The sequence below is a fragment of the Drosophila grimshawi genome, unplaced genomic scaffold (assembly GCF_018153295.1).
Source record: "Drosophila grimshawi isolate 15287-2541.00 unplaced genomic scaffold, ASM1815329v1 contig_44, whole genome shotgun sequence".
In the NCBI taxonomy this organism is placed as follows: domain Eukaryota; kingdom Metazoa; phylum Arthropoda; class Insecta; order Diptera; family Drosophilidae; genus Drosophila; species Drosophila grimshawi.
The window spans coordinates 12,157,201-12,226,715 of record NW_025063240.1 but is presented as its reverse complement, the minus strand read 5'-3'; the positions used below and the strand labels follow the sequence as shown (position 1 = coordinate 12,226,715).

General features: G+C 42.2%; 6 protein-coding genes, 1 long non-coding RNA gene and 1 pseudogene across 14 annotated transcripts in view; 5 read left to right on the top strand and 3 right to left on the bottom strand.

The window, feature by feature from the left end:
* Positions 1 to 889, top strand: part of LOC6557215 (probable serine hydrolase) — a 2,795-nt gene extending 1,906 nt beyond the window's left edge. Inside the window, exon 2 of the mRNA XM_001984446.3 lies at positions 1 to 889. This exon is cut by the window's left edge and continues 371 nt beyond it. Coding sequence (XP_001984482.1) covers positions 1 to 634 — 634 coding nt within the window. The 3' untranslated portion in view covers positions 635 to 889.
* Positions 890 to 2,081: 1,192 nt separating this feature from the next.
* Positions 2,082 to 4,989, bottom strand: LOC6557165. 2 transcript variants are annotated; one of them, XM_001984447.3, is made up of 5 exons: positions 4,925 to 4,988; positions 4,685 to 4,875; positions 3,618 to 3,827; positions 3,317 to 3,562; positions 2,082 to 3,254 (listed from the first exon to the last, which is right to left on the bottom strand). In XM_001984447.3, exons 2-5 carry the CDS (start codon positions 4,785 to 4,787, stop codon positions 2,107 to 2,109), a joined length of 1,707 nt encoding a protein of 568 aa, XP_001984483.3. In that variant the 5' UTR covers positions 4,788 to 4,875; positions 4,925 to 4,988; the 3' UTR covers positions 2,082 to 2,106. The 2 variants fall into 2 exon arrangements, with proteins under 2 accessions (XP_001984483.3, XP_032599002.2); XM_032743111.2 differs by lacking the exon at positions 3,618 to 3,827 and having other exon boundaries at positions 4,925 to 4,989.
* Positions 4,990 to 15,162: 10,173 nt separating this feature from the next.
* Positions 15,163 to 16,635, top strand: LOC6558821 (probable serine hydrolase). The gene is made up of 2 exons (XM_001984449.3): positions 15,163 to 15,405; positions 15,506 to 16,635. Exons 1-2 carry the CDS (start codon positions 15,382 to 15,384, stop codon positions 16,511 to 16,513), a joined length of 1,032 nt encoding a protein of 343 aa, XP_001984485.1. The 5' UTR covers positions 15,163 to 15,381; the 3' UTR covers positions 16,514 to 16,635.
* Positions 16,636 to 17,726: 1,091 nt separating this feature from the next.
* Positions 17,727 to 18,905, top strand: LOC6557155 (probable serine hydrolase). The gene is made up of 2 exons (XM_001984450.2): positions 17,727 to 17,819; positions 17,887 to 18,905. The coding sequence occupies exons 1-2, from the start codon at positions 17,796 to 17,798 to the stop codon at positions 18,817 to 18,819; spliced, it is 957 nt and encodes a 318-aa protein (XP_001984486.1). The 5' UTR covers positions 17,727 to 17,795; the 3' UTR covers positions 18,820 to 18,905.
* A 3,411-nt stretch (positions 18,906 to 22,316) lies between these two features.
* LOC6557264 (SEC14 domain and spectrin repeat-containing protein 1-B) lies at positions 22,317 to 32,132 on the top strand. 2 transcript variants are annotated; one of them, XM_001984451.3, is made up of 10 exons: positions 22,317 to 22,392; positions 24,476 to 24,718; positions 25,200 to 25,395; positions 25,457 to 25,570; positions 25,640 to 25,814; positions 27,017 to 27,760; positions 28,513 to 28,877; positions 29,007 to 29,482; positions 30,985 to 31,273; positions 31,337 to 32,132. In XM_001984451.3, the coding sequence occupies exons 2-10, from the start codon at positions 24,552 to 24,554 to the stop codon at positions 32,006 to 32,008; spliced, it is 3,198 nt and encodes a 1,065-aa protein (XP_001984487.1). In that variant the 5' UTR covers positions 22,317 to 22,392; positions 24,476 to 24,551; the 3' UTR covers positions 32,009 to 32,132. The 2 variants fall into 2 exon arrangements, with proteins under 2 accessions (XP_001984487.1, XP_032599444.1); XM_032743553.2 differs by having other exon boundaries at positions 30,436 to 31,273.
* Positions 32,133 to 35,362: 3,230 nt separating this feature from the next.
* On the top strand, positions 35,363 to 68,534 carry LOC6558823 (titin). Of its 6 annotated transcripts, XM_032743546.2 has the most exons (19): positions 35,365 to 36,068; positions 45,139 to 45,261; positions 45,325 to 46,632; positions 46,688 to 47,029; positions 48,154 to 48,330; positions 48,400 to 49,161; positions 49,290 to 49,361; positions 50,127 to 50,321; positions 50,386 to 51,889; positions 51,951 to 52,111; positions 53,659 to 55,453; positions 56,344 to 56,550; positions 56,677 to 56,843; positions 57,210 to 58,847; positions 59,481 to 60,915; positions 61,167 to 61,634; positions 62,440 to 62,522; positions 62,600 to 62,807; positions 62,889 to 63,220. In XM_032743546.2, exons 1-19 carry the CDS (start codon positions 35,730 to 35,732, stop codon positions 62,990 to 62,992), a joined length of 11,088 nt encoding a protein of 3,695 aa, XP_032599437.1. In that variant the 5' UTR covers positions 35,365 to 35,729; the 3' UTR covers positions 62,993 to 63,220. The 6 variants fall into 6 exon arrangements, with proteins under 6 accessions (XP_032599441.1, XP_032599442.1, XP_032599437.1 ...); XM_032743548.2 differs by lacking the exon at positions 61,167 to 61,634; XM_032743547.2 differs by lacking the exon at positions 49,290 to 49,361 and having other exon boundaries at positions 35,366 to 36,068.
* On the bottom strand, positions 39,959 to 40,711 carry LOC116806544. Its single transcript, XR_004365681.1, has 3 exons — positions 40,634 to 40,711; positions 40,152 to 40,582; positions 39,959 to 40,084 (listed from the first exon to the last, which is right to left on the bottom strand). It is a non-coding gene; the product is annotated as an uncharacterized LOC116806544 (long non-coding RNA).
* Positions 43,048 to 43,356, bottom strand: LOC116806543 (annotated as a pseudogene).
* Positions 68,535 to 69,515: the final 981 nt, after the last annotated feature.

Below are 69,515 nucleotides of genomic sequence, written 5' to 3'. Positions count from 1 at the left end.
TGTGAGGACACGCTATCGCAAGCCACCGTCCCAAATCGATTACCTGCGCACCAACATCGAGCGCTACATGGTCGAGGATGAGCGCTTTGCAAATGCCAAGCGCGAGGAGCCACCATCTTATACGTGGAACGAACTCGAGCATGTGCTGCACAAGGGTTCAGATGGTTCGGTGGCCATGGAAAACACCCATCACATACTGGAACGCAATGTGGCCAGATCGACCAAGTATCCGGAAAAGTATTTCTTCTCTCGAGATGGACGCTGCAAGTATTACTTTGAGTTCCACACAAGTCCACCCTTTGCAGCCGAGCTTGCGCGAACGATTCGCAATGTTCCATACTGTGTGATCAAGGGTTCTGAGTCGAACTTTATCGACGAGGAGAGTCAGGAGGTGATTGACATACTGCGCTCTAATAATCCACACTTTGAGCTGCACGAGGTTAAGGGCACACATCATGTGCATCTGAACAATGCCAAGGGTGTTGCCGAGATTATCAATCCGTTTATAATGCATCATAGACCGCCACAGTTGGATAATTGGACGGTGGATGCGGAGGAGTTGCCCGAAGTGGTGCAAGACTTCGCATTAGCCGTGGATGAGGTCAAGCGGAGAAAGAGAAAAAGTAACCTCTAGCTGTTGCACTCACCTCTGAGCAGCGGACAGCGCGAGGATAAAAAGCTTTTCCAAAATTAAGATAAGGCTATCAAACAAATTAAACTGTAATTTAAAAGTCTAGCTATTTAAACTTTCACCAAACTCAGGTAAACTTTTAATTTGACATTATTAGTTGTCAACCAAAAAAAAAAAGAAAAACCAAAAGAACCCTCTTTGGTACATAATATAAAAACTCTAAATGAGCGTCTGCTTTTTACATTAATTACCTTTTTTTAAGTGCTTCAATATTGAGGGGTTTTTGTAATCCCCGCTTATGCGGAATATAAATTAGTTTTAAGCATTTTGAATGTTGTCTAAATTACCACATGCACCTTTTTTCGATCAATCAACTTTGGGCTGGCATTTAATTTCGCTTTAATCTTTGGGTCGCAGTTCATTGGCCACTTCATTAGTGATAAGGGAGCCAGGATATGGATGGTGGCACCCACTTAAAAACAATGGCGTTGCACAAAACAAAAGGGCCAAAGCGATGTTGATGTGTATGTGTGTGTGTGTGTGCGTTGATGTGTGAGCATTTTCAATGTGCGCCTGGAGGTATGCTACACTAAGCAGCAAAGGCAGTAGAAACAGCGGCAACAACAGCGGCACAAAAAGAGCAACGAGCAACGAAATCGAAGCGGGACCATTCAATGGTTAAATCAGCTCTCGAACCCCCGCCATCCACCCCTTGCACGAGTCCATCAGCATCTTTCGGAAAAATAAACAAATTTAACGGTTTTATTGCCGTAGCACGTTGCGACCGGGTTTTCTACGTAAATTAAATTAGGTAGGAACATGAAAAATTGTGCCAGCTGAGTGTGGGAGCGATAGACTCACAGAGTGAGCAAGAGAGAGAGAGAGAAATCGACAGTAACGTCAACAGAGGCGGCTGGAATGCGATTACGTTTTTCCGACCTAACGAAATTGATAGCGGATATAAATGTTTAATGTTTTGGCAATAAAATTGTGGCAAAAAGGCTGGCAAACCACTGAAAAGTGGTGGGGGCATGTATCCTTTGGTCGTCATCGTCGTCGTCGTCAGGCAGTAGCTTCTGGACGCACTGATAAACCATCTTTATGATAAATTCAGTTGTGGTTAACGCGCAATTTAATTTGTTAAAAATCAATAAAATTCATTTATGCTACTCCCAAAGTTGCGGTCGTCCCTTACAGATGACCAAGATAACAATTAAATAAATAAATTAAGAGAGTGGGAGCAAATAAATAGATTACTGTCGACTTAAGCTGAGTTGTATATTCCCAATACTTTCTAAAATACTATTCACGATTACGTTTTGGTAATGTTATTCAGGCTCAGTTGAAAGATTCCATGCCCAACATAAAATACAAGTATTCATTGACTTCGATAAGATAAGCAAAGATATTCTCAACCACAAGTTAGACTAATGACTAAAACTCGACGAGGTTGAAAAAAAAACCACAATTTTATTTCAAAATTTGTCAGCTTTGCCATTGGCAGCAGATTCGCTTATTGGATACTGTTGAAAGACGCGCGTCTTGTCCAGTTGGACGGGCTGGAGTTCGTTTGGCTGTTTGTTATGGGCCAGAAAATGATTTGTGTGCCAGAACTGCGTTTGGGCAGCGGGTAAATTGAGGCGCCGAATGCCCAGAAGGCGATTGCGCACATCGACTAAACTGGCAGAGCGAGGCTGCAGCCAGATGACCAGCATGATGGCCAACAAAGTCAACAGCAGATATGTCAAGCTGCTGGCCAACATAGTTGTCCGCACATCATCCGCACCCACCTCATACTTGCAGACCTCCAAAATCGCCAGTTGCAAAGCAAAGCCCACGGCCAGCGAAAGTTCCGTGTAGAGGAATGGTGAGCACTCCAGAAGCCAGTGCAGCGCCTGGCTGGACAGAACGCCCACACTGCAATAGATGAGGCACAGAAAGAGGAAACAGTGCTCCGATTGATCCTCATCATAGATGCACAGCAGAGCCACTACTAGAGTGACTTGAATGATGCCAAACAGCAGGAAGACTAACTTTGGTGTATATCGCAGCAGCAGGAGAGCGCTCAGAGCACAGCCGCCGGCATAGAGAGCAAATGGTGTGAAGAGCTGCGAGCGCTGCACAAAGCCCGCGGTGGCGCTCCACATGAGTTGAATGTGGACGGGGGAATGGAGCAGGAAACAGCGCTGTGGCATCAGCAACAAGCCACCTAAAAAGAGCACCAACCACTGTCGACTGGCCTGCAGACGATATTCCTTGCGGTCGACAAACTGGACGAGTATTGCCTGGCGTTTCAGAAAGACCAAACGCTCCTCGTTAAGCAGATTGAATACAAGGTCTCGCGACTGCTTATAGTTGTGCACGCCCAAATGCTGCAGCAGTTCGTTGATGCAGACGAAGAGCAACAGGAGCAGATTGACGCCCAGCTCAATGAGACCACAGCGCTGTGGCTCAAACTCGTTGAAGATAACAAATCCACTGGCCATGCCACAGGCATGCATGGCATTCGCCAAAGCAATCCTCGCCGGACGCAGGCCAGAGGCATCGCTGCGCAGGCTCACATAACTGAAGCTGGCCACATAAACCACACATAGGCCAATACAGCTGAAGTAGTAGCTAATCGCTGGGCGAAAAGTTTATTATTAACCAGTAGTAGCAGACAATTAAGTTCGAGAATCAACTCACCCAACTGGTTGCTGAGCATAAAACAGCTGCCCAGCAGCGAGCAGAGCAGTCCGTAAAATATGATATAGTAATGATCGTAGCTATAACGCTGCTTTCCATGCTTGCGCAGTGTCCAGCCCAGAGCTAGAGATATAGCCATGATGCCAGCTACCAATGCATACCAATGTGGCCACAGATTATTGTAAACAAAAGCCGACTTTAGGTAGTAGCCCAACGAGAGACCACTGGCCCACAGGCAGCAGAGAACTATAAAGGAGAGAGAGGAACAGTCAGTCAGAGAACAAATCTTTCATATAATTACCTAGTAAATCAGGCAGGTGTAACATATTGCGCAGTGTCTGCCAAATGGAATCAGCCATTGAGAGCAACTGCATCGATTCGAGTTGACATCTGTGCGCGTTGAGAGTGTGAATGATAGTGGGTGGCAATTCAAATGCATTCGCAGATGTGGGCGACACACAACTATCGGTGGCTGCTGATAGATAACACATCTTGTACGCCTTCAAACCAGCTGATTAGATAAGAATGTCGCCGAACATGAGACGCCATAATTAAACACTGAAGACTCACGACTCAATACTGCTGCAAGCAGCCCCCAGCCCAATAGTTGGAAAATATAGTTCTCAATCGAGTTTTGATACATGAGGAGAGCAACAGTTGTGGGTAAAGGCTTAGGAACAGTTAAATTAAATTAGTTTCATAAAAGTTTGTTAAAAAGCTCTTACGATTTCATGTGAAATCGTTATTTGACTTAAAAATTGTATTATTAAAATTAAATATTTATTTAGATAGTATAAACTAACTTCTAACTGAGAAAATTTCTTGTCAGCATAAGCTTTGAAAATGCAAGCAATAAAATAAATCAATTTCGATATCAAATTCGATTTACTCAGAGCTCGGTAAATATTTAGCTAGCTTAGCACAAAATGTGATTATAAATTCACTTGAATATTAGAATGCTTTGATGATGTGCAAATTAATAATGCAAATGGCAAAAAATCACACAAGGTTGATTGGCTGCAAGAAAATTGTCTAATTTTTAGTCAAATATTGAATTGCCGCAAATACTTGTCAATAAATCAATCAATCTTTAATTACAATTTTTCTTGCTGGGGGCAATTAAAAGCGATCTGTAACTAAATTGCACACACATACACACACACACACACACACACATACGAAAAACATCCTTCCACAGGCATTCAAAGCATCTAGGCTAAAGTGCATTCTGAATTCTATGCAGCGCCCAAAAGCATGCAACACTCTTTTGTTTCATTCAGCTGAGTCGTGAGACGAGTTGGCGTTGATGGGGCCACAACCCTTGAGGCAAGGCAGAAGCTAATTAGTTGAAGTTGCTGCCGCTATTACCAGTTAATTGACTTTTGACGAGCCAGTTGTTGTTGTCGTTGTTGCTGCTGTTGCCGTTGATGTTGCAATTTTGCTCTTGCATTTGAAATGTTGCAGTTAGCATTGCTTTTAATGCTTATTTTGGCACTTTACGCGCATTTGCTTTTGACCTCTATTCGCTGCGAGGATTTACTTTTCACTGGAATCTTCTGCTAAAAGAGACTTTTATGAATTCAATGAAACAAGCACTAAGCCGTTTACTTGCCTCTTGCCTCTTGCCACTTAGCCAGCTGCAGATGCGACAGAGACGCTTGACTTAGCTGACTGCAGCTTAAGAAGATTTTCTCTGTAATTACGCATTAAATAACTCAGTTGTGGCGAGAAAGTGCAGTCTAGTGAATAAATTGTATGCATACTATGGCCACATAATACTAAACACACTGTGTTGCCTTGCCATAACAATAAATTTTATTTAAAAGCAGTCATGCAGCTGCGACAGCAAATGCAACAGCAAAAACAACGACAACGTTGTTGAGTGCATTTAATTTTGCTGAAGCGGCCACTTAGTGGCCACTTGACGAGGCATCCCACTGCTGTTGCTGCGATGCATAAATTAAATTAAAGCTGCACGAGGCATAGAATCGGTCGTTGTGACCATGCCAAGACCTGCAAGACCATGGACTACAATCCACCGCGCAATTACTCAGTGCGGGAGCAGGCGCCTAAATCCCCCAGCCTGACCTTCAGACGTTGGCAAATGTGTAAACATTTTTCAACAGCAGCAGCCAGCTCACAAAACAACCCTCTCTCCCTCCCTTCCATCCCATTCTATCCCTGGCCCCATGCTGGGTGTCCATCTTTTGCGTTGTCACAGATACTTTGCCACTGATTTATGCAAATTGCTCGCATGGCATGAAATCATGAACAATCGTTAAGTGTGCTGGACGCGCTTTTCATTACCGTGGTGTAGAGGAAAAATCCATTGTGTTGCACATGCAACAGCGATAACAATAACGAAACCTTTGTAGTAACTCTCTCACTCTCCCTCTCTCTCTCTCTCTCACACACACTCTCGGAGCAATTATGTAAATTTTATTGCCGCCTGCGCGGCCAAAGTTAATGCCACTTGCTGCATGTTTGCATTATTAAAGTGATGCACTTTAAACCATTCGCTGCTGGCATCTCAGCTTTTATTTATATCGCTAAAATGTATTTTTTCCTTTGTGTCAATTTCGTCAAAGTGAATTTTAAATAAACGTTAATCCAGTGATTCTGTTTGTTAAGTTTTCATGGAACTCTGCAATCCAGCGACATTTATTTATAGTTTACAGAGTTTTGTTGAAGTTGCATGTACATAAAAAAGTATAAAAGCTTTTCAGAGAACTTGCTATCAAAGCATAAAGAATGGATTTTGAGCTATAGCTTTTATAGCAATATATATATATATATATATATATAAATAAATAAATATGTATATGACCAAATTTTTGAGTTAAAACTCTGGTTGGTGGTATATCAAGTATCGAAGTGGACAGGTTGTTATAACATCACTGTAAAGAACAACTTTAATAAAATCAATATTAGCTTGTACGAAATATATGAAACGACAAACTGTATCTAAAGAATTTGTATTAATAACATGGAACAATTCTCTTTTATTTATAGCTAAAACTTATTAAACGCAAATATTCCTCTATTTGTGAGTATAGCCATGTATATTATTAAAACTAAATATTATTATATTGCATTGAGCCTTCAACTAGCTGACCATTAAAGTTGTTTACCCATGATGTGGATGCATGTTTTTACTGCAGCATAGGAAAACATAATAATATTTTTTCTGCCCCGCTAAACAACGTCAACAATTACTCAAATTTATGGAGTTTGTCTGTTATAAAAAAAATATGCGGCACTCATTTGATGCAGTTTTATTAACCAACAGATAGGTGTGTGCTTCAGGTGGGTTTGTGTGTGTGTAAGACAAATGACAGTTGTAAAAAGAGTAGCAAAAAACTACATAAAAATGTTATGTGGCTGCCACTCAAGTGCAAAAAAAGAAGCTCAACAAAAGAGATGCAAACCCAAAGCCGAACCCAAAACCAAAGCTGAACCGAACCTCAAACGCTTCCAGCTTTTATGTGTCGCTATAAATAAAGCAATAACATCATTTTGAAGTATCTCATTATGTGTTACGGCGGCTATGAGTATGGCAATTTTTTATGACGCACAACGCCAAACATCCACATCCAACCTAGTCCCATCCCAGTTCCAGCCTCCCCAAATACGCCTAGTACCTTGGCCCGTCCCTTACACAGCAGCCAGCATGTTGCAAGAAACTTTCGAGTAGTTTGGCCTAAGAGTATGCCACAGCATTCTGTAGGTTCATGTATGTATGTGTCTGTGTGTAAGTGTGTTTGACTGAAAAGAGGCATTTACGCAAAAGTTTTAGTGTCTGACCTCAAACTCTAATGCTTTGGCAATTAGTTTTTTGGCAATGACCAACCACGCACACATTAAACTATCCCACTGCAAGTAGATCCCTATTGTGTGTGTGTGTATGAGATTGTGTGTGATATTCTAAAAGCCATCAAAATGATGGCCAACGATCAAATGGCCAAGGCACACATTTGAACAGCTGCCGCAATTAGCACGTTTCGCACATTGATTTGACCTCAGCAAGCACTTAAGAACTTGAGCCTTGGGCAAGTTATTAAAATACTTTTTGCCAGCCAATTCTCAAGTTATTTTGTGTAATTATTAATTATGTAATAAGTCGAACTGTAATATCTTTGGTTACAAGTGTTTGGTCAAGTTAAGAGCAATTTACACATGCGATTGGAGATTAACTTGTTCCACATGTTTGTTCGTTTCTCAAGAGCGAATTGAGTGGAATGCTACTTAATTTTGTGGTAACTCCTATATTTATGTGATTGATGATTTTCAAGTGAAACTCTTAAGCAAGCAAAATGTAATATTTTCTTTGTAAATTACTTTAAATTTATAATAGAACTTACATTAAATTCAGCATGAATTATTACTTAGCATACTTTATGAATTTCGCTGAAGTTGAGCAGTAACAGATTCATTTTTCTTTCTGCACTTTTTCTTGCTTTCGTCTTTTACGTGATGAATTTTTAAAGTCAAACCCATTTTTTTCTTAGCAGGCTGTTCTTTCATTGATGATGTAGTTACCCGTGTATAAGACATTTTAAAGAAATTCTTTGCTTTTTAAATTAACTGTCTGTTCATTTTGTGCATATTTATTTGGCCCCTGCCAACAATTTGGGCTTGTCAAGTCCACCATTTGCATAAAATGCCGATTTTATTTATTTTATCGCAAAGAACGCGGAAAAAGAATGAGCAGCAACTCATTTAGTTTCGTCAACTTTGTTGGCGCCGTATTTCTCAGACTGCAAATTACATTTTAAGGCTCCATCGCGATAAAAAAAAGGACTAGTAGGCACTGACTTTTAAGATGGGCTAAGGTCGAAAATGGGCAGCTCATGAAAGTTGATGTTGCATTATAGTAATGCATTGACATTTCACACGGCACTTATTGTGAGACAGGTCGAAGACGTGCAGTGACAATGTCTAGACTCTGGGCTGAGGCACCAACCGGAAAGAAGAGGGGTATGCAACAAACCCTCTTCTGAAATGGCCGAGGCGATACTGAAACGCGTACCTGACAGCGCCAGACACGGTTCAGATTGGCTGGCTGACTGACTGGCTGACTGCTTGTCAGCAAGCGTCAGCGACAGGATATGGGAGCAGGAAGTAGGGATGAGGAAGAAGGTGCCAAGCTGCCGACTCCTTTTAAATTGTCGCTTGAAGAAATTTACAAGTGTCGACGCAACGCCTAAGCACAAATTACAAATTGAAAAACCGGCTGTCAGACCAAAGCACAGCCGGCCAAGAAAGAGAAGTGAAGGAATCGCAGCGGGTAAGCCAGTACACACACAAGCACACATCAACACACACTCACGCAATCCTCTGACAGGACGCTGTTACTGATGGCTGCTATCCTGGCATGCGTGCAAATGCTTCACCACTTAGTTTTGATCAAGTTGAGAACTTTACGTTCCGACAATCAAAAGCGAAACATCTTTTGCCTCCACAAACTGAGTTCAAGAATTTTACCCCGGCTGCAGTTTTCAGTTACTTTTGCTAAATGCTTTTGGTTATTCGACTAAGAGTTTTAACTTTTACAAGGATGACTGAACAATACCCTGTAGAAGCCAGAAGCGAAAAGCACAAGCTGTCATGTTGCATAAATATATTTATTACATTTCATGTTGTTAGCTACATTTTAGGTATTAGGATAATTTAGCCAAATTGATACACCCAATACGTTCGAGCATTATAGGGTATCGGAAACTTTACATCGCTTGTTATATACTATTATTGCCGATTTGCTTAATTCGTTACAGTCAAATTAATGTGTCACTCTGTAGTTTTTTCTTATTTTTATTTAAATTTGTTTTATTTGCCCATTTTGGCTTACAGCTTCTCTTGGCAATTTCACAGCTCAATTCATGCCACAAACTGTTGGATAAAATATTTGCCAAGCAAATTAAAATTTACATTGATATCAAAAAGTTGCTGTTGCTGCATTTGTTGTTGTTGCTGTTTTTGGTGCTGCAACAAATTATTCGCTATTCGCCATTGGCAAACAAGCAAACGAGCAACGAAAGCAGCCAAAAAGTGAACAAATACAAAATGTAAAATGCAAATAAACAAAACGAAGGATGCAAATGCAAATGCAAATGACAACAGCGAGTGTATTGAGGGGCCAACTGGCTGGTGGGCGTTGCCTTTTTAGGCACTGTACGTGCCGCGTTGCCAACTTTGTTTTAGTGTTCTTTCAAATGTCAGTATTTGTATGTGTGTTGGCATTTCTTTTTCTGTGGCACGTCCGTGCGGGTTTTGGTTACTCGAGTATTTCCCTTGCTTTGCCCCTCAACTAAAGTAAATTTCACCCAATGGCAATCAAATTTGGTTTTGGTTGTTGTTGCTCCTGCTCCTGCTCCTGTTGCTGCTGCTTCTTTTGCTCTTTGAATAAACTGAGCCCAACTACAAAAGCTTATCTGGATGAGCAACTAATGTGCACATGTCAAGCTGTCTGACAGCTAAGATATTTATCTTGATTGCCCTTTTAGTTGCTTTGTTTTTTTTTCGGTTGCAAGTTGAAGACAACAGTGCGTATGATTTACTTGGGCACGTTAGATAAAAAGTTTAATTGGTTTTCATGCAATTTGCAGCTTTGCATATTATTCATGCATTTGCTTTTAATTAAAATCGGATGCATTATTTGAGTTTTGAGCAATGCATAAAATATGAATTTGAAGATTTGGGTAAAGACAATTAATTGTGCTTTCTGGATGCAATCACATTAAATAACATTCAGCTTATCGATATGCCATCAAACCTATCACAATATCCGTTTTGGGTTTATTGAATATCATGCATAAATTAATACGAAGCCATTTGAGCAAATTCACAAGTTTTGTCCACAATTGAAAGAGCAGTCACACTGGCAAATTCTAATTACTGACCCCGTTTGAACTATTGTGACAGTTCGGAGTTCAATTACAGGCCAAAATACCAAAAGTTCTAGCAGACAACACAATCAAGCACAAATACACACACACACACACACAGATATTGAAAATTTGCAAATACAAATCGGAAAATTGTTAGCTCTACTTGCCTCAGACTGAATTCCAAAAAATGAACTTTGAATTACAAACTTTTTAACTACAATTTCCAATTACAAAAGGATGCATTCAGTTGCATTTTTGGCCAACTGCTGGCACAGGAGCAATATATATTCAAGCAACCTCAAAAAATGCTGGCAACCAAATGTAAATGTAGTAAAGAATTTTGCAACACACACACACACACACACACACACACACACACATACATATACTTACCAACTTACTCGCACTCTCTGTGGAAATTTGGGAAAAACTGGCAAAAACACTGGGGACTTAGTAGTTGTTGGAAGTATCGCAACAACTGTTAACCCAAGCCGCAAATTTATGACCAGACTAAGACCAAACACCGATACATATATATATACAAAAGTACCGAGTACCGAACATGGGAACAGCGGGCAGTAGTATAGACTGGCGGAACGCGAGACTCAATGGAAATGGCGATTTGATGCAATTGTCTTTGCATTACATACAGCTGGAGTTCGAGCGCATTTCTGTGGTGACTCGTAAATTACGATTGGCATGCGGCTCAAGTGGCCAAACACATAGTGAAAACCAAAGCTTGCAATTGTGCACAGATAACACTATGAGTCCTGTGTACATAAATCGAAACATTTGAGTTATGAAATGATGCTGAGAGTTGGGTATATGTGTGTGAGTGTATATATTGAGAAGTTAGGAACGCTATAAACAGATTTATGCTTGACAAATGCCCAAATATTTATGACCAAGCCCAATGACAATGCATAAATTAGCCACATTAATTATTAACTTTTGGCCAAGCAGCGAAACTCAACTAATAAACGCATAAACAAAGTAAACAAACCCAACCGACAGAAACAAAGCATAACAAAGACCGATAGCAAAAATAAACGAATATAGCTCAACTCGACTAGAATCATAAATATTTCGGATAATTAATTTATTGGACTTGGGATTTCCTTACCCGCCACAAAATCGAAATCGTGGCATTAAGTGTGGCTACATTGCTGGCTCTTATATTAAGCACACACACTAGAGACGCGCTGACAGGCGAAAAAGTCATTGCATACTTTTGTGTGAATTAAAATGGATATCGATTGCACATAAAAAGCATTGCATACTTTCAAGCGCCTCATTTAAATAATTTGCGACTTAATTATGAACAATCGAAAGAGCACTGCATACTTTTGAGCGAAATCATTTCAAATTCATTAGCTTTCAAGCCAAAAAAGTGCTGAAGATATACGGGAGAGGCAAGTTACATATTTTAAAAAATTGTGAGAACAAGGATTGATTTGTGTTTAATCAGTATATGTGCAACAACTATATATACATGTTGCCATGTTGATTGAAAGTAATTATCATTTATATGCAATTGAGAAATGTCAATCAGACATAACGTAAAATAACTGCAGCAACTGGGGCAGTGAATACTGAACTTAAAAATCAATAGTTACCTGAGTACAAAATATACCCCGTATATAAATTATTTAAGTGACACACAATCTCAATTTAAGTTCTCCTCTATTTATCATATTGGTTTTAAAAATAAAACATTGTTCTAAACATAAGTTAATGATAGTTCTCTTTAGGGTTTCCTTAACCAAAATTATTATACCCCGCATTACTCTAGTTAGAGGGCATTAAAAGCGGTGTGTGCATGTCCGATTTGCGGTTTTTGTCCGCATGCAAATTACAAATGCAGCCAAAAATGTACATTTGCTTGGCTTGTGTATAATTGTACGACCAATACAATTGAAACCACACGCTCGTTTACACACAAATGCACACACACACACACACATACACACGTGCACACGGTAAAAGTATGCATCAGTAAAAGATATGGCTAACCATAAAGCAGCACCACTAAACGAAACTTTTCAGCTTAAGTAATTTTCGTGTGAAAGTAATTCATTAAAATTAGATTATAACGTTTGCAGCAAGCCAAACAAATCTCAACAAAAAATAATTAAATTAAAAATGCCCTTAAAACTCGAACGGGCTGCACATTTTGGCCAAATGATTTCTTAATGCAATTTCTTTTGGGCCAGGTCATGAGTCCGGATGCTATTGTTGCTATTAAAAACCCACAAAAAACTCGGGCCAAATTCGGGCAAAGAAGCAGCGCAAGCACATAAAGAATAATAGCAGAAGTATAGCACAAAGTTGTCCCACCTCCTGTTGATGTTATTTTTGTTCTTCCTCTTCTTGTTCCCCGTTGTGCGTATCTGGGGCTACTTCCGGGCTTGCCTTTTGTTGAAACATCCAGCTGGTTGATCTCAGCTTAGTCTTTTGCTTAGGGTTGCGCACACACACAAAGCTGACAGGTTGAACGCGTCTCACCGTGGGCAAGAGCTGAGCTGAGTGAAATGGAGTGGAGTGGAGTGAAGTGGAGTAGAGTTTAGTGCACTTTTTTATAGATACCCGAGTGTTGTTTATCTACCGTTAAGTAAAATGAAAAATAAACGTCATGAAAGGAAACTAGGAAATGGCGTTATACAGGTGGACACAAAAAAAAAACGTCCCGGCTAACCCTTTTTTCACATTGTTGCTCTCTGTGATGAGCTATCATAAATATTTATCAAACAACTGCCTCGAATATGGGTGTCTGTGTGGCACTTAAGGTGTTAAAAAGGACACTCCGCAGAATAAGTGCTAACCGCAGGCGCAAGACGAACACGGTCAATAATGAAATGAGCAAAAAAATGAAGGAAAACAAAAAACGGAAATAAAAGAAAAATTAATTTGCATATGTTAAGTGGCAGTAGCAATTAAAGGCGAAGGCAGTCGACAGGATACAGCCAGGCTGATTTAACAAACGAACGAACGAACGAGCGAACGCCACAAAGGAAAAGGACTCCCAGTAAAATGCCAACACTGCCTGCCCCCCAATGGTGGCAAAATGGAAAATGTGAAATCATAATTGGCTTCCAAATGCTTGAACTCAATTATGTGCGCAAAATTTTTGGTGAATGCTGCCGTTGACAGGCAAATTATGGACTCAAGGCCAAGTCGCATAAGCATACACAATATAATATGTATGTACATAGCACTCCCCACATACACATTTATATCTACCCCTAAATATGGTGGAGTTGGGCGCCACAATGGCATGCCTGGGAAATGGCACTTTCACTTTGCGCTTGGCTTAGGTGCCCAGCACAATTTGCATAGCATTTCCAAGGACAATGACAAAGACAACGCACTGTCGCCTCGGGGACCAACTGCAGACCAAGGCGAATATAATTGGGTACGGGATGGGTGTGTGTTTGAGGATTGGGCTGGGCCTTTACGGGCAGTGGTTGAGCGGACATCACAGCCAACATGATAAATTACTCAAATACAAATTAAATATAAATCATGCCAGCAGTGCACAGGAAATTTGCACAATGCATTCCGATTTGCATGCGTGTCTAGACGTCATTCACTTTAACTAGTTGAGTCTCACCTTTAAGCAATAGCTGAAGTTTATTTTCATGTGCCAAAAATTAATCTAAATTTTGACTTAGATATATGGTAAAACCTAAAAAAAAAAGAGCTAGGGCACCAAAAATTTGAAGAAGATGCAAAAACTTATTATCATTATATATAAAAATGGTTAAATATAATGTAAGCAGAATCGAAATCGAGTAAAACACATCCAATAATGACAATGAATCTCTGCCTAGCCATTGTGTTATATATATCCCCCACACCAGCATTTAAACAGTGGTTAGGCCAATCTTTTGGCAACTGTCACAAGTTGGAGTGCATAACTAATAAGTCCAGGCGAAAGCCTAAGAGTTTTGGTGTCCCCCCAAGCAGATCTGTTGAATACGCCGTAAAATACGTGTCGTTCAGTTGCTGCATAGAAGAGGACGGAGCAGGAAAGAGCACTGGGGGAAATGACTACCACGGTGTTGGACAGCAGCAATGAGTTGAGTCAAGTGGAAAATTCGATTCGAGAGTCACGTGCTAATCGCAGCGCATTCCCAAAACCTCTCGGCAGTTTATTGACTCTGACATCTTGGTACCCTGGGGCAGAATCGCCTGTCGCAGGTACGGTAAACGGCAGGTGCGTCCCCTGCTCGCCACTTACGGCTGGATGAACAATATGGGCAGCTTTGCATGTTTCCTACCCTTGCTGTACTTCACACACATGAGCGTGGTCTGCATTGAGCTGCCCGGACATGGTCGGTCCTCGCACTATCCAGCACTATCCGTACGTCTGGTGGTCTAAGGTTTCACTGAAGGGTCACGGGACCAACTCCATCGGTCAGTAAGGAATATGCCCAGTCGCTCGTGGAGCGTTTCGCAATGCCGTTGCCCGATCAAGCCGATATGTTTAATGTATCTCGGGATCAGCACATTGTTCACCACTTACCAGTCATCAAGGCGAGTGATTCTGACTTTATTAACAGGGGATCTACACCAGCTCTGAAGAGCAGCTGGCTATGTAAATAACTATAAATTTTGCCATCACAATATAATAATAAATGGCAATGATAAGAAAAGGGAAAATAAAAAACTATAACAAATTGTTTCAAATCTCATTAAAGTAGAAATTACATTGCTGCCAAGCTCGTTTTTAAATAAAATCTAGTACGCGCCCTAAAAAGAGTATTCAGACGATCAGACATAAAATCAGCTGATTTAATTTGTTTATTTTGTAAAAGCTTTCCAAAGAACTTGCCCACATTCCAAATTACTCTTTACGATCCCAAAATGCGCTCTCACAATCAAGTCGGAGAGCTGCGAAATATATTTATTTGTTTGAGTAATGAAGAGGCGAGCAAAAGCTTTCAAAAGCCTCAGTTGTCAGCGAATCGTTTACGCTGAAAGACGCGAAGCGGTCGGAACTATCGATTTCTATTTTTTTGACTATAGTCATTTTTTATTAATAATACTCAAAATTAAATGCTAGTCATTAGCCGATAACCCAAAAACCATAAAAAGATTATATGCAAGAACCTTTGGAAGTCCAGATAAAACCAGACGGACAACAATAAACAGTCGAGCCAAATTTCAGCGAGCCACATGGGAACTTTATCACTGAACGATGTGAGTAAGCTAAATTAAAAGCTTTTGATTGCTGTCAGAGCAATCCACTTTGTTTATACACTGCTAAACATGCATATTTTTCTACATTGCTATATGACAGTACGAAGATGTTCGCATCTGGGCTCCTTGGGGTCATATTTCGGGTCGCTGGTATGGCAATCGATCGGATCGACCCATTCTGGCTATCCACGGCTGGCTGGATAATCTTGGCACCTTTGATACACTGATACCCTTGCTGCCTGACTATCTGGGTGTGCTCTGCATCGATCTGCCTGGACATGGTTGCTCCTCTCGAGTGCCATCGGGTATACGCTACAACACAGCTGAGTATATCCTCATCATAACAAGGGTCATGAAGGAGTACAAATGGACAAAGGTGTCATTGATGGGTCACTCGCTGGGCGGCGTCTTGAGCTTCCTTTACACAGCACTTGCACCACACACTGTCGACCTAGTCATCTTGTTGGACATTGAGAAGCCACCTATCGACACAACTGGCCGTATGGATTATTTCGCTAATATTATCGATAAAACCCTGGTGGAGGAGGAGCGTGCTGAAGAGGGTTCAATGCATGAGCCACCTTCCTACACGCTGTCACAGCTGCGTAGTGTTCTGAGCAAGGGTAGCCACGACTCGGTGCCGCCAGAGTTTGCTCAGCATTTGCTCTATCGTAGCGTGGCCAAGTCGCAGCTATATCCGGAAAGATTCTATTTTTCAAGGGATGGCCGCACCAAGTACTACACACCTCTTCCAGCAACTGCAGGCCTTATTGCTGAACTAGCGGGTCGCATTAAGAACAAGCCCTACCTCATTATCAAAGCCTCGGAATCCCACTTCATAGACTCCGAAGACAACGAGGTTATTTCTATTCTAAAAAATCAAAATCCACACTTTGAATATCACGAAGTTTCCGGCAGACATCATGCGCATCTTACCAATGCCAAAGAATGCGCCCAATATATAGTTCCCTTTCTGAGAAGATACCGACCGCCAACTGTGTCCAGCTGGTCGCTAAGTGGCGAGGAGCAGAAACTGAGCCAAAGGGAGCATCAAAAGGTGCAGGAGAGATTCTTTGCCAGAAACATAAAACGTTTTAACAAATTGTAACATAAAGTCGAGAAAAATCAACATAAATACTACAAGATCATACCGCACAGTAATATAAATTCCATATGTGCATATCGTTTTTAAATAAAATCTAGTACGCGCCCTAAAAAGAGTATTCAGATGATCAGACATAAAAGCAGCTGATTTAATTTGTTTATTTTGTAAAAGCTTTTCACAGAACTTGCACACATACCAAATTACTCTTTACGATTCCAAAATGCGTTCTCACAATCAAGTATATTTATTTGTTTGAGTAATGAAGAGGCGAGCAAAAGCTTTCAAAAGCCTCAGTTGTCAGCGAACAGTTTACGCTGAAAGACGCGAAGCGGTCGGAACTATCGCTTTCTATTTTTTTGACTACAGACATGTTTTATTAATAATACTGAAAATTAAATGCTATATTATATGGAAGAACCTTTGGAAGTCCAGATAAAACCAGACGGACAACAATAAACAGTCGAGCCATAGCCTGTCAATTAGCTTCTCTTTCTCTCCACTTAAAAAAACAAAAACAAAGTTTAGCACTGCTTTCATCTATTGCAGCTAAGAAAACAGAACATATTTTATTGTTCCTTAAAATAAAAGTGGCGAATATATATATATGGTCCAAAGATTCCAATAATTTGTCTATATTATAATCTTTAACAAAATCAAAGTATTGCAGTCGCATATTTAAAATAGAAGATATTTATCATTGAAGAGGATCTCGACAAGGACGTGGAAATCTGATTTCCGTTCTATCTCACTGAAGGAGTTATTAGCCCAAATATTAATGCCTGAACTTATTGAAATGTATTTGGTGGCGGAGATAAGCGGTGAAGACGTTTCCATCAATAAACCGCCAGAGTTTGACAAACATTTCTTCTATCTATCAGCAATTCTAACTGATGCGAAATTATGGTTTATCTTTTAAGGTAATGTTAACTATATCTATTATGATTAGAATAAAATGTAAAGAGCTTTGAAATTAAACTCGAGACGATCACAACATTTAAATTTGTATTCACCATAAGATTAAAAAGCTTTCAATTAACTTGATATCGACTATTGACCGTTACTTGAATCAGTCGACGGTTAACCCTTTAAGCTGACAGACGGAAGCAATTTTATTGATTACATTCCACTGCTGTGATATAAAAAAGATATGAAATATTAAGCAATTGAATTTCCGCTCTAATCTGTTGCCCCCAAGTTCTGAGAATAGATAGTAGAAAACTTTCTGCAAACGAGCTATTGCATAGCTATAAAGATTTGTCAAAGGTTCTAACTTTAAAGAGTCATCATGGGAACTTTGTCATTAAGCGATGTGCGTAAATATTATGAACAGCTTAAGCTACACAAATAATATATCTTAACTTCTGATCACCTGATAGTTCGAGGATGTGCGCATCTGGGCGCCCTGGGGATACCTTTATGGACGCTGGTACGGCAGTCGATCGGTGCGTCCTATTCTGGCCATCCACGGCTGGCTGGACAACCTGGGAAGCTTTGACACGCTTATACCTTTCATACCCGACTATCTGAGTGTGCTTTGCGTCGATTTGGCTGGACATGGTGGCTCTGATCGATTGCCAGCTGGAATGCATTACAGCGCGGATGATTGGATTATTGCTATTGCCAGGATAATGAAGCAATATAAATGGCCCAAGGTCTCGCTGATGGGTCAGTCCCTTGGAGGTTCACTCAGCTTTCTCTACGCCTCAATCGCTCCGCATTTGGTGGACATGATCATCGCATTGGACATTGTTTTGCCACCTCTCGAATCTTCTGACACCTTGTCGACAATGGCGTACTTTATGGAGAAACATTTGCAGGAGGAGGCACGCTCTGCAATCAACATAATGAATGTGCCACGTACTTACACAGAAGACCAGCTGCGTTTTGGATTGAGCAAGGCCAGCAACTTTTCGGTGCCGTTAGAGCTTAGCCATCATTTGCTCTATCGCAGCGTGGCAAAGTCGCAGCTATATCCGAATAAGTTCTACTTGACAAGGGATAATCGTGTTAAGTTTTATACTTTATTTCCATTCAATCCAGTTCTGGCTGCTGAAATGGCAAGACGCATCAAAAGAATGCCTTATCTTATAATTAAGGGCTCCGAGTCCAACTTTATTAACTCTGGAGCTGACGAGGTTATCTCCATTTTAAAGAATCAAAATCCGTATTTTGAATACCACGTAGTGCCCGGCACTCATCATGTTCATTTAATGAATGCCGAAGGATGTGCCCAGCATATTGTTCCATTTCTGAAACGACACCGACCCCCCGGAGCAAACAAAGATGTCCAGGTGTCCAATAAGCTCTAAAGATACACTGGGGAAAGCTGAGTTGATAACTTAGAAAAGTGAGGAAGTGGGAGCGAAAAGACAATGAAACTTTATTAAATAAAATACTTGGCCATCAATACTGTCTTTGTAAACTGTTTTGCTATACATTTGTGTGCGTGTGTGTGTGTGTGTGTGTGTTGCTCTTAAGCTGCTTACCACACTTGAGCGCTTTAGAACAATTAGCCACGGCACACACCAGTAGAATGCCATAGCTTCCACTTTGGCTTGGCCATGTTTGGCAAAGTTAAGCAACTGTCAAGGAATTGAAGTTGTCCTCCAGCCGGCTTATGACTTAAGCCTAGAGAAATGAAATATCAAATAGTGTTTCTGGTCTGGGCATGTATTGATGAATGTGTACAATCATAAGCACTTAAATAACATGAAATATAGTCAATTGTTGGGTGACAAAGCATTTGAAAATCATTTAACAAATATTGTTGGCGTAACAACAAAAGCGTTGCCTACTTTTGGGCGGCGCCAGCAAAAAATTAATTTCTTGCAGCCACACAAAATTCCATTGCCTACTGTCAGGGGAGGCGCCTAGTAACGAAACGGAAACATCGAAGGAGCGTCTACTTTATTTAATTTAAGCAGTTTCCCGCTGTTTTCAATACCCATCATCGAACGAGAAACTCAAATGAGGCATATTGGGGTGTTTCCATGGTGAAATGAATAGAATAGAATAGAAAAGAATAGAATAGAATAAAATAGAAATTCTAAACATTACAATTATGTTTAAAGAGAGGACTGAACTGAGGATTATACTACAGGGTATCTAGCACACAGGCAGACAATAAATTGTTGCTGTCCTTGGCACATTTGCTGTGGATGCGTGTGTGTGTGTGTGTGTGTGTGTGGTGAGAGGAGCTGCCTTAGTTGTTGAATTTCAAATTTGTATTTGCTTTTGCGAGGCATAATTTCCTTGTCATACACTTTGATTGCTGATATATGTATATATTAAGATGTATGCTTTAAAGTTTGTCCTCAGCTGTAATTGCACGGAAAATTCAATCAATTAGCGCCACAGTCAAATTTCTTGCATATTTCCCAACGTTGATTAAGCAACAACATTTAAGCACTATCGATTTTACAATTTAGCTACTGCTACACACTCACACACACACACACATGTGGCTGCCTCTCTTTGTGTGTAAGCAGAGATGCCACAGCGCCGCAGGACGTCGTTGCCGTGTGGCTGAAGCTCAGAGGCTCTGACACTGAAGCCATAAACTCCAGGTATGGCGTATGCCCAGATTTTTAAATTAAGGCGCAAGCTAACAAACTTGATAGCCTTTCTGGCAGTCTCAATTTCACATAGATTCGCCAGGCATTCTTTTGAGCGCGTGTGTGCGCCAAATTAAGTTTACGAACAAAAAGGGAAACGATATTGGCTAAACGACTAATGACAGCTAACGATATTAAGGTATTTTGAGAAGTTCAATAAAAGCGGGAGTTTTACAGAAAAATGAAAGAAAAAATCAATATTTAATTTAACAGAATATAATTCTTTTAATGGCTGGGAGTCAATAGAGAAATCAAACTTTCTCAAAAGTCTATCAATTGTATACTTCCTGCCAAATTGTTCGAATTGATTTTTGTAAAAGCACATTGAAACAAGTGAATTGAAATACTTTCATTTCAAATGAATTATGCAGGTTAAGGCCATCACACGTTGAGAGCATCCCCTTCAGCTGCGCGCTTAATAAACTAAAACTAATGGCAAAACTGTTTAAAATTCTGAATGTGCCAAGCTAGACGCTGCAATAAATCTGAAAATACACTCAATTGCCAAAGCGCATGCAATGTTGCAGTTGCAGTCGCAGTCGACGTTCAAGTCGCAGTTGCTGCTGTTTGAAACGTGCGCGCAATTTTCACAATTTTCTAATAGCCGCTAAGCCTGGGACAGGGGGCAGGGACAGGGGGAGCAGTTTCTGTATTCAGCTGTGTAAAAGGTCTGTTATTAAAAAGGGAAACAAGCCAAAAACATTTCACGTACGCGGCCAGAGTTGCATAAGGGGTTTTTTGTATTTAACTTGGCCGGAAGTGCTTTCGACGCCATTTTGCGGTCGGCTTTTATGGCCCGGTCCGGCATTGCAATTGAGAGTGCAGCCCAGCTACAAACTATACACGAGACTTGCCTTGAATGCCCTTTATCAGCTACGTGCCCATTCAGCCCAACACGGGCTTAAACATCCATCTCGCATCCAAAAGGAAAAGCTAGCGAAAAATCAAAACCAAAAAAATAAAAAGCGCGCCTATTTTAGAAAGATTGCCAATAAATTGTTGCTAAGCAGCGGAAGGGTAACGAGCAGCAGCCGGAGCAGCAGGAATTGGCTTTGATTGCGTCATGATTCGTCCTTTGCTGCTGACACAGCAGCCATTTGCATTTACCGCCCAACCCATCCCATCCCATCCCAACTCGACCCACAGCATTTCGGCTTGCCATTGAGTCTGCCACAATTTACATGTGATTGACATGTTTATAAGGGTCACTCAGCAGGACCTTAAACTCTCTGTTGTCCCTTTTCCGGCTGTTCGATTCCTCGGGTCTTTGTTTTGACATCCATAACAAGTGAAGCCTATAACTGGTTTTCACTTCTTTTCCGCTGTCAGTATATCTCTGATATTTGCACTGTCCGAGCATACTAAATATCCTTTTGCATTTCAAGTGCTTTACTGTGGCAGCAGCAGCAGCAGCAAAGGCAGCACGACTGGATTCCCATATGTACACACAATTAAGAGTTCCCACGTTTGGAGTCCCATGAATAAAACAACAAGTTATAGCATTGCTTAACAAAGTTTTAAAGACTCTTGTATGCCCTAATTGTACGACAGCACTTTATTGAATGATATTTTATACAGGCAAAACGTAATCGTATTTGGAGAAAAGATTCCTTTTATTAAAAAGGAAACTTATATAAATGTTAACTTAAATTAAACGTTTATCATTCATATTATTTCTCTAATTCATAAAGAACGCTATAAAAATGTTTACTTTAATTAAACATATATCATTCTGTCTATTAAGATATCTGCAATACAAGAAAATAAATCTATGCTCGATAAAACAATACTGTCCCACTTTGAACCACAGTTCAAATAGCTTATGTACCCAGTTTAGGGATCAAAAGAAAGCACACACTCCGATATCAACCTGAGCAGACAAAACGCATGTTTTGTTTTAATTTAGCAGACGGCAAAGCAGCCACTCACATGTGAACAGGTTTTATATGCACCATACACACGAAAGGGCAAAGCGTGTGTAAAGTAATCAGGCAGTCAACAACAATAACAACAACAACAACAGCCCAATTGATATGCAACTGAAAGAAAAACAGCTGACACGCAACGGGGGCAGCCCGACTTACAACTCGCAACTCGAACCGGGTTGCAAAGTGAGCAGCGCAGGCGCCAAGCAACCTACAAGATACCAAAACGAACTTCAGTTGAGCGCGCGAACTGTTCGCTGACGGACGGGGCTAGTTCGATCGTGTGATCGTTGGCACGACTACGGCTACAACTACGGCAACAGCAACGGGAAAGGAGTAACGGGTACGGGTGCGGGAACAAGAACGGGTAGACGGGGCTTGTCTGACGAAACAAGTGCAATTTTGAAAGTCAATAACTCGAACTGTGCCAGAAGTTAAACGAAATTTAATTTGAAATTACAATTTAAGTGCTGCATAAAAAGTTGAAAAGACAATTAATTACACCAAAATTGAAATGAAGCCAAGACCTAAAAAAAACATTTGTCAGCTGTTAAAACACATTCTTTGGTCAAAATGCTAATGGGTTTCTTTGGTTATTGTTGCTGTTTGTTGTTTGCTGCCACTGCGGCTGCTGCTGCTGCTGCTGATGCTGCTGCTGATGCTGCTGCTGCCAGTTGAACTTTTCAATTAATTTAAAAGCCAGAAAAGAGACGTCTCTCATTTTCGCTTGGCCCGCATAGATCTTATCGTCATCTCATAAAACGTATGCCTCAGCAATAAGAAGAAGAACACTTCTCAAGAAAGTTTACGAAATGAATACAACACAAACAAAAAACAAACGCCACAAAACGGTTTTTTTGTTATTTGTTGCTTTTCTGTCTATTTTAGTAGCATTTTTAACCTGCCGCAAGGCCTAAAACTCCCCATGAAGGTGTGCCCAAACAAAAACGGGGCATTAAAGCCCCGCGGAGCTCTACTGACACTCTCCTTCCCCTCTCCCTCTCTTTTCCTATATCCCATTAAATTATGTTTTTTTGTTTTTTGTTTTTTTGCATTTATTTCTTTTACGAAATTTATGCCGCGTTGCTACTTTTTGCCCATTGGAATTATTCAATTTGAATCTGACATTTGAAACTTGAAATTCATGTTGCTTCTGTTGGAAGTTAATGTCGAATCTGTTGTTGTTGGCTGCAATTTTGTTGCCGTTGCCATTAATTGTAATTCAATGCGGAAGAAGCAGCGGACCATAACCGCTAGTCAGAGCTCAGAGAGCTCTTGACAATTATTACTGGCAACAGGTTGCCAAGTGGTGCAAATTGCCGCGGCTACATTGAAAATTCTTGGCCATAAAACGGAGCAAGTTTTAGACTCACTTTACGCATAACTGTAAGATAGACAACAAGCCTGTAAGCACAAACAGGATTTCTCCACAAGTGAAAGATACATGTGTGTGTGTGTGTGTGTGTAAGTGCTTCTGCCACGCCCCTTATCAGTCAGCGCAGTGAGTTACAAATTAAGCCAAAGCTGCAGCTGCTGTTTGGCCTGGCATAGAAAAAGTTTAGCGGCCTCCCCGTTGACTTCAATTTGTGTCAAGTAATTTTCAAAAAACCAAATAAGCAAATGGGCAATCTTTGAATTGAGATAGCTCGAGCAGCAGATACCCTGTAAATATATGTGAAGTGATGTGGCATATGAGAAAACCAGCCTGAATTTAAACCTAAAATACAAATTTGGGATATTCAAAAATGCGACCTGTTTCTATACGATTTTCTAGCTGAGCGAGTGGAATAAACTTAGTCTATGTAGTGTAGTGTATCTATGTATCGCTGTAGCTTTCGTAGTCTCTCTGGCAAACACGACAATCTATTTATCGATTCGTATATTTCTGGCTTATAAGCTTTTGGGTGATTAAAATCGACTGCAGGGTATAAGGCAACTATTCACAAAATTGGTATTTTCCATTAGTAACAACAACAAAACAGCTAACAGGCAAAACTGGCAGCAGCAGCCAGGCAGCTAAAACTCTTAAACTAACATGAAAATAGTGAAAATCATGTGTGTCTTGTGCAGTTCCAGTCTTCAGTTCAGTCTTTGGTCTTCAGTCTGCGACTTGTCAAACGTGTTCCGCCAAGGCATTGGAAATGCATTGTGCAGCAACAGCAGCAGCAGCAACAGCAGCAGCAGCAGCAGCGGCAGCAACAGTTGTTGCAGCAAAATAACAGCACTAACTATGACTCGGTATTAATTTTCAACAGCAACAATAGGCCGCCACAAATGAAAAACAAATAGTCATATATGCACAAGATATTTTGAATTTTTCTTACACAAACCACATTTCTAACTTGGCAGCTTTGTTCTTTAGCTTTATGTTTTTTTTTCTTTTATTTTTTATTTTTTTTTTTTGGAACCTTGGTGCCCGTTAATAGAAATGACGCTTCCAAAAGTTTAAAGCCCTGACAGATTAAGAAGAGTTCTTCACGCCTCTCACACTCTCTCTCCCCAATGGAGGAGGACGTCTTGAATGCGCTGCAGATGCGCTGCGCATATCTATCCGGGGGCTACGATCGCGACAAGCGAATCATATTCATTGTGAATGCATTTAGTGATCAACAATTGTGGAATCGTCGCTGCCTCCAACTGACACTCGACTATCTCAAGCGTTCGCTCAGGTGAGTCTCCACAAAAAAAAAAAAAAAATAAGAACAGCAACTAGAAGTAGATGTAGAAACCGACCGCTAATCTAGCTAATTAACATAGACAAAATATGCAAATAACCCGCAGATGATTTAGACTTTTTTATTCGAGTCTTTTCATTAGATATGGCCTTAGGCATAGGCTGGGTATCGGTCTGTCTGCAGTTTTATAGGCCTCGGAAATAACGTTGTTATATGCAAATAGCACTTCTATTTTATACACTTCTTGGCTTTCGAGATCAAAGCCGCAAGCTGAGTAGGGTTTGAGTTGAGAAAATGTCATAGATACATCAGTTTTTTAATATCTACCCCAAAGACGCTTTGCTTCTAACTCGCAAATTGTGTAAGTTAACAAGCTACAAAGGCAAACATATTTGAGGTGATCAATCAAGCCAATTTGAGTTGGAATTGAATGGGCAGATTAATGAAGTGACTCTTTGTTCTTCTCCCTTCTCAGCGCTTCTATCTTGCAAAATGGCGTAAGTGTCATTGTCAACGCCCAGGCAAGCAGTTCGCGCATCTCGAGACAGCACGTGCGACAAATCTATGCCCAGTTTGGCGGCGACATTAGCGTCGATGTGTATCTAGTCAGGGCGGAGGGCTTCTGGGAGAAGCACGTGGAGCCATGCGCCAAGTCACAAATTAAGGGAGAGGTAAGCCAAAATATCTAGCTATATACACAGTTAATTCCACTCCATAATTTCCACTCCATAGCCTTTGGTGCTGTCGAAGGCACGCCTAGCGAAGTTTGTGGAACCAAACAATTTGCCCGAGGAGCTGGGCGGCACCCTGCAATTCAATTACGATCTGTGGCTGCAGCAGCGCCGGGTAAGTGTCTTGTTATTTTGCGCAAACGAATTCATTGCAACTCATAAATACCCTTTACACGCCCCAAAGTCCATTGATGAGTTCAGCAGAACGCATGCGCTAACTTTGAGCTGCATGGAGCAGCTGCTGACGCTGCTGGGCGGGCACAAGGCGCTGCGGCCAGCGGAAGCGGATGTAGAGCTGAAGAGGAGCGCTCAGTTGCATACACATGTGCAGCGCAGCATTGAGGCGGCTATTGAAATGGGTAAGCGAAGCTGCACCAAGTTTGTTGCCTGAGTCTTTCGTTTTGTGTGGTGTGCGAGTAATTTACATATTTTCAATGCCCTTCACCTCCGCCATCGACGACGACAACAATCGAAACGAGTCTGGCACACAGCAAATGTGACAAGTAATCTACAACAACAACAACAACACCAACAAATACAAAAAAATTGAGTCTTGTACGTGTTTCAATTAGAAATGAAAATGTTTGGCAAACTTGTTTTTTGAGTTGTGGGTTGAGTTTTTATTACACTGAATAACATTGAAAATATTTATGTGTTCTTGTGAGTGTGATATATCGAAAGCATTGCGTGATCTAGTAACAGAATAAAAGTGTGTTTGTTTTAATTATAGTATAAAATATGTTGAAAAAAAGCAAGTCACGCAACTTCATTTTTTTGGGATAGAATTTGTTTACGAAAATCTTCTACTAAATTGATATGCAACGTTTATCAAGATTTCTAATCATGAATAAAAATGAGTTGCTTTTTACAAAGTTATAACAATGACATAAGATGATATCGTTCCTCAAAAAAACTTTTTTAAAAGTCTGATTCAAAGATATATGTTAATATTCAGTAAATCCGGAAGAATGTTTTTCCATTGTTTTCTAGCATTTCAAGCTCATTTTCTCTCTCACAAGTGGAGGCCAAATATTTTAAATACTTTAAACCCCTTTTATAAGATCTAGCAATTAAAAAAAAAGAATATCATAAATAATTTTCCATATATTTTCTTTCATTTTATTTTTTGACTTGAGTTCACATATTTTTTGTATACATATTTGTTCACACCTAGCTGAACCGTAAATTGAACCACATCAGTTTTTAATGCTTTGTGGTGCTGTGTGTGTGTTGCTTTGAAGTGTACTCATCAAAATCGAGTATGTCACAAAAACCGCACGCCACTTAAAGCTCGTGTTGTTGTCGTGTGTTGCGCGTGGGTGACTCCATTTGTGACTCTATTTGCATCGTGACCCTTCACTTAGCTAGAGCTTTTGTATTTTTATGTAGTTTTCTGCGGTGATGCGCATCGAAACTGGCACAGGTTTTCACTTTTACATAAGCCATTAAATCAAATAGAAAACGCAAATGTTGAGTGACTGTGTGTGTGTTAAGTAAACGCATAGCTAATAAAGAGATTTTTTTATTGAAACTAAACCCTTTTTTCTCATTTCTCTTTCAGGTAATACGATCTTGGCGCGCTTTAACGAGGTATACGAGACGCAAACACAAATGCCACATGCCACACCTGTTGCTAGCACAACAACAACAACAACAGCAATAACAACAACAACGACGGCAGCAGCAACAACGGCCCTTTGCTCTGGTAAGCCATTGCTGCCACCAGATCTTGGCTGCGAACGTGCCCGCATCGAGTTGCGCCTCAACGAAATCGAGAAGAAGCAGACAGCGATACGCACTGCGTGGCTGGAGTTGTTGCGTTCGCTGCGTGAGGCACGCGAGCTATGCACCTTGGCCGAGGGCGTGACCTTTGTCACCAACTGGATCCTCAACCAAGCCGAACAGCTGCTCAGCCGCCAGCGCAGCGTTGGCAGCGATGTCCGCTCCTCGGAAATTCTCCGTGCCGCACACGATCAGCTGGAGCTGGAGTGCCGTGACACCTACGGCTGTTATGCAGAGTTGCTCTACAAGATTGAACAGTTTGCCAAGGAGCGGACGACGGCCATGTGCCGGGATCTGCTCTCGCAGCGCGATTTTATGCAGTTTGTCTGTCGATCCTTTGCCGTCCGCTTGGAACGCAGGCGCAAGGTTCTAATGACGGCTCTGAGGTTCCATCGTCTGCTGGAACAATTCGAGGAGCAACTGCTGATCGCCAACCATGCAGTCGATGCGGAGGCAAGTGAATTGGATGCACAGCAGGCCGTAGAAATGCTAATGCAGTTAAAGACCAGTCAACAGCTGCTAGGTGAGTGGTGATTGCATCCATGATAGATGAATTTGGTCGCATTTAGTTCCCATTTCAGCTCGCTTTTATGGCCAATCGTTACTATTTAATAGTTACATAAATCAAATCAAGTGAAAGTCTTTTTTGGTAAATGTAAGCAGCCAGCTTAAATATATATATTTTGTACTAATTGGCATTTTGCCCAATTGCAGCTGATCAAGCAACTATTAACTATTATTTTACAACTTTAGTTTCAAAATTAGAAATCAACCAAACAATTTAATTTACCGCTTTACTTTAACATGCTTACATAGTTTGACATAATTAGATAAGCGCTGCAACACATCGAAATATGCATACCAATCGCCTGACCCACATAGATAGCGTTCTAGATAGCATCCGTAGAATATTTTAATACCTTATCGAGTTTGTTATGAAATGCTTTGTAGACGACATTGCTAAATCCAATAAGTGTACATTCTAAATAAATAATTTCTATATAGCATAGCTATATATATAAAAGACTATTACCAAGTCAAGACAACTACAAAAGTTATAAAGTTAATCAATGCAATAAAAACAAGATATTGAGCCTTCCCCGAGCCAGAGTTAGTTTTCTCTTATTTTTTTCCCATTCCAAGACTCTGCAGCTTCTCACCATATGAAACTCCTCCCAGTCCAAAGTATGTGGTTTTTCTTTTTGGTTGTTACAACAATCAGTTGCAACTGCCAGCAAACCTTAAACAAACAAAAATAACGTAAATAATTCACAGGCAACATCGAACGCGAACTTGTGCGCGAGGGCGAGAAACTGAGCGACATGTTGGCCATGCCGGTGAAAGATGCATTGGGCCGTGACCTCCAGCTGGACTATAGCAACGACATTGCCCAGCTGCGACGACAGATCGACTCGAGCCGCGAGCGCCGGCAGCGGTGCGGGCAGCGTTTGGCGCTGCAGCGGCTCACCTTGGAGCAGGTGACCCACATTCATGGATACGAGCGGGAGGTGCGCTGTGCTCTCCAGTGGCTCAACGAGCTGTATGCGGTGCTGTTGCGCTGCCACTCCCATGTTGGCTGCAACATACACGAGATTCAGCTGCAGAAGGACGAGCTGCAGGGGTTCGAGGAAACCGGACGGGTGAGTTTTTCAGAGAGAAATATCTCGAGAGAGATCTGCATTTTTTGTTTATTTTGTTTTATGGCCAGCCAGTTTTGGGAGCACTTTTTAATGGGCACTCTCTCTTATTCTTCTTTTGTGACCACTTAGAGCATTTTCAACTACGGCTGCCAGCTGCTGGAGGCCTCGCAAACGCTGCGTCTCTGCTGCAAGCTGGAACAGTCGGAGCCGGAGCAGTTCCAGCTGCAGCTGCAGCGCACTTGGCACAGTCTGCAGTCCATTGCCCAGGAGCAGATGACTCGCTTGCGCGTCTCTGCCGTCTTCCATCGCAGCGTGGAGGCTTACTACAGGCAACTGCGTGACCTGCGACCCCTGCTCACCCACGAACTGGCCGCCCAGCTGCAGCATCAGCGCCAGCAGCACAATCGCAGCAGCAGCGGCATCAGCAGCGATGCTGAGGCATCTCCAGAGTTATCCCCAGCAGGTGGATTAGGTGCTCGCCTGCAGCGACACCTGCTGGCACGGGAGCAGCTGCTGGTCGAGGTGGGTCGCATGGTGCGACTGGGCCGTCTGCTCAAGAAACGGCTGAAGGAACCCTTCGTGCTGGATGCACTCACCGGCAAGAGGTGAGTGTGAGAGAAATCTAACCATACTTCTTGCTAAACCGGCGGCGTGAGTGCAAGGAAACAACAAAAATCCAGTATACGACTAAGTAATACTCTACAGTCAGCTAGCAGCTGAAAATATGTGAAAGAATTTTCGCGATTGTGAGGCGCGAGTTGAAAGAGTAAAATATTAATCATTCTATTGAGCGAGGTCAGGGATATTAGGATATTGGATGGGTAAGATATATATGTGTAGCAAGCTCGGTAAACGCCATAAGCAATCCAATATACCGTATTCCCTTCTAGGATCAGTGCAAACACACTCAAAAACTATGCTCAAATCACTCAAATAACTGAGTAATAAGTTTCGTAAAAGATAAAACCCAAAATAAAAGCTGTCGGAAAGTAAAACAAATGACAGCCAAGCACTCAGCGAAAAGAGCTGTCGTCTATTCAGAAATATAATTTTGGGCGACAGAACAGTCTATTTCGGTGCGTGATCCAGCGCGGAGCGTCTAATGCTCGACGGGAAGCGGATTCGTCGTCGTTTCGGGAATACAGTACATAAATACAGACATCTACATATATATAGCGAGCGGCAACTTGTCAAGTTGTCAAGTAAACGAAACAGGCGGCAATCTAAAATATTTTATTATATATAGATCGCTATATATGTATATCTACTGGAAAAGAAAGAAAAGAACATGTGCTAACAAGTGGGTCAAAGTGGAACTTTAATACACAGTGTGCCCAGTAATTTAATAATAGAAGTGTTAACATAAGTACAACCGCCCATCCCGCCCTTTATCCACATTAGTCAGTGCGTATTATTCTAATTGAGCACTTCCCGTAATTGTTCGTTGTTGTCAACTGGCCCGGAGCCAAACGCGTGTTTAGCGATTGCGTCAAACTGCTTAATTGTGAGAGGCGCCAAGAACAGGAAAATAAAAGAACGATCACAAAATGTTTGCCAGATTTCGAAATTTGTTTGGCAAATCCAATGCCGAAGAAGTGCCCATCATTGTTGTCGACGAGGCACCGCCCGAGGAACCCACGAACAATCAATCGAATCAAGCGCCACTCGCCAGCGAAGAGGAAGATCTAAACAATGGTCACGAGGAGACGCTGTGTGCATCCACTCAGCAGCTATCCCAGCTGCTGAATGACATTAATTTGAGCAGCAAATTGCCTGAAGATACGGAACAGGATGAGGATGAAGATGATGATGAAACGGCGAGCACTTCGAGTGTCACAACTAAAATAGCCAAAGCCTCAATAGAACGGGATATAATCGTAGAGGATCCCCTAGAAGAGGAGGAGTCGGAGGCAGAGGTCGAACAAAAGACAGGGCAAACTGGTCAGAACAGTCTGGAGAAGATTAAGGCGCTCATACGCAACGATAGTGAAACATATCCGCAGAGTGATTACACGGATACGGAGGAGGTTACGCCCTTGCACTCACGCACAGCCTCGATGGACTCCACGGCAGAGCCTAATCGCAATTTATTTCCATGTGATTACAGCATTGTGCCGGACGATGAGCTGCCGCTGGACAACAGCCCAAGTCCCATGCACGACAGTGGCAACGAGTCCACGTATGTTGATGCCTCCTCACCCAGCACGTTGACCGTGACGCCAACTGGGAGCAATGAACTGGCCTGTGCCGCCATCTCGCACAAGCTTGGCGCCATTGCCGAGGTGGCCGAGTCCCTCGATGCGGTTATCCGAGACTGCAGCAGCAGCAGCGCCGACCTGGATCTCTCCAATGTCCAGGCGCACAAAAAGCTGGGCAGCCATGGCATGGGCAGTGAGGTAAGTCGTAGTTGTTTTCTCTTTTCTTGGATGTTTCTTTCATTCGAGGGTTTCCGATTGCAGGACTGGCAATCGCGCTCAACGGAAGATGAATCCTTTGCGACGGCATCAGAGGGCAATTTTACGCCCAATTCGCATTCGTCGTCCTTTCAAACGGCCTCGGGTCGCACCAGCTCCTACATTGGCTCCGCTAAGAACTCCTTTGACGAGGCGGACGACTCGACGCTGAGTAATTTCGAAATACCAGAGCTGCCACAATCCCCCGTCAACATGTCCTTTGACAGCTCCGAGCTGAGCTACTTCTCAGCAGCAGCAGCTGCAGCCGCCCAGCAGGAGCAGCAGCTGCCACTTAAGCCATCCACTGACGATGATCAGGATAGTGTTGTGGGCGTGGCTGAGCTTCACAGCCAAAGCGTAACGCCCACGCCCGAGGAGCAGCATCAGCATCTGTTGCTGGGCCATCCCATAGAATCGGACAGTGAATTGGAGGCATACGGCTTGGATGCAGCCGGTTGCATCAGCACCGAGCTGCTGCCTGGTGCCTCCACGGCCGTTACGCCGGAGGTGAGTCCACCTTCAGCTCTGCCCGGCTGCGCGGCTGCCACTAACAACAACAACAATAGCAACAGCAACAATGATGAGCAGACGGCGCCGTCGACGTCGACGCCGGCGTCATGGCGTCGTAGCAAATATTATGAAAATATAACGAAACAAACGATCAAGGGATTTCTCTGAGAGATGACCTTCACCCCCAACAACCAACCCCCTTCTTGTCCCCTCCGAAATCTGCCTAATTAATGCGCGCCATTTGCCTTGCTGCTTTGTTCTTGTCTCTTTTGTTTTTGTTGTTAACCGTTTTTCTTGCCAAAATGAAAATGGCTGGCATATTATTATATTTTCATGCTAATTTCATTTTAAGTTTCGTTTCGATTTTAGCTATTTTAGACCAATGAGCTAAACTAGTTTTTTTTTTCAGAAATTTTGTTTTTGTTTGTACTTTTGCAGCGCATGTTTTGGTTGTATTTATTTGAATTATTAATAATTTAGTTTAATCAAATAGTTTGTTTTGCCTGCTATGATCATTAGAGAATTCCAAAATACTTTATACCTTTTAGCATTTATTAAGTACATCATTATTTATAATTTAATGAGACAATAATCTAACAATTAATATTTTATAGCTGACAAAAACTACAAAATTGAGACTTGCATAGAATTTGTTTATTTATAATTGAATACTTTAATAAATGAATACATTTATTTTTCAGTTTATCGAGTCACAAACTGCCAATTATACATAAATTAAATATATTTATAAATAATTTGTAAATTATAATGTAATTATTTTCGTTGCATAACTTTAGGCTGCAGATGTAAAAGCGCACATTTAACCCTTGTGTGTACAAAAGAGAAATATGCCTAATTACAACAATTTATGTTCGCGTGGTTTGTGATTGCCACTGTGGGTGTTTCTAAACGTTAACAAGCGCTTTTTAAATGATTTCAATTATCTGATATGTGACGCTGTCAAAAGGGTGTTGATACACACACACACACACACACTAACGAGCTCTACTCAAGCATCCCATTAATCTCAATAAAAAGCATTATAAATAAAACAACTCCGCGCACATGTCTGTGAGTGTGTGTGTGTGCGTGTATCTGTGTGTGTGTGTGCGCGTGAGCGATTTTTAGGTGAAAATTCTTGCCGTCTGGCTGTGTGGCAGCTAGCGCCATGTAGCAATCAAATCAAATTGCCGCCAGCGTTTGCTGTTGCTTTAGCTGCTTCTCGTGACGAGCCAAGCCAGGAGAGCAGATACAAGACACAAAACTGGGCGCTGTAAATATATAATTCAATAAATTTTTGGTGCCGCTGATAGGCTGGCAAAATAATAATAAGAGAAAAACACTGATTGGAAGCAGTCGCCACAACGGCACGAACTCGACTTGCAGGCCCCCCCACCCCACCCCCAAGTTCCACCACAACTCTTGTTGCACGCTCATCAAAAGCTTTGGTCAGGCACTCATCGTCTGCCACACGCATTTCGGACGCTCAAGTAGCAGAAAAGTGTGATGCAGCAAGGGGGGAGGGGTGTTGGGAAGGGGAAGTGGCTTTGAATGCGGGCGGCGGCTGCCAGTTGCATTCTATTAAGACACGATGCACAGTCAGGTTGTTGTTGCTGCTGCTGCCTCTTCGCTGGATATGTGTCTGTTATTAAAGTACAAGCTATACTTGAAAACATTGTTGCTGCTTCGGCTGCTGCTGTTGTTGTTCTTCTTCTTCTGGCAGGGCATTAAAAATTGAAATCATGAATTAACGACGAACGCAACGAATGCCAAAAGCACTTGTTTATTTATGTCTCCCACTGCTCACCCTTGCAACCCCCTCTCTCTCTGTCTCGCTCTCTGTGCACAGCTCAGCCGGCTTTTTTCTACCAAACTGAGCTCGGTGAGCGCCAAGAGCTGCCCAAATGCAAAAGCTGAGCGAAACGGTTAAGCTAAATCACTCACTCACTCTTTCTCTCTGTCTGCTCCGATCGCAGCCACGACGAGAGCGCTGTGCTTGCTGGCTGCCTCCGTCCGGCTGAGGTGCTCAATTTGTTAGTCAGTCTTGTTCGAAGTTCGCGTTGATCGGTTGTTGGGCACGCGGCGGCGCGCATCTCTTTCCGCATATTCTTTAGCTACAATCCGCTTTTCTGGTTTTCGAATGTGCGAATAAGGTTTTTGAATTAATGTAAATGTTTTTTGGCAAAGAAATGGCAACGAATTTCTATGATGAAGGGCTATAATTAATTGGCACAATAAATTAACTACTAATGGCATTGAATGTTGCATAAATTATAAATGATAAAAGCAAATATATATATTCATATATATATTATAATAGTGGGGCACAAATTGTGTTCTAATTTTGTTATCATTATGTTGACGCTGCCGAAAAAAAATACTGACGGCACACACAGAGCAAAGAATTGACAAGCGAATCGCAAAAAAAAAAAGACATGAAAAATAAATATAATTTACGTTGAGGCTGTTAGCTAAAATTGACAATTGTCTGGGAGAAGGCAGGCAGCCAAATAGTATCAGCCACGCCCCAATTTCCAGGCATGTGTGTTGTGCACAAATTTATAGTGCTTATTTTTAGACACGGCCGAGCGAAAAGTACAATTAAAATCATTTACATTTGCCCAATACGAGAATCGCTTCAAAATGTTTTGACTATTAAAATCAAAAATGAACAAAAAATTACCTAATGCCACAGCCGGGCGCACACATGAACTACTACATATATGGGCGAAGAGGGGAGAGGAGTAGGAATGTTGCTCACATTGCGTATGAGCAATATTTCAAAAATAAATGAAAGCTGCCATAATTTGTGACTGCCAAAAACAATTGCGATTGATTGAGCAGATGAGAGAGAGAGAAAAGGCAGCCAAAAGGTTAACATTTATTCAGACAGTGCAACAATTGGCACATATGTGAACAGATACATATATATAGAGTATATTAGTACATCTCGCAGATGCAACTACAGTGATTGGGCTGACGCACATCCGCCACCAAAATGTGGGCTATTCAAACAGAGCATGCGAGAATTACTCAATACGCGTAGTTTCTTTAGTTTGCTTCAGTTTGATTTCAAAAATAGCGCAAATTGAGCATTGTCATCGAGCTGAGCAGAGATCTCAGCAGAGGCAGAGGCAGAGGCAACAACAGCGCACGCATCAAAGAAACAGTTTCTCAGACAAATATGCGAAATACAGCAACAAATGCAAATATATACATTAGTATAGGTACATCTCATATATATTTGTATATATATATATATATACATATATATAGATAGAAATTGTTGTGCTTAGCGCACAATAATAAACAGGCTGCGCGAGGCATGAAGTCATAGTCGATTTATTTGCCATAGTTCTTGTTGCTTTTTTTTATTTTTGCGTTTTTTCTGTACTCGCCTTGGGCGCTCTGAGCGTATTCTATGTGATGGGGCAGATCAGACGATCGCCAGCTTCGATAGTGTACGCGACAAACGAAAATCGCGAGGAAAAACTCGAAACGAAAAAAACTCGCGAAAAACGAACAACGAACTCAGCCAAAATAAAACAAAACAAAAACAAGCAATACTAAATAATATAAGCATAAATCGATTCATTTCTTCTATAGAGCTTCTAAAACCAAACACACAAAATGCACAACAAATAATAACAATAAAAAAGAGCAACCACTAAGCGAAAGACGCGCGCGCAAAAAGAAATACCAGCAAAAAAATAAAAAATAAAGCACAAAAACACAAAGGAAAACTAAACGGGAAAGATTAAAAACGCCCACGCAAAACATACAAAACTACACGTAGCCGCTAAGCCGACAAAAGAAGAAGAAGAAAACAATAACAACAACAACAACAACCAGCAAACAACAACACTCATCACACTTCACAGCCGCAAACATGGAACGTCGCCAAGCGTTAGACTCATCGATGTCTTCACTCTACTCGGCCAGCTCCTCGAATCGCCAGCAGCCGCTCCATTCCCAGTCCCACTTCCAGTCCCAGTCCCAGTCACAGTCGCAGTTCCCGTCGCAGTCGCAGTTGCAGTTACAGTCGCAGTCGCAGCTAGACGCCTTCAATTATTCAGCAACAATGTCATCATCGTCGCCAACGCCGAGCCAGGCAACGAACATCACCAGCACCAGCAACACCAACACTACCACCCCCCTGCGTGCCACCACCATTGGCACCGTCGTCGTACGCTGTGGACCCATCCAGCTGGTGATAGCGCTCTTGCAAGTGAGTTGTTGTTCTTGTCGTCGTCGTCATCATCGTCGTCGCTGTTGTTGCAACTGTTGCAACAACATGGACAAAGTTGCAGATACCAATAGATAACTCTATGGCTATATTGGTAGCAGTAACTGGCTGCAATTTATGCAGCTACACTTTGCCGTTAAGCCAACATTTTGTTGCAGATAGTCCTGTCAACGAAAATTTAGTTCTTCTCGGTAGGGTAAAAGCGCAAAATATTGAGTGCTTAGCTGAGATATTTATACTTACATGTTTTTATCAAATATACAAATTTGCACGAAGTTTTCCGCCTTCATTCAACAAGTATGATCGGAGAATTAATATCCTTGAAGACTTTGTTTCTAACCTTCGGCTTTGCCCTTAGTAAAAATACGCCTGTGTATCAATCAAAACTGAGAGAGTTCTGCACATATAAGTCTCGACTAGGGAAGTTGATAATATGTATATATATACATATATACATATATATATATATATATATATATATAAAATATAATTCGTACGTGATAATGAAACCTATTTTAACATGCAGCATGAAAGCAACTACAAAACTAACAAAAATACACTCTGATTTCATGCCAATTACATGCCACAAATCATTGATGCGGTTTATATTTACAGTTAGTGCTGAGAATCGAGCGAGAATTGTTTTTGAGTACTCGCACTCTTCAATTATGAAATTCGAGTATCTGTTGAGTGCTCTTCTCTGTTGGACTGTTTGTTGAGTTTATAACTTGAAACAAAACTTCATCAAATACACAAATATTTGTGTATTATTTCGACTAATGCCCAAAACTGGTTGTTTGATTGTTTAAACCGGCTCTAATAGAATTTCCGTGTCAATTAGCACACTAAGCGCAACACAATGAAAGCAAAAGTTGTTGATGGCAGTTATAAGTGTACATATATGTAACATATATGTGTGTGTGTGTGTGTGTGAGTGTATGTATGCCTGTGTGTGTAGCAACATATTTGAAACAAAAACAAAAGGTTCAAGGTTGTCTGACGTCAGCGTGCGCGTTCTAACGTGACAAAAGAAATGTATCTGCAAGATACTTTGGCAATTAGGCGCAGCTGCTACCTGCCTCGCAAAAAAAAAAAAGAAGAAGAATATATGTATGTATTAAAAAAAAGGCAGCCCCAAATATAAAATGTTGCTTCCCAGAGTGAAAAACTGGTAGCTACGGCAAAAGCAATAACCAATAAGTAGAAGAAGAATAAAAAGAACAACAACAACAACAAATCAATGGGCAACTTTTGGGGCTCACATGCGTGGCGAACTTGAAGCTACAATTTGTGGCCTGAACTTGAGATTGAGAAATGGAAGCGCTACAAGTTTCATGCCCCAGACAACATTCAATAATTATAGACGACGCTAAAGTATTTTTTTCTCGTTGTTGTTTTTTTTCTTACTGTTTTACCACAGGCTGTTTTTTCTTCTTTTGTTCATTCAACCCGCTTTGCCAAAAGCTCATTGAAAATGCGGCCACTTTGTGCCACTTTCGCCAAAAATTTGAATGGGCGCCCCATTCTCTCGATCTGAACACTCCATGTGTTTAGCATTTCATTTGATTTACACATTCACTTTTTTTTATTTTATTTTTGGTGTTTTTGCATTTATTTGCTTCCTTCATTTCATTTAGTGTTGGCGCGTCTGCAAAATGCATGAGTCAGTTGAAAGCATTTTGTTAAGCGCCTTTCAACACGCTTTATTTTATTTTTACAAACATTGAACATTTTCTACGAAGTGAAAACAATCCGAAAAGTTAAACGCCCACCAGTTAGCAACACTTTAATTGATTTGTATAAAACTAACCTGTTGGAGCTCTGAACTGCCACCAAAAGTGTTTAAAATAAATACGATAACATTTTTCAATCCACGCACAGGTAAACAAATTAGCACAAGAGGAATAAGTAAGCTGAAGCGAACTAAAAAGAAACAAATATTTCAAAAAAAAAAAAACAAAAACAAAAAAAACAAACAGATGTAGATATATAAATACACAGACACAGATACACAGATAGCAAGCAAGCCGCAACATGTTTTTGAATAGATGCTTTTCGATGAGCTCAGTTTTCTTTTGTTATTGTTATTCTTGTTATTGTTATGCGGAGAGAAACGTTGAAGCGTGTGGGTGGTGGCATAAAGCGGAAGCACAAACGACGTTGTGGATGGGTCTGTGAAGAGCTTTCCGAAATAGATTAAAGTAACAATGTTTTTATGCTGCGTACATAAATATGCAAATACTGTGAAATACTTTTACATATGTCAAAGTGTCTTTAACAGACCAATATTTAACTGTCTGCATAAGCTTAAGATTTCGCCATAAGTTTGCCTTTGAACAATTCCAATTATATAAATAATGTGATTGGAATTGTCAAGTGGCATATGCGTATCTTGATTGGTTGCTCTTTCCTGTTTCGTACAATTTTCTTAACACATTCCCAGCTCGGCCAGTTTCCATTTCCCATTTCGAAATCTTTCCATGAGGAAACACAAGAAAAGGCTCGTGATGATTTACATTTTATGCTTCCATCTAAATCATAAACTTGTAGCACAGTATCTCCATCTTAATGTTGCCCCACCCTTGTCCAATAAAATCCATTTACTCTAGGCATATGTAACTCTTGGGCAACGCATCAATCTCAATGGCTTTAAGAAAATTTACGCAAAAGTCTATTTTGTTCATATCTTCGTCGCAACTGTAAATTGTTTCCGTGGCCCAAAGCCAGATGAAAACATTTCTAAAAAAAAAACATTGTATTTACAATTGATACAATTTGCTTGTGTGCCTAGTTTTTTTTTTAGTTGTGGCCCTAATTTTGTTGTTGGGCCTTCTCCGTTTTTATTTGTATTTTCCTTGTCCAGCATAAGCAACGAATTTACTGCAAGCTATTAAAGCCAAGCAGACGGAAAATATAAACCAAACAGACCAAATAAACTTCAAAGGCCTGCCCCACCGTTTGTGATTAACATATTTACTTTGACCGTGTAGTAGCCTAAATAAATAGTTTTCTGAAGCGTGCCAAGCGGACGCCTCCAGTTGCTCCATAATTGGAACTAACGCGCGAAATTAATTTGCCATTAGCATTGGCTAAGACCATTTTGATGAGAACGGCGTGAATTGGTGCGCAAAGGCGACCTGCTTTTCTAGCTTTTCGAAAGAAGCAATTGAAGTATCTTTTTTTTCTTTCTTGTTTTTTTATTTTTTGTATCGCTCTGATTTGCAATTGAAGCGCATCTATGGGCAAATGGAATCGGGGGAGGGCAGTACTAATTGAATTTATGGCATTTTCATTTGTACGACTCGCAGATTTTCACTCATAAATTGCACAGCATATGAGCAAATGCACACACACACACTCACACACATTAGTTGGTGTGTGTATGTGTGTGTGTGTATGTATGTGAGCATAAGTTATATGCCGTCGCTTTGGGCTGGCGTGGGTGAAACGGCTGCAGCTGCGCAAAGCCTGAGCTGGAGTTAAAGTTGGGGCCAGAGCCGGGCCAGTGTCGGGCCTGGGCAAAAGAAAGCCGTGTGCCAAGTTAGAGAAATGTTTACGATGCTTGGCAGGCACATAAATTTACGCATGAAAAGCTGCACATTCCTCTCGAACTTGCGACGGACGGACGAGGGCTGGTGCAGGCTTCGCTAAAAATCACGGCCTGTTTTATTGTCACTGTGATTTATTGCACATTGATCTTCAACTGTGATTTGCTGCTTAATTATCCAGCCGTATGCAATGGCGGTAAAAATCACAGCTTGTGGTTGAAAATTAAAAATACAAAGTCCAGCAATTTTAGCTTGCATATACTCAGAATACTCAACGATACCGAAGTGGTTTGTTGCAGTTAGTATTCTAATCATATTGTTTGTTTATTTAGATCAGTGGCTACTTAAATCTTGTAGATGGCTTCTTTCCCTCTTTTGCCTCATACTTGCACATAAATACTTCATACTTCACATTAAATAATCCATGCGTTAATCACTTCATTCAAGTCACTACAAGCAAAGGAAAAAACACAATGTTGAAAAATACTTCTCGCTTCGGTGAACCAGTCGGAATTACCATAAAGCTGCTTATGCAGCCCTAACTCGTTGCATCCACACCAATAGGTGGCGCTGGACGTTGTCAACATGTCCAACGCTCAAAAGCAAAGCAACAAAAACAATTTATTCTATGCGCAGACGCTGCCAGTTGGCAACGCATCCAAGCCGGTCTCTTTGCCAGCTGGCGGCTGGTCCTCTATCGTCTACCGTCTAGCGTCTATCGTTGGAGAGTTAATGCAGCTTCTACTTAGCGCAAACTGACAAAACAGTTTTGGCACGCACTGATTGATAATCGAAGGCAGCGGCATAAATTCACTAAGCAATGGAGACGGTCTGGCTCCAAGCCGGGGCCAGAGTCGGTTGGCCAAGTTATCGGAGCTAAAAGAGCAGACGAACAGCTGCTGTAATTACCAAGCACGTTTTCTGAGTAGACTGTGGATGCTGTGGATACTGGGGAGATGCGAAATGTATTGCATGTTTACATGAAAACTGATATTTTACCGATAAACGCTCAATGAAAGTCGACTGTGGCTGCAACTGCAACTGCGGCTGCTGCTGCTGTTGCTGCTGCTGTTGCTGCTGCTATTGCTGCTGCAACTGCCGCTGCAACTGCGGTTGCGGCTTTTTGGCTTCATGCCGGGCTCCAGTTGAATCGTGGTTAGCAATTTGTACAAACAATTATAGAAATTATCTTTCGCTTGGCTGCGAATTAAATTGAAATTTAAATTGCATTCGATTGCTGCGCCGCGATTGTGTTCCCTCTCTCCGTCTCCATCTCCGTCTCCATCTCACTCTCTTTCTCTCTCTCGTATTATTCTCTGCTGAGAAAGTGAGTCAAACAATACGCTATGGAAATGCCTGAAACATATTTTCTGTGTATTTTGTGTATTTATAGAACTCAAAAGTCTGACATCACACCGCCAGCGAAGCAAGCCAACCTTTGTCAGATCATTAAAGTTGGCGCAATGCAAATTTGTAGAGGCAACAAAAAATTAAAATGAATAAAACAACAATATGCTTTACGATAAAATAAAGTCAAGTTGAACCAGCCAAGCTGATAGCTTACTGTTCTCCATCAATTGTATATCCCCCCTAGAGCGCTCAGCCTATGTCAGGCAGTCAATAAGCTACAGAGCAGAGCGCTTTGTTAATATATTAACAAAATAACAACAACAATAAACAAAAACAAGTCAGAAAGTGTAATCCAGAGAACTCGACTGGCAGATACCCTGAACGAAGCAGGTATATACATTATATCGCTTCAGAGACAGGTGCTGATTACTCGCATTATTTATGCTTGCGACTGCTGATAGTACAACTTGGGTGTTTATTTCTGATCTTTCTAAAATGTTCACTGTTGATTGACCAATATTATATATTGATTGGAGGGCTCTGCTTTTAAGATTGTCTTTTCTAAACGCGAAACAGGTCGAGTTATCGATTAAATGAAATTAGCTAGATCTGTTTGTTCAATCAGACCGATAGACCGGCTGGCTAGATTGTGCAGCTGTTACTCCCGATCAAGAATATATATATATATGTGATTCTGCCTGTTACAAACTTTATCACGAAGTCAATATACCTTTTGTACTCATTGCTAATGGGTTCAGGCTATAATAAACGACAACACGACGCTTCGCAAATACATTTGCATATGCGTATTAGATCAATCTGTCAATTTTGTGTGCTCTGTATCAATTTACACACAGTACGCTAATGTTAATGTCGCTTTTATAGTTTTTGGCTATTTGGGTAAACTCTTTTTGTTTGTGCATCACACTTGGCCATTATTGAGGTTAAGTTGACACCAGCGCAGTATGCGTAACTGACAATGATTGATTTATGTGTTTTCAATAGTCCAGTCTAATTGGTATTCAGTTAGCATATATACACTTGGAGTGCGGGAAAGTTGAATTGCAGCTTGCTAAAAAAAAAGTATGCAATTTAATAGTCTAACCAAGAACTGGCCACACTGTTTAATCCATCTAACTCCAATTTGGACAGTCGCGTGTCAAGAATTACCAATTGTCCGATAGCTGTCAGTTGAAATTGCAAAGTTTTCAAGTGATTTGCCAACGCCCACGCTGAAATACTTGTGCACAGTTTGAGCTCGAGATACTCAATCAAATCATCAAACAGCATCGGTATTAAACGCCGGGCCTCGGTACGGACGTAATGAAAGAGCGCTCTAAAAAACGCTCAATGATTTCATACAAACGATAACAACCGTCAAGGTAATTTTATATCGAAATCGTGTTCTGCCCGCTGACATAAAGTATTAATTTAAAAGCCAAAAACGTGTTTGGGATAAGCGCCTCACCACCGGACTCTATATATCTATCTACATACAGTTTGTGCACACACACACACATATATATGTATCGTACATATATATAGAACCTTGTTGCCGTTGGGAGAACTTGTAGGTATTATATCATCGCAGTATCCTACTGACGTGATTGTCGAAGACTTCCGTCTATTTATTACAGTGTAGCCAAGTAGTCTCCGAGCTCTAAGCTCTTTATAAATGGCCAAAATGCATACAATTCAAATGGCTTGCTGCATGCGGCAGCTATGAAATCTAATTCGAAACATTTATGCAATGATTGAGGCGCCTGGTGCGCTTTGTGAGGTGAGTTTTCACTTTGAATATGAATATGTTGATGTAATGCATATGTATGTATAGACACAGACACATATGCATATAGTTATGGTCTGGCTGTTTATAGTGATGTCATACCGTATATGGTTCAAATTTCAGTTAGACGACTCGTGACGTGATTTCATGATTTGGTGTAACGAAGCCGTTATATTATGTTGAATTATCTACAAGCAGACCCATATACGTATACAGTCAAACTTCAGCACATATATATTTTTCAAATTAACAAATCCAAATCACTGTACGAAGTCATTTAATGATTTTGGTTCCATTCCTCACGCACCTCGCGCTTCTGGATAACTTCCTTCAGAGTATTTGATATCCTCCTCGTGCTTTTTCCACTGATCCTTTGGCAAGACGGCCTTGGTCATCAACATATGTATGTAAGGCACGCATAATACGATAGTTGCGCTCGACGGATGGCTTCAATCACGTACTCTTTCTCGTTGAAACCATCATCGCGGTGCAAACCGTATTGATGAAATCCAGACAGATTGTAGGCCCATCTGCCCAGGCTGGAGGCCACCAAATGTCCCTTTCTTGCAATATAATTCGCCATCATTTTGAATAAATTGTAGTCTTAGATCAGTTGGATGCCTGCTTTATTTTCAGTTCGTCAACTGACAAAATGGAGGTGGTTTCCGATTATTTTCAATTTTCAACGAAACTTTAACTTGGGGCAGTTCGAGTGTATTTGCATGCAAATCGAATCTTTATATATATATGCACATATATATATATGTAATTATATGTACCCATCTATTTATGCATATTGAAAGCTCACTCATGTCAGCTAGGCAGAGCTGCAGCCAGAGTGGATGTGGGTATGTAGATGTTAAATGCCCCTGGGGCGGCAATGCTGTAATTTCACTCTAATAGCACGGTTATTAGTTTTCATTGTAATTGATTGATTACTGTCATTAGCCAGATAGATGCTTGATCTTGAGCGTATGCATTGGGCACACGGCAGCTGTGTGAGAGCACTCCAATACCCGATATGTGTGTGGACCCTCAGCAAACAAATTAAAGTTCAATTTAACAGACAGCTAAACGATGAGCCCCCATCCCAATATGGTTAAAAGACAAACATAAGACAAGCGAAATCGTTGCAGTCGGACGTAATCGACTACGAAATGCTCTAACACCATAATAATACAGGTGGCAAAAAACTTTCTTGCTGAAATTGTGATTTATGACGGTGACCTTCGGTATCATAGTAAACAGTGATTGTAAGAACTGTTCAAAATTTTGCCGCGCCATAACTTTGTCAAAACTGAACCGATTTTCAAAAACACTGTATTTTTGATCATAGTTTGACCTCTAGAAAAATACTTCATTCAAAGTGCGAAACGTGATTATAGCTCGAAATCGAAGTTAAATTTATAACCTCAAAGGGTGTATTTAGGAATATATCAAAGCTTTCCACTGCCATAACTTTGTCAAGACTGGTTTTATAGATGATTTGACAGCCAAATGCACAAATCCAATATACTCTTATACTCTTCAGCAGGGAGGGTATAAAAATACGACAAACCTTGTAGTTAAAAAGATAACGTTTTCGTGACTGTCAATCGAATTAACACCCACGCATTGTTGTAGTTGGTATTCGCTGGGCATTCCATGGGGCAGATGCTACCTAAATGTCAGCAGGAGCTTTCACTATGAGAGAGGCAGCAGCTGACAAGTTCTCTGCGCACTCTTTTTCTTGTTTTTTTTTTTTTTTATTTTAAGCTACTAAAACAACATGCATAACTCTGGCCAAATATGTGAGAAGGAGTTTGCTTGAGGAGGAGAGGCATTGGTGCGAGAAGCATATACATATCAATACATGTGCATCCCAACAGGAAAAACTAACGGATGCCATTACCATATAAAGCCAATGCTGACCTTCATTGCAATCACACACAAGCTTCAATAGAGCTGGGAGCTGTTGTTCTTCTATTTACTGGCTTGTTATTGTTGCTATTGTTGTTGTTGTGCATCGATGACTCGTTGACTACCAAAATTAGAAGCTGCTGTGCAGCATTGTCGTCGTCTTGGTCTTGCTCTCGGTCTAAGCAGGTTTGCAGTCGGTCTCTGGCGATGTGTCAACGACTAGTTTCATGAATGAGAGCGCAGCATTGATGCAGACTATACCAGAGGCCGTGAACGTGACTGTGAAAAGATGTGAAACATAAACATTATAGGGTTTTAGCCAAGGGATTATAATATATTATTATATTAACTTTACTTGTAATCTTAATTGGGCTATTTATTATTTCTAACGGCAAGCGTTTTAAGAATCACAATATATAGCTACATGCTTTGCTTTCTTGTATACGATTGTTATTTCAACTTCTTACAGAGCCCCGATAAGATTTACATCAAGGTGGTTGAGTTGGAGCCAAAGATCACAGCGCTTGGCGACAACTTGGATGAGTCGATACACATGCAAAGAGAGCACGATGAAACACTACGCAATCTGCAGGTAAATCCAGACACAAAACTAACACACCAATAATTTTACCTAACCAAGTTGCTTTCATTTTAGAACCTGCCCGGTCCCATGGAGGAGTTCGTACAAAAGGCCGACAAGTTGCTGGCCAGCAAACGAATCAGCTCGGAGCTAGTCAATGCCATGGCCGATACACTGAATGTCATCTGGCAGGATATATTGAATCTGTTGCACGATCGCCAGCATATATTGCACTTGTGCACACAGTTTCACGACAAGATGACGCAGTGTTTCCGGCGCATGGATCAGCTGGAGCTGGCCTGCAGCGAGACATCCCTTCCCACCGAGGTGGCTGGCGTTCAAGAGTTCCTAAACAGATTTAAACAGTTGCGCATTGATATGCTCACCGGTGTGATGGCAGCTCTCAAGGATGGCAATGAGCTGCTGGCTCAGTTGCAGGAGCTGGAAAAGCTCGAGACACTGGACACGCGACCGGAGCACATTAAGCGCGATGCAACGAGAGCTGTGCATCAAGTCCAGCAGTGGCTAGAGGCATTGCACGATCGTCGGAACTCACTGGAGCTCGAGTGGCAGACGCGCAAAACGCAGCTGGAGCAGTGTCTGGCCCTGAAGCTGCTCGGACGTGAGCTCATTGAACTAGAGGCAGCGCTTCAGCAGGCCAGGCACGAGCTGAACACCATGTATAGTCTGGGAGAATGCGAGCACTCATCCAATCAGGCCTTACTCAAGTATCGCCAGTGGAAACAGCAGGCGCTGTTGCTCCGCGATCGCGCTTTGAAAATTACTCGAGCCAAGGAGAAAGTTCAGGCATCGGGTCACTTTGCAGGGGATGAAGATTGCGCTCGTGCCTATGCGGTGCTTAGTGGTTGTACGGAGCACCTGGATCTGGTGGATCAGCGGGAGCATTGGCTGCAGCAGTCACGGGATTTCTTTGCCAAGGCAGAGCACACACTCAGCGTGCTGGAGAAGCTCGAGCTGGAGCTGGCGAGCGTCAAATTACCACCCAATTCACCCGAGAGCTATGCCATGTTTGCCAAGGTATCGCGAGATGTGCGCACATTCACGGAAGAGCCACTGCGCCTAGGCTATGGCATACTGGATGAAGTGGGACGCACACAGCCGGAGACGCAGGGCATTAAGCGTGTCCTCGACGAACTGGAGAACCGCAAGGCGTATGTGGAGGGTATCTGCGCGCACAGCACAGAGGATCATCAGCGTGTCCAGCGGGCACTGTCTGAATTTCTGGCGCAGCACAACGAACTGCTCGCCTGGCTGCGCGCCTCCGGCCACCTGCAGCTGCAGCAAAGCATCAGCATGGGTCGCAATCTACATCAGGCCAAGCAGTTCCTACTGCAACATCATGAGCTAATGCAGGATCTGGAGGTAAATTGGCAGAGCTAACTTACAGAAACTCTCACTCATCCTTCCCCTTTAATAGATCAAAGGTGAACTCATCAATCTGCTGCTTGAGTCGATCAAACAGCATCTGGAATCACTTAGTCCGCAGCAGCGTTACGACGTGGACTCCAAGGCCGAGTCGCTGCACAAGCACTGGATAGAGCTGAAGGATCTAGTGCTGAAGCGCGTCGACTACGTCTCCCTGCTCATTGAGTTCTTCGAGCAGGCCAATGAGCTCTCTAGTCAACTGGATCATTTGCAGCGCCAGCTACTGCAAACGCCCGACGAGCACAAGTTGCAGTTCCTTCAAGCCACATGGGCCAACATCGCCGCCAGCTACGCCGAGCTGAAGTCATCCGGCCAGCGATTCATCAACTTGAAAGTCCGTATAGCTATCCCTAATCTCTCGAAAGTTTACATATTCATTTTGTTGGAATTCTCTCATGTCAGGGCTTTGCATGCCAAATTCTTTTTATTTTCCATTTTGTTACGTCTACGTTTTTATTTTACTAACCGCTGATGTCAGCTGCTGACAGCTTGCACATTTACCATCTGTCCGTAAGATCCAGACTAGACTAATATGCCGCAAACATGATGCAACGCTTGCTATTTTTAGAGCGCTTTGCCTTTTTGCAAAAACAAGCAAACTATGCTGGTCGTTAGCTTATTTTTATGCTCGTCCCCGAACAGGTATTTAAACTATGACACAGAGTAGGCGACAATGATTTAATAAATTAAAGATTATTTTTCTGCAAGGCAAGTCCAAGCTTTGGTATTTGTTCACATATTCTATAAATCGAAATTTGCCCGAATCCCTTAGGAGCTATTTAAGCTCTCAATAAGCACTTGTTACTTGTGCAGTTTCCACAGTTTTGTGAGTGTATTATATCTGTACATAGTTCAAAAACAATTTGAGGTGCTGATTGCATCTTTGGCAAGCAGTGCAGTCAGCAACTTTACTTTACCTGCCACATAAATTTCCAACAATATGATTTCGGTTTTTGGTTTTAACCATAGCCACACCATAAACATATATCAGAAACGACAACGCTATTTTCCCTCTTACATGTTGCGCAGACATTGCTATAGGGTATGTTTGGATGAGGGGGGTTAGGGCGAGGCAGTCGCATAGAAAATTTGAAATTAGAAAATTCGCTTGGCTGCCGACGCCTCGAGTCGAGAGTTGAGTCCATAAATAAAAGCAAAAAGGCAATTCGCGCTGCCTTGTCTATAGATAGAGAGACCTATCTCGGGTTTTGGTCTTGTCTGGTCTCTGGACTCTTGTGCGCCAGAACGCGACAGACCCCGGCCATAGGCAGATGCGTGCCACGTGCCACACGCTCGGAATATTCCCAACTTGTCAGTCAAGCTACTTGAAGACGAAATTTTGAGAAAACCAAAAAGGCAAACGCAAAACTAAAAGAAAAATAGCCAAAAGAAAGAAGAAGATGAAAATACATGAAACTGATTTTATATTGTGCTATTTTTAACGACATCACTGCGTAGATTGTGGATCCATATCTCGAGACGAAATCCTCTGTGCAGGCAGTGGAAGAGACGCTAAACGGCTTCAGTAAGCGGCAAGTCGACGTGTCGAGCAGTTTGGAAAATTGGACAACGAGCATTGCGGAGAAGCGTGAAGTTGAATATCTACTGGAGAAAGTCATGAGTGATAATGAGGAAGTAAGTCCCCGAAAGTAGTTTATCATTTGAAGATCTCCTGATAACATTTTCATTGTTTTTCTCCCGCAGATCGTCGCGAAGAGCACACAGGTGGATACACAACTGTATCCCGTGTTCAGCACATCCAGCTTGGACTCCAAGCAACTGTTGACGAGCACACGCGAGAAGCTCTCCCATGTCACAGAGGATATCGAGCGAGCGCAGGAGGAGATTCAACAGCGCATCCAAACCACACTGAGCATACAGACAAAGGATCAGCACTCGCTTTCCAAGATCGAGCAGGTGATCAACAATCTGCGCATGCTGAAGGCAAAATTGGATGGCATCAAGTACGACTATCGCACCCTCTTGGAGAGTGTGCTGCAGTTCCTCGAGAACATTGTGCAGTTGCGCCGTGAGATCGATGCGTATTTTGCCAAGCAGCAGCAGCCGCAGCCAAAGTCATCGGGCGTGGACCGCACCATTGCCGAGCATGAGAAATTCCGCGAACTGTGCATGGATAAATTTAGATCGTTAATCACACAATCCGAACTGCTGATCGATCGGGTGCGCATATTGGAGCCGCCTGGCGCTCGCGAAATCGACACGGATCGCATTTTGAAGTTGTTGGAGAATTTGCGCATTCACTTCGAGTCGAACAACAGCGCCACGATGTCGTCTCTGGAGCGTCTCGAGAAGATCGAGCTGTTCCGCAACGATCTGGAGGATATTGATCGCAGTCTGGATAGCGTCAGCAAGCAATTGCACGATATTAATGGACAGAGTGTGGATAGTTTAGCTGCTGCCAAGACCACTTCGCTGGCATTCGAGTACTTTGAACGTACCATAGAGGTGAGTGAACTTTCCCAACTAGTACAATACGCTGTAGTATTGTAGTTTGAAAATAAACAAAATTGCAACTGATTGTATTTTAGTTGCGGGAGAAATCTCAGGTATTTAACGCTAATATTAATTTCTAGTGTTCAATGCCCCAAATATTGAAATCGACGCCACATCAGCGACGGTGGGGTCAAACAGCGCAAACAGTGGAGGTAGACTAGTAGTAAACCTAGTAGTATCCATAGACCTATCCAAAATGCATGTGGAAATAGTCTTGCTTTCTTTTTTTGCGCATTGCCTGTTGCCCCTTTTTGGGTGGTCGCAACTCAAATCAACACATACTGTTTCAGTTGCGTGTATGGTGGCAGCCCCGGCTCATTCATCAAATTTCCAAAAGCGTTGAGACATTTTTTCGAAAATAAGTACAAATTCAAATTCAACTTTCAAAATGTTGTCGCTGTCAGCGCAGTGTTGAACGGACAGCGGCAGCTGTCGTTAGTTTGTAATTAAAAACTTGGGAAATACATCTTGCAGCAGATACAGAGACAGATACAGAAGCAGATACAGATACAGATACAGCCACAGATACAGCGATGCACACAGCTACAGATACACAGCTAAAGATACAACAAGACATGAAAAAAAAGAAACAAATTTGAATGCTTGCCACTTGGCTGTTTTAAATATTCACTTCTCTTAGCTGCACATTTGCTGTTATAAATTGCTTTTAACGTTCTGATTTTTATGGATTTTCGGCCTAGACAGATACAAAAGTATCTTTTAAGCTCATTATCGCTGCGCTCAGAGCCCTGCACTTGTGCGTGTGTATATTTGATTGTGTGTGTGTGTGTGTGCGTGTGTGTGTGTTTATTTGCCCAGACATTCGTTTCAGCTGCTGCTTAATGGGTTAATTAGAGGGCTGTGATATTTTTGTCAACATTTTAACGATGATATTTATTTTGCTATCCCCCGCAAAGCTGCTCGAGAAACGCATTGAGAAGTTCACAGAGACGACGAGCCAGCAGCTGCTCATTAGCAATCCGGAAAGCGAATCGTATGTTAAGGACGAGCTGCGCAAGCTCAACGAGAAATGGCAGAGTTTCAAGGACCAAGTGAAACAGAAACGAAAGAGCCTTAATCAGGCAAGCGAGTTTTTCGAGGCGGTCGAAAAGGTAAACACACTTAAATTATTTAATATCCCTTAAATTCACTACTAATAATAATGTACTCTTTAAGATCGATGCGGAGTACCGCGAGATAAGTTACTTCTACAACAGCGTCTCCAACAAGGTGCCCTATTTACGGGATGCCGTCGAAGCGTCCAACTTGGTCAATGACATTGAAAAGTATGTGACCAGTCGGGAAGCGGCTCTACGCTCCAAACTGGACAGCGCGTCACACTGTGCGCACGACATGAGCAAAGTTTCAACGCTGTACAACGATGTGATGAACATATTCCAGTCGTTTATCAAACTTAAGATGGACATCAATGTTGTGCAGGAGCGTCTGAAACAGGAGCAGCGTCAGCGGGAGCAGCGCGAGCGGGATGCACGCGACCAGGCGGAACGGGACCAAGCGATGCGCGAAGCGGAGGCCAAGGAGCGATTGGCTCGGGAGGAGCAAGCGCGTCTGGAGGCACAGCGTCAACAGGCGGCCATTGAACAGGCGCAACGCGAGCTGGCAGCTCGCCAACTATCACTGCGGGAGCAGGCTGTGCGAGAGGAGGAGGCCAGACTGCAGGCGGTGCGTGAGCAGGCGGCAAGGGAGCAACATGCTCGAGAGCAGTCTGCTCGCGAGGAGGAACAACGCATTCAAGCATTGCGCGACATTGCGAAGCGGGAGGAGGAGCTGCGCATGCAAGCTCTGCGAGATGAGGAGGCACGTCTGCACACCAAACGCGCAGAGGATATCCGCATGAAGCGCGAAGAGGAGATCAGACAGAAACGCGAGGAGGAGGTCAGACAGAAACGCGAAGAGGAGATCAGGCTGCAGCGCGATGAGGAGTCCAGACAGAAGCGCGAGAACGAGGCACGCATTCAGCGTGAGGAAATAACGCGTCTACAAACGCTACGCGATCAGGTGGATCAGCAGCGCATTGTCACGGAGAATATACGCAAGGATATACAAGTGAATCAGATATTTACAGAGCTCCGCTATGCCTCCCCCTTGTTTGTGCGTCCTCTGAAGGATGCGTTGACCCGCGAGGGTGAACGCTTCGTGTTCGAATGCGAGGTGACAGGTACTCCTGAGCCGAATGTGGAGTGGTTCAAGGACGGCATCAGCATACAGAACAATGCGGACTATAAGACCAGCTTTGACAAGGGCATCTGTCGCCTGGTCATTGAAGAGACCTTTGCCGCGGATACGGCACGATTCACTTGTCGTGCTTCCAATCTGGTCGGCACTTGCGACACCAATGCCACATTGACGGTGCGTGAGAATGTTGCCGAGCTGCAGCTAGTGCCGCCACGCATCCTGCGCTTCCTTGAGAGCGGCAAGGCAACCGAGGGTACATCCTTCCAGTTCGCCTGCGTGGTCACCGGTGTCCCACTGCCCACTGTGCAATGGTTTAAGAATGACAAATGCATCGATGACTCGCCGGATTATGTCATCAGCTATAACAACGGCGAGGCCACGTTGCGTTTCGAGGAGGTCTTCCTGGAGGATGATGCTGTCTACACGTGCAGTGCCTCAAATCCTGCTGGCATCGAACACTGCTCGGCTAGTTTGATTGTGGAACGTAAGTTCAATAATAACACAGTTGACTTTGCGCCAACTCCTAAATACTGCTCACTTTACAGCACTGGAACCCACTGAGCTGCCTTGCTTCAAGGTGTCACTGCAGAATGCGATGGCGCGTGTCGGTCAAAAGGTCAAGCTCGAGGCACTTGTCAGTGGAATTCCCATGCCCGAGATCTGCTGGATACACAATGGCAAACCGTTCCAGCCACGCGACTCAAAAGTGAGTATAATCTTCTGATTGACTGGGATGGGAAACTTCTGGTTAAACAATGTGAATGTAGTAAACTTTAGGTGCTCAGAACGAACTTCAAATACCCTTGTGCCAAAATTTGTTATTGTTTCTTCAACTTGTGCTCGACATTTTTGGGAATTATTTCGTGCGCAATACGAATTCCAGTCCCAACTGTTGTTCTCATTCTATATCGCACATATAAGAATAATATTTGTATATGGCAAAAAAACAGAGAAGGAAAATATGGCACTGAGTTCAATTGCCTGATCGCCCGATCATACAGATATATAAATCTGAGTATATTAACAAACTTTGCTGGAACAGCAAAAAGAGTGAAATATCTGACGCCTGGTGGGCGGATTCCATGTATGAACATACATACATATGCCATATATGTATCTTTATTTGAGTTAACATTTAGTTTCATAAAATACTCAATGAACATGCTTCTAGATACGCTTTGGATGCTGACGTCAGCGTTGCGTGTATGCCTATCGCCACGTCCACATCCAGAGAAACACAGGGGGTCCATCATTAGCATCATCAGATAGGCGCTTCTGTATCTGTATCTGATTGCAAAAAAAAAAAAAAAGCAGAAACCGCAACAAATTCAAGGCAAATGTTTTAAAAATACGCCGACGCATAGAAGACGCACATGCAAAACTATAAATTAGCCAGCCTAAGACAAAATGCCCCGTTTTTCAGTTGCAATATTTGTATTATTATTATTATTACTATTTTTATTTTTTGCTTTTTTTTGTCATCTTACGTCGTGGCAAGTGCAACGAGCCGTACGGGCGGCACAAATCCAATTCACCACAGTCATCGTTCGTCGTGGGCGCTGTCAGACAATTTGTTTATTGTGGGCGCCGTTTTTCAGCACAACATATGTATACACATAGCAGAGATACAGAAACACACATACATATGTGTGTGTATGTGTATATGCTATATGCTATAAAATTTTGATTTAATTTCGCGATTTTTATAAAGAGAAAAACGCTTTTGGCGAAATGCAAAATGATTTCATTGCTTTTAATTGGCTTTTTGACAAAGTAAAACATGATCTCATTGCGCTTAGCTGATTAAACAATTAAACGAAGACCACTATTTACAATAGTACAACGATTATATATCTATACTAATATTGTTCCATTTAATTGGAACAACACCTGTGCTCTCAGAAGCTTCCTGTAATTTGGGGCTAAACAAAAGCGCTTTTCCAGTTTTTGGCGAAAATAAACAAAGCGCCGGGCCAAATATTATTATGTTGGAAAATGCCGCACCGGATACAACGCACTCACGGACCGCACATCCGTGCGTTAAACTTAAATAAATGTTGGGGGGTGAGAATGGGTGTAAATGAAAATTAGATTGCAAAAACCACACAAAGCACAGAAACTGGCACAAATTGAAAGCATTAGCCATTTGCTGTATTTGTATTTAACACACGGCCCGTCGTCGCTTTGTTCACCATGTGGTGAATACAGATACAGATACTTTACATATTTCAATTTTAATTTTTGAAATTTCAGTATGAAAACGGCCGCGTAACGTTCATAATACCGCAAGCTTATCCCAACGACGCCGGATCCTACGTGTTGAGTGCTAAGAACTTGGCTGGCGAGGCATACACCAGTTGCAATATCATTGTCAAAGGTCGTCTACCAAACGAGACGTCCGATTCCGAGATGGCCAGCGATATTGAGCCCATCAGGCCGGCGGTCCATATACCGCTCAAGGATGTATCCATTTTCGAAGGGAAACCGGTGCGTTTGGATTGCGTGATTGTGGGTCAACCGGAACCGGAGGTCATTTGGTATCATAATGAGCGACCTGTCAAGGAATCGGCAGATGTGCAGCTCCTCTTCCAGGGCGATCGCTGCTCTCTCTTTATACAGGAGGTGTACCAAGAGGATGCGGGCAATTATAAAGTGGTTGCTATCAATTCGGCGGGTGAGGCCTCCAGCAGTTGTGATCTGAAAGTGACGCCGCTGAACATGTCAGAGCCAGCGACACGAGCAAATGCAGAACGCCAATCGCTGCCTAAGGATTCGCAACCGAAATTCGAGCGATTACTCTCGGATGTGCTCGTTGATGAGGGGGAGCAGGTGGTGCTGGAGGTGCAGACTAGTGGCGATCAACCGATGCGAGCACAGTGGTATCTGACCAACAAGGAACTGCAACTGGATGAACGTGTCACAACAAAATCCGATGCAGAGGCCGGCATATTCAAGCTTATCCTCAACAATGTGGCTGCCAGCGACAAAGGCGTCTACACGGTCAAGGTCTCGAACAATGCCGGCGATGCCAAGTGTTTCTCGCATTTGATTGTCAAGTCGGTGAACGCGCCAGAGAATCGTCGGAGTAGTCAATCATCTGTCGAGATCGTCGAGCGACATGTGTGCCCCGAGTTCAAGGAGCTCTTCAGTGACAAGCAGGCGCACATTGACGATGTCGTCAAGTTCGAGTGCATTGTGGTTGGCAAGCCGACGCCCAAGGTGCATTGGTATTTCAATGATCAGCCGGTGCATGGACATAATTTTCTGGTATCCACTAGCGGTGACCGTCAGGTCCTGACTATACAGCAACTGACCCATGATGCTGTCGGCAAGATCAGCTGCGTCGCCGAGAATGAGGCCGGCAAAGCGACTTGTGTTGCCTTCCTCAATATCATTGGTAGTGGTCCGCTGGCCAGCAGCAATGTGCAGTCAATGACCCAGGAGCATAATACCGAATCCTCGCGTGTGACGATCAAGAAGCAAACATTTACCACCACCTCCACATCGCAGGTGAATTCGTACGAAGGCAATGTGCCACAAACCGAGGTGCATCACTCCTCGGCGCACATTGATCAGTCGCTCAAGCAGCTGGGCCAACAGCGACCAGAGATCGTCGAGACCCATAACTACCAGGAGCTGCACAAGAGCAAGGAGATGAGCAGTCCCAGCGTGCAGCAAAAATCATTCACGCTGGTCCAGTCCACAAATGGATCCTCACCGCTGCCCGCCCTGGCAATGCCTGAATCGCCGACCCGACTGCGCAAAGAGATTGCACCACGTTTCACCACACCACTTACGGGCAGAATTGTGGATCAAGGTGCCAATGTTAACATGGAGGCCATCTACGATGGTTATCCCTCGCCCGAAATCAAGGTCGAGAAGAACGGTGGCCAATTGTTCGACAATGCGCACACAAAGATATCCAACAAGTGCAACCGTGTGACCATTGAATTGAAGGAGGTGGGCGTGGCTGATGCTGGACGCTACGCGGTAACTGCATCCAATGCAGTGGGCCAGTCAACAAGCACCGCGGATTTGGTTGTAAAAAGTAAGTAGATTATTATAGTATTTATATTACCCGTTTTTATAATCTTGGAGTGTAAAGGATCACAGTTTTTGGTAACAAACATTTTCCTTCAGCTTCTCATTCTATTTTGAAAATCTGAAGCTTATCTGTTAGCGTCACGCAACAAACTTAATTAATTTTCCAGAAATAATGAGCTAACCAATGTATAGTACATAAAAAATGGGGTCATACATATGGCCTATATCGTATGTCAATATTTGTACGTCCGTCCGGCCATGCGCCACATCAATCAGTTGGGGAGCATTAAAGTGTCATTGTCGGGGGCGTCAATAGATCTACAAACGTCAATGCCGCCATTTTCACATATTGATGAGTTTTTAGGTGGCGTTCACTGGTTTTGTTTATATTCACAAAAATATTTCTGCTCCTAGGAAAAAACTTGCCCAATGCAAACGTTCTGCTTCTTCTTTTTTTCTACACAAAAATTTCTAAATAATTTTTAGTTTGCTCGTGTTGGGGGTGGAGAAAAGTGGGCAATAATTATGTAAATTCTGTTGAACACAAGTTTTTGTTCATTTACTCGGTGCTTAGCGGTCTTGTCGTCTTGTGTGGTTGAAAATAAAATTATTTTTACTGCCTGTCTACATGAATTACTCATTTTCGCTGATCATTCAGTCGGCTGTACAAGTAAATTATTTTTGCGAGATCTTTAAGATATGTTGCAATGACATACAAATGCTAATATATATTTTTATTGAATTAGCATTTGCTGTTGTGTGGTTGGTTGTGTGTTTTGTGGCTTTTTGAATTGAAAGTGGTCTGCAGAACTTTAAGTAAACCACAACATATGGGCCACAAATGTTGGCCAATTCGTTTGCTAATGACTGCTGCTGACTTCTTTCATTCTCCAGAGACCATCTTTCCACCAGTCTTCGGTCGACGCTTGCAGGCGCAGGTCAGCAAAAAGGGTGAGAAATTGATCATGGAAGTGGAAGTCACAGGTTTGCCGGAGCCAACAGTCACTTGGCTCAGGGACGAAGTGCCAATCAAGGATGCTGGCATCTCCGAGCATCGTCTGCTTGCCCAGGGCAACACCTACAAGCTGATCATCGAGAGAGGTGAGCAATCTAATATGCTGCTTCTTACGAAATTATTTACCAAGGAGCTCAGTATTTAGATATGCTTATTTGATAAATACTTCCTAGTTACTTGCTAAAGAGTTCTTTACTTTCCTTGTTGTGCAGCACAAACGACGGACTCTGGCAAGTATATGGTGAGGGCCACCAATGCTGGTGGTGAGGCGAAGAGCATTGCAGATTGTGCCATATTGGAGCCCTCGCCGGAACGCATGCAGGAGGTGGTCAGGACGATTGTCTATGAGACGCCGGCAGCTAGTGAATTCAAAACTGAAGTAAGTTTGCATGTGCTCAATTTTTAAAAATACAAACGATTATCTGCCATATCCACCTGATATTGTATTTATCTTATGACTGCAACTCTCCTACCCTATTTATCTACTTTATCGAACTGTCAAATCTATTCTATTCTATACTATACTATAAATTATTTATTCGACTTGTTACGTTCTTGACATGATTTATACATATATAATAAATAAATCTTGTGAATTTCTTCTCTCATTGATTTCGACGTTGTTCGTTTCGCTTTGCTCATTACATACGACATGGGTTCTCATGCAAACAACATAAATATACACATATATATATATACATATATCCGAATCTGAATCGTATCATCAATCGTACCGACAACACAGCCCCAGTCTTATCAGACTAATCAAAGCGATGCAACCACTGCCAACGATCTGCATGGCCTGTCCGAGTCGAAAGTAACCACTGAGCATCGTTGCACCACCGAGGCAACGATGCGACTAGAGCACAAATCGACGTATCTAGACCTGCCCGAGCTGAGTCCACGACCAAAGACACCAACCACCACCAACATCGATAATAAGAACACTGCCAGCCCAGATCAGACCGATACACAGACCAGTTTCAAGACTGGCATTACACAAACCCCACCGCAAGTGCCACCCAAACCCTGTACGCCTGTGGTGGCAACACCCTTTGGCCAGCAGCCACTGCAGTTGCAGCAACCACTTTCACAACAACCACCGCAGATGCATACGCAAATCAACACCAGGTATGAGAGCCGCAGCAGCGAAAAGAAATCGTCTTCTTCCTTCGAGTACTTTAAGAAGATGGACGAGGAGAGCGTCACCCAGCGACCCAAACCACTGGCCCAGAGGCCATTGGAGACGTTGGTGCGTCAGCCCCAGGCTCAGAGCCTGGCCGAAGAATTAAAAAGCATGAATCTTATACCAGGAGCGCCGCCAGAGTTTTGCTACACGCCCAAAGGCGAGAAGCAGTTGCCCAAGCCACCGCTCATCAAGGAAAAGATCAAGCTCCTTCAGGAAGTGCAGCCTATGGAGTCACCACCACAAGGTGGTGTTCCCGTCTTTCCACCGCCGCTTAATCTGACGAGCATGCAACATGAGACCACATTAACCAAGGAAGTAAAAGTGGAGTACGGTCAGCCCATTGTGCGTCCAGCGGCGGTGCTCGCTACTCCAGCACAGCAAAATACACGTTCGCCATCTCCAAAGCCATCGGCGGAAGGCGTGGCAATGTCCAAGCTGTGGACTCCCATCGGTGTCCCTGGCTACACAAGTGATGTGGAGCAGAAGACGGAGCAACAGATCAACGTTACTAAGCTGTCCTCCCCGACGCCCACCAAGGAGCTAAATGCACCCTTCCTGGTGCAGCAGGTTGCCAGAAACATAACGCCAGCTGCACCAACGACGCCCACAGCGGCGCCAGTCACTCGACTGATCAACGTGCAACTTGAACCAGGCACTCCGCCAGAGATCTGTTATGCTCCGAAGCAGCCACAGCAGCAGGAGGAGGTGCGTCGCCATTCGTTGGTGGAGAGCATGGAGCAGAAATTGGAACAGAATCTCATACAGGGTCCCAGCAAGGTGCTGCCCCATTCGGTGCCTACTCTAACCCCGGTCGCACCACCACTCAAATCAAATGGCTCCACCCATCGTCCACCGCCACCGGTGATGCCCAGCCGGCTCGGTCCCCGGGAGCTTTACGAGAGTGACTACGAGAGTGATCGCTACAAGTACAGCGGAAGTGAATCTGATGAGCCGGGAAATCGAGCACGCCAACAACAGGCCACCATGGAGTCATCGTTCAAATCGAGTGGCTACGCTGCCGATACGGAGGAACACTCCAGCTATCGCAAGTCGGAGACTAGTTTCTATGAGACAAAGTCTTCATCTTCAGCGAATGCCGCACCACCCAAAATGCAGCCTGAGCCACCGGCACAGCTGTACTTTACGCCGCAGGCTGCACCACCAACCCAAACTAGCTACAATCAGGAGGCGAAGGTTCGCATCTCCCACTCTCTCCGTCTAATCTTGTCTCTAAATGTGTTGTTGTCGTTGTTGTTGTTGTTATGTGTAGCACACACTCACTGTGTTTGTGTCTATCTCGCTCCGTCTATTGTTGTTGTTGTCCTTATTTAACCATCCTCATAAGCTGCTGGCTTGCCCCTAACTCTCATAAGCATTAGCTGAGCTGCCATTAAGCACATTGCCATATTTAACATTGCGATTTTGTTTCGAGATTATTTTGAAACTAACCATTACGAATATATTAGTATAATGTAATACGAATTATATGTTTGTGTTGTTTTCCTAAGCCATATCAATGTTTTAAGTAAAGTGTATTTGTTGAAATCAGTGCGGGCCAAAACTTTTGCGCTTGTGTTGAGCAATTAAAAGCTGTCCTACACAATTACTGGCGTAGCATGTGAAATAATAAAAGCTTTCTTGTGTACATGTGAAAGCTCACATAAAAGCTTGTAACTTGTGCTTAAGACTTGGTCCACACTGATTTAAACACTTTACTCACTATTTCTATGCATTTGCCTGATAAGTAACACAATTTATTTGTTCTCTAACTACATGTTATACATTATATGCGATCCTCAATAAACATTTTGCGCATCTCTTTCACAGAACTACAAATACACGTCGTCGAACATGACGAGCAACATGCGACAGAGCAGCAGCAGCTCCACACACCACGAGACCAAGTTCTCATCGAATGCCACGCCTGTAATTAGCCAGCCCCAGCCCAGTCCGGTGCCGGCGCAGCGTAAAACACCCGCCACGGAATTCAGTGACTACAGCAGCGAGGTGGACGAACGTTTCCGTTCGGTGTCGCGTGCCAATGAATCCGACTCGGATATCAAAGGCTATCGCGTGGTATTCCCACCAACACCGACACCACGTACCAATATCGCCAATGGCCACAAATCGCCCGTGGTGGTAGTGACGCCATCGCCCATGGAGTTTGAACCAATGCCAGCCGAGTTGGGCAGCTATACGCGCCCCAAATTCGAACCCATTGGTAAGGAGATACGCCACGAGATCAAAACGGAGTCCAGCTCCAAGCAGTACCATTCACGTCAACAGCAGCCACAACAACATGTCTTCAAGCCCAAACCGGTGGCAGCCAAGTTCATAGCAGCAACCCAACAACAACAGCAACCGCTGCCCACATCACGTCCAACCATGTATTACAATGCCGTAGCTGGTGCCCCAATGCATACGGCCAAGGTGGCCCACGAGACGAAGAATGTGATGCAGATGCACGAGTCGACGGAGAGCTCTCAGCGAGTTGTTAACATGCAGCAGACCAAGCGCATCATTCACTTCGACAATCAGCAACAGCAGCAACAGCCTGCCTTGGAGCCCTTCCCTTATAGTCCGGCGGGCAGTCGGACGCCTTCGCGTCAGTCACACCTGCCACCCCCGGCCACGCCTACCAAGTTTACACCCGGCGAGTTTCGTGAGAGCGACTACGAGAGCGAGGTGGAGGGCGCTAGGATTCAGCCCCTGTGGTCACCCTGTGGCGATGGCCTGACAAAGGGTTATCGTCGTGTGGCAGCGCCACAGTCTGGCGGTCGCTCCTGCAGCCTGCCGCGCACCTACGAGCGAGTGCTGTCGCCCATGGAGTTTGATCGTGGACCAGAGATGCCCAGCAAGATCCATGTCGATGTGAATACGTTGCGCAAGGAGCAGCGAGGTGGCAGCACGGTGACCACACAGCATCGCACCCAGTCCTTGAATCGCAAAAGCACAATGCAGCAACAGTATGGCAACAATAGGCTGCCAGATGGCTCCATGGATCAGACGGATCAGCAACAGCAGCTAAGAGGAGGCACCTTGCCACGCTCTGCCGGCTACAGTTCACTGCAGCAGCAGGCGGAGGGTCAGGGCCGGCGTATGGGCTCTACGTTCCTGCAGAAGTCGCATCAGTTCATCGAGGAAGTAAGCAAGGATATGGATAGTTCGAATGTTGGACTGCGTCCAGGATTCAGGCGTGCGCCCAGTGAGGGCAGCAATCAGCCGCAGGCCTACAGAGATGAATCGCGTGTATCCCAGTATGGTAAGTACAGTGAATACTCGCTTTAAACTATACTAAAATGGCAGTAGATATATCCAAAAACCTAAATTGGTTCCATTTTAATTGGTATTGAAATTTGAAATTTGATATGGAAGATTTGAAAATGATATTCTTGGTTTTGAGTGCCTTTTTTCTACTAACAACCAAAAAAACAAACTTATTTTGTATATGTTAAATATTAAGTTTTGTACAAACCTTTCCAATTGTCGAAAAAACAAAAACCAAACCAAAAGGCACCAAATGCGTCGATCCCAATACCGGTTTAATCTATTTCAAATACGACTTTGGCTACGAGTTCGGCATACTCTTTCCCGGCGAGGGCCACAAGTTCGTGAGCAGCCAGTGGAACAGCAAAGGCGGCACCAGCAACAACAACAGCCTCAACAACTCCTCCAACTGTTCCACCACCAGCATCCACCATAGTCGCAATGCGCCGTATCCGCTGAAGCTAGGCGCCGGCAATGAGTTGGTTATACCCGTGCAACACGAACGCACACTGGGCAGCAGCGCCCAGCCCCTACAGGGCTACAGTTCCGACAGCGAGACGCAGCGTCGCAGCTATGCGCGTGTCAAGGCGATGGCGCCACGCATATACGCCCAGAAGCGCTACAGTCTGCCCAGCGGCCACAGCCTCGACATTCATCTAGATCGCCTGCATGCGCAGGCACCGCGTCTGCCGCCCGAGCAGATGGTGCGCACAGGTATTGACTAAGTGGCAAGGATGCCATCGCCATCGGATGCAATCCAATCTAATCCAGCCTATCTATCGATGTTGTCAACTAGTCTAGGACACATTGTCGTTACTGTTGTTGTTAATCTCACTTATTGGTCGCGGTCACCAGCAGCATTCATTGTTTGATTTTCAAGAAGGATTGCTAAAAAGTCTTAAAATCAAAATATAAATTTGATTGTACGAATTGTAAAGTTTATTGCAATTCAAGAAGAAGATCTTAGAAAGGAAATTCCATGATAAGTGCTGTTATGGCTTATTCGTTTACGCTCTATGCTAACTGTTCGAATGAGATACCTAATGAAATACGAACCTTAACTCATTCAATCAGTTTGAAAAGTCCTTGAGGCGTGTTTACTCAAATGGAGTCAATACAAGTCTAATTGACCACGCTTACTCAGTGATTATTTATAGAAAATAACTGCTGGTGTCTGCCGCCATTAGCTTTGCAATCGTCATTAAGTCGTAACAGCAGTCGTTTTATCACGGCGTATACTTGATTTAAGTGCCTCTTTTGCTAACCCCATCAAACTGCATGATAACCGATGTTTTTTTGCATGAATTACTTTGTGTCTTGTGCCACGTTTATTTGTTTTGTGTCTTGTGCTTTAAAGTGAATATAAATATATACAATTTAAGAAAGAAAAAAGAATGTTTATGTAAATAAACTCGTTGCTCGTTGTTTGCCTTGCTGCGTGTTAATCTCACTAATGGACCGCTGGCTAGCCCGGCAACAAAAGCTGCAGTTTCTAATGTCTTTTGTCCAACATCATTAGTGCCGGAATTGCCCAATACGGAGCCAGTCAATGCCCATTTGAATCGCGATGAGCTGGCACAAAGGCCTCCCTTATTCATAACGGTAAGTGAAGTCATTAACCTGACCCGCGGACTGACCAAACTAAGCTCTCTCTCTCTCTCTCTTTCGATGTGTGGCAGCCACTGAAAGACATTGCGGTGGGTGTGGGTGGCACAGCACGGTTCGAGTGCATTGTGCAGGCGCATCCGCAGCCGCAGATTAACTGGACGCACAACGGATCTAATTTGGAGCAGTGGGGCGGAAACAGTGGCAGCAGCAGCAGTCGTCGGCATATCATTGAATACCGGAACGGCGTGTGCCGTCTAACACTGCCCCAGGCGTATCCGGGTAAGCAAAACAATTCGTAATTTGACTGCCAGCCTCGGCGAGAGAGCTCATTAATCGTTTCACCGTCATTTGCATTTGCAGTTGATAATGGGAGCTACGCTTGCAGCGCCATGAATCCCTTGGGGGCGGCCAGCACCATCGGAAATTTGAACGTTTCGAGCATAAATCGTGGATTTAGATATTAAGCATATTTATATATATATACATATCTTTATTTATTTACTTATGATTTGTTCATGCCAAAGGTTTTTACATTTTTATTGTGTGTGTGCGTGTCCTTTAATTCTGTTATTTGGTTTTGATTGAATGCGAAAAATCAAAACTAAAAACCCCCCACTACGTTCATGTTGAGGGAGTATAGTATTACTTGTGTTTTTTCTTGTCGACAATTACAATAAATCAAATCAAAACGATCCATTTGTTTTACTATCCTATCGTATAATAATCAGAATTCTTCAACTGATCTGCCTTTTCCGTTAATGGATCAGTTTTCCTTTTTGAATTTCTACTCGGCAAAAGCTCCTTTCTTAGCGCTCTCTGTGGGCAAATTGACGCATTCAGTTCGAAAAAGCTATATTCGGCTACCCGAAAGCTTTCGAACAGGATTTTAGCGTTAGATGGCGCTGAGTGATCGTTGTCCATCGATCTTCTAAAATCTAAGATAAAATCTTTTAAAAACATATATAAAATGAAGTGAAATCTTTTGTAAATATACAATGGCAACCAGCCAATATTAACCATATGAATAAATAATATACGCGTTTGCGGACAAGAACGTATGTTTATATTATAGTTTTCAAGGCCTTAAAGCTAAATATTAATCATAAATTACCAAGTGCAAATTCCTTTAGTTAAGACATTTTGTTTGATTTAGTAAATAGCATGCCAAATGTTAATGCCTACTTATGAATTTTCAAGAAGCGAGGAGAGCTCAAAAAGTACTTTATTAATGCACAACAAATTGGTCTTTAAATGTCCATATTCTAAAAATCCCACTATTTATTTAAACTTGACAACTACTTAAATCTAAAAAATAGGTCAGCTAATTGGGAGGCCAGATGTTTTGGCTGCGATTCATTAAAAAGATTCAAGTGTTTTCTGAAACAACATGCTGTCGCGAAATCAGGCAATACGATTTATCAAAATAATATTTTAGAACACGAAAAATCAAAACGGAATCGCTAAAACAAATGTTGATTTTCCTCTTCTTTTCTTTGCCCAGGAAAGGGGGCCATGTGTGGGTGGGTGGGTGTGTGACTGACTAAATGACTGACTGACTGACCGACAAGCCTGTTATTGTTGTGTGTGTATGTGTGTGATGTTCAGTTTTTGTGTTTGCTGCTCATCATAAACGATTTATTTGAATTTTAACATTGTTTATTTATCTATTTTTCTCTCGAATTTTCAAAGTATTCATCTGTTTTTCGTCGCAAAATGTGTGCAAAATGCGATCGCTTGCCAAGAAAATGAAATGAAACAAACCGCGCAATATGTGAGAAATGCTTCGCTGACCCAGAGGCCAGACATAATAAACACTCGAGCCGAAAACATCAGGCCGATGGGCCCCTGTCAAGGTGGCTCGTCGCAAACCCAAAAAACGAGATAAATAGAAACTAGCCCAAAATTTAGTCCATGTCCTTGACACTGACCAAATACTATACCATAATACCTGATTGGCATATGGGTTATTTATAGTCGGCTGATTCGAAAAACAATTTTGGATGACACACTTTAAGCTAATGCGTGGGCGCAAAGTGCCTGCCAAACTGCCAATTCTCGTGTACTTGGCCAAATTGTACAGGTCTTTAGGCCACCTGAGCAATACAACAATACAATAAAATTGGATGGTAGTCAAGAAAAGTGAATCATTTGTCAATTACTTAGTGCACCTCTGCGATAATTTCTTTCAATTGGCCTGCAAGAAAAATACAAATCGTTTCGCATTGCATATGTACATGTTGACATATATATGCCATATGTTTGCAAGACTTTTCATTCAAATGATTCACAGATTTGTACATTTTCAACTTGATAAAAAATAAATAAATATCAAGAGACATAATAAGTACGATTTTCGTAGATGAGGCAGCCCGACTAGGAAATACCCTAAACTCTGGCTTTTACTTCTCATCTTGAACTTTGTAAATCAAAACGTTAAAAAATGCCTATTGAAGTTATGCAAGTTGAACATTTAAAACCTATCAAGTGGATTTTTTTTGGGATACAACTTTTTACATGAATTCCAACCGAAAATGGCGTTTCCAATTTGAAATGTTGTCTTAACATAAATATAAATACTTGGCCCAAAAACTGCTTTTTAAAATCGTTTCAGTTTTTGAGGAGATTTCGGACCTTTCTTTTTTTTAGCTATTCGGATTGGATTCAGGTTATAAAAATGGCACATCTTGCTTTGTTTTGGTAAACGTTTTAGTTTTACTGGCCTTGTGCAGCATTTTTTTGGCACATTCACCAATTTGAAATGCTGCTCAATATAAACACATACTCTACCATAATGTTTTGCCAAGATATATTGGAATTGTTATACTGTAGCTTTGTTTCAACTATTTCACTGGTGGACATATATATATATATATATTTTTTTTTTTTTGTGTTCATATTTCTTTTTCAAGTACAAATAGTTTTCACAGTTTATGCTGGACATGATTTACGGTCCTGCGGCAATGAAGCTTTCATCGATGCTTATCGCCACGCGTTCTCGCATTGTCCACAAAATCAACGAAAATCCGTTTTGGAGATCGAAAGAAAATACGCAACATTTTTGTGTGATGAATATGCCGCAGCTATACAAACATTCGTTTGATGCTTTTTCTCGCTCTGATTTTCTAAATTAATTAGGCAATTTCTAAAAATACGCTATGAACTCAACGCCAGTCACAGCAAAAATTCTTTCTTTTCTATGACTACTTTAAATTGTTTAATATTTTGCCCACTTATACCAGTCTGCACTTCAGCAGCAGGCCAATCTCATTGAATGTCCATACTCCTAAAAAAGTTTCGCATGAATTGTATATTTTCCCTACTGCCTAAAATGATTCTTTCTCTAAGAACACATTCAACATGGAAATTGGTTCAGCTATGATACAGAATTTAAATTTAAATGAATACACAATATTCATGCCGAAATTCTACCACTTTATCCTTATTCATATACTAAATTATTTTCTGCTACTTGAATTATATATATTCCATTACCAAGTTTTATGCGTTGCCAATTCGGAACTGAGTGCTCTGTGTACATTATTTGAATATTCGACCATCAAAGCAGAGACTGGCACTTGTCTTAAATAAATAATAATAAAATATTTCCGCATGGGTGTGTTTGTCAACTTGGCAAATTTATAGATATAGTTTTAGATGTGGTGGGGATATATACATTTGCTTAATAAACATTAGATTTAAGCCAAAATGTATACATGGTATATTAGCGAATAAAATTTGATATTATAAGCAGTTGGGCGCATCGTTAAAATTGTTTTCCTACTTGACCGCCTACGAGGACTGTAATTAATGCAGACGCCCAGAAATTTCAAAAAACTACGCAAATTCAATGTACGGAATGTGCTCGAATAGTTGTAGTACTTCATTTTCTAAGCACATCGTATATTTAGCGAGCATTCAAATTGTAATGTGTAAACATATATTTTAATTAGCTATAAGCGAGCTAAGAAGACGCCTTAATATCAAATCCCACAATACACAAAATTCAATTATATAATCCCCAATTTGACAGACTGTCCGATTTACACATGTATATCGCTTTATAAGCACCACATAGTAGTCCGTATGGCACGCGTTGAACCTGCCACTTTTCCCCCACTTAGCTCGAACAACAAATGATTGCCAAAATGTTGGCAGCAAATTTATTTATACGCACGCTGTAAATTAGCAACAAAATGAAAATAGCAAGAAAACAATTGCAAATGCAGCACTGTGAATTTTATTTAAATTTAACGAGAATAAGGCCAAGTTTTCAGCATCAACAACATTTCGCGCACGCAATTTCGCATTCAAGTGCGCTCAATGCTCGTAAATATGCTGTTAATTGCCAAAAAAAACACATACACACAAACAAACAGCTAACAAAGAAAGAACCATTAAGCAGGATGCGATCGGAAATTTCATAGTTTTTACCAAGTCTTAATTGAAATTGAAAAGTTCAAAACACAAAGCAAACAGTGTATGCTACCCATAATAACCATAAAGCCAAAACAATTGCGTATCTCAAATTGCGTGTTCAAATTCATTACAGATCAGGGCACACAAACGGATTGCCTGCTCATCACCGAGGATGAGGAGGAACCAAAGCAGCTGAATGGCAATAAAACGCCACTGCGCAAATCCGCTTCCTTTTCATCCTCAACAACAGCCCAATCTCAATCGCCGGGCAGCTCATCGCTGGGTTCGGCCACATCGACAATGTCGTTGCGCTCCTCAACGCCACAACGCGCCGCCAACAATCAAAATCAATCGGGTTCATCGCGTACTCTGCGCAGCGATACGATCAACACATTTCAGAAATGGGAGACGACCGTGGAGTCGATTAGCTATGTGAGCACCAAGACCGTTTCCATATCGGACCTTAGCCAGGAGCCGCAGCTGCAGGCCCAAGCAGGTAAACGAATTCAGTCAACCAACTAACTAACTGGGTTAAGCTTTAATATGCGATATTTTGCTTGCTTTTTTGTTTACTAACAAACAGCTCGTTATTCATAAGCTAATGCATCAGATACATTTTGATTGTAAACAACTTTTTCATCGGCGATCTGGAAAATTGTTACCTACAAAATGGGCTGTGCCCGCACACACAATTAGACAAATATATACACAGATATATATATGTATGTATATATACATATATATAGTGAGTATATGTGCGTGCATATTTCGAATATCTTTTAAGATACCGCATGTAAAATCACTAAATATAGATTACAACCACACGCACCGCATCGCAGCACATTGCAACTTTCATTTAGACAGAGCAACAGAGAGAGAGAGAGAGAGAGAGAGAGAGAGACAGCTAGAGAGAAAGAGAGAGATGAAGAAAGGGAGAGAAGGAGTGACAACATCAACTCTCGCTTTCTGTCTATCTACATGCGACTCTTGTGTCTAATTGTATAAACAATTGATATATATGAAAAAAAGACCACATTTAGACATTTTATACGTAAATTGCAGCTGGAGGCGCAGCTCGTTTCATTTCGTTTCGGTTTTCTGCGTTTGCTGAAATTTGATGCTTACACATATGCGCTGACTGCATGACAGCGTCTGTGTGGCAATAAGATACAAAAGTATCTTAAGAGTTGAACTGCTGTGCTTTGCTTGGGGTCGCATTCATTCGCCTCTTCTGGTGGGGGTGCATTCGCATTCGCCTTCGCATTCATTTCATTTATTTTCTTTACTCTTTACTGCATATCATAAATTCCCAAAAAGAAAAAAAAAAACAAGTCCTGCATGCGGCATTCATTCCACTTGTATGTGTGTTTGTGTTATCAAATTATGAACCTAATTGATATGCGACTATTCTTCTTCTTGTTTGCAGTAAATTGAATGCAGTGCCTCCACTGAGATGGGCCCAAATCCCTACAACACAAAAATACAACTAACTAAGAGCTACTAAAATAAAATGAACACAACAAGAATAACTTAATTTAAGCAATTGCCTTATCATTATCTACTTATTACAACTAAAAAACGAAATTAAAAAAGTATAAAGAATATTAATATTACTAATTAAAGCAAAAAAATTATCTGCAGTTCTCAGTTGTCTTATTTTGTGTGTTTAGCAGCATTCTATAGTCATGACATAATTGGACGAATATTTTTTGCAAGTCGTGTGCGATAAGATAGCCTCTGACTCTGGCAGTCAGATAGATTGCTTTTAATCTAAGACACAGCTGACAACGAGCAGCAAACTAGAAGATACATTTTGTAGCGCATCGCTGCAATCGGCGGCTGTCTTGCAGAACCGACTAACTGTTCTTGTTGTTGTTATACTACTTAGAAGTAGGCTTTGGATATGCTGCGTGCGTCTTTTTAATAAATTTTTTTTGCTTATCTGCCACCGTCGCGTCGCTTCACCTATGGCAGCAGATACATTTGTATCTCAACAGTGACAGAGTCAAGCTGGCAGCTGTGCGGCTCGCTGCGCGTCTTAACATTTAATTCTTGGCTCGTAATAAGTGATTTCATAAGTGTGCCGGTTTCCAAAAAATCGCCAAGCATGTTAACAATTAATTTGTGCAGTAAAGCTAAATAACGTACTTACAATTGATAGCATTGCCAACCGGGTCTCCTTATAGAGCTCCACTCAATGATCAGCCCATATATAACCAAAGCAAACGCAACTCAAACGCAACTCGAGTTGTAATTTGTAAAAACTACGATTGTTTTTACGTTTTGCTAACGAAATAGAAAGTTTATTGGCAAAGGCGTCACTCGCTGCTGAAATTTGTTTTTTTTTTTTTTGGTTTTTTGGTAAAAATGAAAGAAGACGAAATGTTTTAAAAAGATCTTGGTCTTGATGATTAACACTCTAAATGAATAATCAAAACTATATGTAGCGAAAGCAGCGAGCCAAATTTTATGTATGTGGTTTTAAATTTAGACAAACAAAATAAATTATGTGGAAAATTTGAAAATTTGATGCAACAAACACATTAGACACACCTAATTAATAATAACAGA

Excerpts from the sequence above, each read along its gene's own strand:
- LOC6557264 (XM_032743553.2), top strand. The coding sequence starts at position 24,552 with ATGGAGGAGGACGTCTTGAATGCGCTGCAGATGCGCTGCGCATATCTA. Across the intron at positions 24,719-25,199 it reads TATCTCAAGCGTTCGCTCAG|CGCTTCTATCTTGCAAAATG; the intron begins GTGAGTCTCCAC and ends CTCCCTTCTCAG. Across the intron at positions 29,483-30,435 it reads GATGCACTCACCGGCAAGAG|ATTTCGAAATTTGTTTGGCA; the intron begins GTGAGTGTGAGA and ends AATGTTTGCCAG.
- LOC6558823 (XM_032743546.2), top strand. The coding sequence starts at position 35,730 with ATGGAACGTCGCCAAGCGTTAGACTCATCGATGTCTTCACTCTACTCG. Across the intron at positions 48,331-48,399 it reads TCATGAGTGATAATGAGGAA|ATCGTCGCGAAGAGCACACA; the intron begins GTAAGTCCCCGA and ends TTTCTCCCGCAG. Across the intron at positions 50,322-50,385 it reads TTTTCGAGGCGGTCGAAAAG|ATCGATGCGGAGTACCGCGA; the intron begins GTAAACACACTT and ends GTACTCTTTAAG.
- LOC6557165 (XM_001984447.3), bottom strand. The coding sequence starts at position 4,787 with ATGCTAACTGCAACATTTCAAATGCAAGAGCAAAATTGCAACATCAAC. Across the intron at positions 3,563-3,617 it reads ACACCTGCCTGATTTACTAG|TTCTCTGCTGCCTGTGGGCC; the intron begins GTAATTATATGA and ends TCTCCTTTATAG. Across the intron at positions 3,255-3,316 it reads TATGCTCAGCAACCAGTTGG|CGATTAGCTACTACTTCAGC; the intron begins GTGAGTTGATTC and ends CTTTTCGCCCAG.
- LOC6558821 (XM_001984449.3), top strand. The coding sequence starts at position 15,382 with ATGGGAACTTTATCACTGAACGAT. Across the intron at positions 15,406-15,505 it reads GAACTTTATCACTGAACGAT|TACGAAGATGTTCGCATCTG; the intron begins GTGAGTAAGCTA and ends GCTATATGACAG.
- LOC6557155 (XM_001984450.2), top strand. The coding sequence starts at position 17,796 with ATGGGAACTTTGTCATTAAGCGAT. Across the intron at positions 17,820-17,886 it reads GAACTTTGTCATTAAGCGAT|TTCGAGGATGTGCGCATCTG; the intron begins GTGCGTAAATAT and ends ATCACCTGATAG.